The 72,089-nt window shown below is 45.5% G+C and overlaps 3 non-coding genes and 1 gene segment (V, D, J or C); 1 reads left to right on the forward strand and 3 right to left on the reverse strand.

The window, feature by feature from the left end:
* Positions 1-5,332: 5,332 nt before the first annotated feature.
* Positions 5,333-5,795, reverse strand: LOC144485570 (T cell receptor alpha variable 38-1-like). The segment is given in 2 exon segments: positions 5,333-5,649; positions 5,750-5,795. Coding segments are annotated over 2 exon segments (363 nt in total).
* Positions 5,796-11,275: 5,480 nt separating this feature from the next.
* Positions 11,276-11,347, reverse strand: trnaq-cug (transfer RNA glutamine (anticodon CUG)). The gene has a single exon. It is a non-coding gene; the product is annotated as a tRNA-Gln (tRNA).
* Positions 11,348-16,751: 5,404 nt separating this feature from the next.
* On the reverse strand, positions 16,752-16,823 carry trnae-cuc (transfer RNA glutamic acid (anticodon CUC)). Its single transcript has one exon. It is a non-coding gene; the product is annotated as a tRNA-Glu (tRNA).
* A 2,536-nt stretch (positions 16,824-19,359) lies between these two features.
* Positions 19,360-19,454, forward strand: trnai-uau (transfer RNA isoleucine (anticodon UAU)). The gene is made up of 2 exons: positions 19,360-19,397; positions 19,419-19,454. It is a non-coding gene; the product is annotated as a tRNA-Ile (tRNA).
* The last annotated feature ends 52,635 nt before the right edge of the window (positions 19,455-72,089 follow it).

Consider the following 72,089-nt stretch of genomic DNA (forward strand, 5'->3'; position numbering starts at 1 on the left):
AATACTTATTTTTTTAATTTCCATGTTTTTGCATTTTTTATTTAAAATCTCACTTTCCATTTTGTTACCCCCTCTCCCTCCACCCCACTCGGGCCATCTCTTACATTTCCTTTGTTCTGCCGTTAACACATTCTGATCTCTTATTTCCTTTTTCCTGCCATTTACACATTCTGATCTCTTAATGGGCAGCCTTCTTAGCCATGATCACAACCAATTAAATTCCCTTTGTTTTTTTTTATTGATATGTGACACTTCTGTCACCCATACCACAACCATATCCCTCACCATTACAGTATAAATCTCGTCCAAACTTATTTGTCTTCAGCTCTGACGAAGGGTCATCCAGACTTTGAGCATTCGCTCTATTCTCTCTTCACAGGTGCTTTCAGACCTGTTGAGATTTTCAAGCATTTTCTGTTCTTGCTCAGATTCCAGCATCCGCAGTAAATTTGTTTATATAAAGAGGCACTTGCCAGACAGACTTGTCCCTGATATACAAAAAAAATGCTGAAATAGAAACAAAGCGCCAAGTTATCATGGATAGGTTAGATTAAACTCCTTGCAGACAATCTCCCTGATGTTCTAGTGGTTAGGATTCGGTGCTTTTATCGCAGCGGATCGATTCCGGCTCAGGGGATGAAGATTTATTAACTTCTTGTAGCACATGGTTTAAGTGGAGATGGAATTACTTCCTGATCAAAAACATGAGTGATACTGGTGCCAGTTTCAACAGCAGAGAGAAAAATCTGTCGAGTCGTCAATCAATGATCACCATTGATGAGAAATAGATATCCGGTTGTGAAACTTTCAATGTGCGGATAATGAGCAATGTGCAAATTTATCGATAGGGCAGTTTCCAGTGCCCGGATCTTAGGAGATGTTTCAGGAAATTCAGCCGTTTAAATATCTCGTAAATATGAGCGTTTATTTTAGTCATTTGTGAGACTTAGACGTCACTGGCTCTCGTTGGAGGGCAGTTGAGAGTCAACCACATTGCGGTGGCTCTGGAGTCACATGTCGGCCAGACAAGGTAAGGGCGGCAGATTTCCTTCCCTAAAGTACATCAGTGAACCAGATGGGTGTTTCCGACAATCTACAATGGTTTCATGGTTTCAGTAGATTCTAAATTGTTATTGAATTCAAATTTCACCATCTGCCGTGCTGGAATTCGGACCCGGGTCCCCAGAATATTAACTGAGTTTCTGGATTAATAATCTCACGATGATGCCACTAGGCCTTCCCCTCTTTATTCATGATGTGACCTGATTTTTAAACTGTCTATCACACTTTCCAATCTCTTCCATTTCTATTTCAATAGTTTATTCATTTTCTGACCACTTCTATGATAACTGAACTTTCCTATGTTCTGTTTTCCTCTCACTCAGTCGAGTTTACATGTTCCCTCGTTCCTCTTCTCCATCTGTTTTCAACTATCTTCACTTCTGAGTAAAATAAGGGCCCATGGTATTCGAGGCAAGGTACTAACATGGATTGACGATTGGCTGTCAGACAGAAGGCAGAGAGTTGGGATAAAAGGTTCTTTCTCAGAATGGCAACCGGTGACAAGTGGTGTCCCGCAGGGTTCAGTGTTGGGGCCACAGCTGTTCTCTTTATATATTAACGATCTAGATGACGGGACTGGGAGCATTCTGGCCAAGTTTGCCGATGATACAAAGATAGGTGGAGGGGCAGGTAGTATTGAGGAGGTGGGGAGGCTGCAGAAAGATTTAGACAGTTTAGGAGAGTGGTCCAAGAAGTGGCTGATGAAATTCAACGTGGGCAAGTGCGAGGTTGTACACTTTGGAAAAAAGAATAGAGGCATGGACTATTTTCTAAACGGTGACAAAATTCATAATGCTAAAGTGCAAAGGGACTTGGGAGTCCTAGTCCAGGATTCTCTAAAGGTAAACTTGCAGGTTGAGTCCGTAATTAAGAAAGCAAATGTAATGTTGTCATTTATCTCAAGAGGCTTGGAATACAAAAGCAGGGATGTACTTCTGAGGCTTTATAAAGCACTGGTTAGGCCCCATTTGGAGTACTGTGAGCAATTTTGGGCCCCACACCTCAGGAAGGACATACTGGCACTGGAGCGGGTCCAGCGGAGATTCACACGGATGATCCCAGGAATGGTAGGCCTGACATACGATGAACGTCTGAGGATCGTGGGATTATATTCATTGGAGTTTAGGAGGTTGAGGGGAGATCTGATAGAAACTTACAAGATAATGAACGGCTTAGATAGGATGGACGTAGGGAAGTTGTTTCCATTAACAGGGGAGACTAGGACGCGGGGGCACAGCCTTAGAATAAAAGGGAGTCACTTTAGAACAGAGATGAGGAGAAATTTCTTCAGCCAGAGAGTGGTGGGTCTGTGGAATTCATTGCCACAGAGGGCTGTGGAGGCCGAGACGTTGAGCGTCTTCAAGACAGAAATTGATAAATTCTTGATTTCTTGAGGAATTAAGGGCTATGGGGAGAGAGCGGGTAAATGGAGTTGAAATCAACCATGATTGAATGGTGGAGTGGACTCGATGGGCCGAATGGCCTTACTTCCGCTCCTATGTCTTATGGTCTTATGGTCTTATGGTCTTATGGTCTAACGGGATTTTAATAACTAGATTGTATGTTTTATTTTGTGTTGCGCTCATTTCCTTTCTTTACGGATTTTTTTTAATAATCCCATCACTCACTCTGCCGCTCCTGCAGACACAGCTGAGTGGCTCTCACAGTCGCTGCAGGTTTTTGTATGGGACCTTCCTGTGTTTGTTACGCTGTGGCTCATGGCACAGAGATAGGTGGCAGTGTCTGTAACTCCGGCGTCTCTCAGAGTCAGGGCACTGAATTTGTAGCCTCCACCGATTGAGGCAGTGATCCTCCCGCTTGGATCGGTTTCTCTTGTGGCCATCACCAGATGCTGGGGTGGCTGATTCGGGGACTGTCTGTACCAATGTATGTTGCTAAATGTAGTGGTCGTGGTGCAGTTCATGGATACGGTTCCCCCTTCACTAACAACCTTCCGCCGAGGAAGCTGCATCACCTCATCTGCTCCAGTCACCCCCGTGCAGGTCAGAGAGGAAAGCAGCAAAGAGAATCTCTAAATTCGGAGCATTTTTCAGATCATATGAAATTTCTGCTGAAGCAGTTATCCAGGGAGTTCAGATTGGAACCAGGACCTGGGTTTAATATTCGGAAGAATTTACAAGGAGTCAAATGCCTGCTTCGTGTCCAACTGAGGCGTCTATCTGTCGAACTGATGAAAGAAGCTGAGACTCGGGTTTTATCCGCCCACACTCACTGGCATCGATTCTACTGGAATCGGAGATGAAGAATTGAAGCCGGACTAAATAAACCCCATCGGCAACCCCATGTTTCCGGTTACAAATCTCTCCCCACGTGTCTAACTAGGAAACCATTCGCCCTTTCAGAACACTGAGTGAACCCAGCTCGGGGTGAACCCATTCACTGGCAGACAGCTCACCAGCTACCAACCCCAAAGCATGACTGAGGACACAGGGAAATGCAGTGAGAGCATTCCGAGACACGGCAGCAAAATATACAGGGTGAAGCTTGGAAAGGGTGTCTTCAAACATCCAACTCCACTTTGCAACAGGGAATGAACAATGTTATTCCATATTGGCACTTCATCAACCGGATGCCAGTTCCAACCATCCAGTGACTGAACTTCCCCGAGACTCACAGAGGCCAGCGCCTGCCGTAAGTGCAAGTCACCACCAGATGGTGATATTGTATTACTTTAATCGCAAGTGAAACTGCAGTTTGAAGTCACAGCTGAGTTTGGTTTTCTTGATATCAGCTGGCCTGGAAGAGGGCAGCCCAACATCATCACCACCATTTGAAAAGCAATTAGGAAATACATTCGGGACTCAACAACGAAGCCCACACTCGGTCAAATTAATTTTAAAATAGTTTGTTTTGGAGATATTTGTGGTGTCTCGTCCCCCAGTGACCGAGAGTGGGGCGGAATTTCTATCAGTTTTACGCTGTCTGAGCTGACCATATTTGGAGAGCTCCCTGATCACAAATACCATTCCAATAAAGCTCCTTCCGGACTGTTCAAGGCCAGTTGTGTGCAGAGTATTATAGCATAGTGGGAAAGATATATAAAAAAACATAACCTATTTGAATAAAACAGAAAAAATCCATATAATTCATTCCTGGAATTATACTGTTTTTCCGTTATCATCGCTGGTTCAGTATAGAATGTGCAGAGGTTAATTCCAAACTAAAATGATGTTTCCTTTGTGACAGGGACAAAAACGTGGGAGATAATATTAATAAACTCCTCAAGGTCTCCTCAGAAATGATGACATTATGCCTTTTTGTCACCATCATGTTATTTGGTCTGTGATATCCTCTTCCCCAGAAATCAGTGGTGGCAAGTTCATTGAAAACAATTAGGACGGGGTGAGGTCGATTATTGAATGACCAGGGAGTCAGAGTATACAGGGGAGACATGGACAGACAGATGTCACAATTCAATCCACCAGGATCTTATCAAATATCGGGCAGTCTCGAGGTGGCACAGTTGCCTACCCCAGCTCCGAATTTGGATGTTCACATGGCCACAAGTGGACTTATTACATTATTTGATTACAAGTCGCCTTTATACAGAAGTTAAACGTCATAAATGCACTCATGATATTTTAATGTGCTTTTTGTCTCCTTTACTACCCTTTCCCCGCCTGCCCGCCTATGAAACAACCATTTATCATCTCCTCCCTCACTCTCCAGCAGCTTACAACTGGTCTGTTCAGAGCTATATTTAATCAGTGCGTGTTACTGGATCAGAAACAGCGTATCTGCAACCAACATGTTCCACAAAGTAGTAACTGAGAATTGATAATGAGCTGCTTGTGCTTCAGGGTGTCTCCTGAGGCTAATCTTGTTTCCCCTTTTCCTTTAACTATTGTTTTTCTGATGATCATTAACAAACCAACCCACACAGCAGAACGCTGTCTCCCACCAGGACATTGGCTGCAGCACAGATCGAGGTGTTTCCTTTCACTGACATCCAGCTCACACAGGACGTCGGATCATTGAGGGCGGGGATTATAACGGGTGGTTTCAGTTATAATTATGTGATGTTTGTCTGTTCCACTGCAGTTGTGCAGTTCATTTTCTCAGTCTCTCCTGCTAATTGTTGGCTGACAGTTTGATCCGAGGTCAATTTGGTTTCCTCTCGGGTGTGTATCTGAGCGCCTGCGAGGGCCGCTGCACTGCAACAGCTGCCGTCCAACTTAACGCTCAACAGAACAGAGCGCGCACCAACAATCCAAAGGCAGTTTTTGTGCAGGGGTGAGACTGCTTTCCATCACTGTGATAGCTGGAAAGCGCAGTAATACACGGCGACATCAGTCAGCTGCAGATCCGAAACGGTTAAACTGGTGAATTTAGTCGATGTCTGAAGCTCGATAGAGAAACGGTTTTTGGCTAAATCTGCTTTTTCTTCACGATTGTATGTATTTTTCCACACGATAAACTCGGGATGGTTTCCTGGGAGTTGTCGGTACCAGTGAAATACATAGCTGCTCTGTGTAGTTTCATAGTTGCAGGTTAATATGAGCGCTGCTCCTTCTGCCTTAACATCTGAGGGTAGCGGCTGAGTGACAGAATCTCCATGACTTAAATCTGGAAAATAATATATCAATAAGGAAAAGTTTAGTCCGGTGGCTGATTGAAATTTGATTCCAATCAAGCTTGGGGAATGAAGGAGCGCATCCACATTTACCTGTCAGAAATATTCCGCACACAACCCAGATGCTGAGCAGCCGCATTGTCTCTGTCCGCTCTGTGAAAGGGGAGGGGGTTGGATATTTAGCCAACCGTTCTAAACCCCGCCCTCAATAATCTGCTGCCGTGTCTCAGGCTGTACTCACCTCACCTCCTTGCTTTTCCATTGGTGCTGTGAGGCCGGCAGATAGCAAAGAGAATCACCCCGAGCTGCATTACAGTCACTATTCTTGCAGAGAAAATGCTTCCCAATTATCCACCAGAGTTGGGGAAGGAACACCTTCACCTTAATTGTACTAAAGAAAGTAAATAATTTTTGAATGAATTTGTCACTTTGTTTTCACGGATTTTGCTCCACTATCAGCGTAGTGATAACCATGACTGCAGTGAAATTCCTCTCACGGGCTTTAATTATTATTAATACATGAAGTAATGTCAGCGTTACTGGGAAGTCCAGATTTCAACTCCATTCCTAATTACCCTTGAGAAGGAGAGGGGATGTGCAGGTTCTTAAACTGCTGTGGTCTCTCCGGACTATTAACATGGTGAAAGAGGATGCGTAGCACATCTAGCTTTTCCAGTAATAGAAAGTTCCTCCCGGTGCTGCTGTTTCATCCCAAACTCCAAAGCTATGCAGGTTGGTGGATTGGCCAAGCTCACTTACCCCTTAGTGTCCCAAGATGTGTGTGTAGGTTAGGGGGATTAGCGGGCTGAATGTGCAGGCTTCTGGGGATAGGGCCTGAGTGGGATTGTTGTCAGGGAGTCGGTGTAGGTTCAATGGGCCAAATGGCCTCCTCCTGCACTGTAGGGATTCGATGTTTCTATGATATTCAGGCAAGAAGATTTGAAAAAATGGAAAAGCATTGACTGTAGGAACCTGCAGCCGACATTGGAGCACGGTCATTGTCGCATCACACGTCACTATAGGTAACACACTCCAGTATATTCGACCGTTCTGCTCTCAATGTTGAAAATGTTTTAAAGGCGAATGTTTTATTGAGAATGTCAATATCGAGACTGAGCTGCCGACCAGTGCTGTTGCTGAGGAACTTTTGGCCATAGTTCCGTAGATGCCTGTTCAAATACCTATTTTTGGTTGCATTGAACTGCGTTGCAATCATTAATGTCCATTTATGTTAGGTATGAAAGTAAGTATCTGGCATATATTCACTGAGAGCGAGTCAATATCCCAATGCTAAAACTCGAGTAAAGCTGAAACGCCCTCTGGTGGCATTTGTTCGAATTATGAGCCTCAATGTTCCACTTCTCCCTGAGAGATTGCACAGGACTGTGTTGTGGTGTGGGAGATCCTCATACTTGGACAGTGTGCCTCGTGCAGTGGGGAAGAGAGTTATATTTTACTCTGAGAGATTTGGTTTGAAGCGCAGATTGGACACAAGGATGGATATCCATTTTGCCGGATGGGGAAAGGAGTTTGGCAAAGTGATAATTTGTTCATATTTTATTCAAGATTCATTTTAAAAATTCAGAGAACATTTCACAGAAACTTTTTTAAAAAGTTCACAGAAGAGGACATAACGATTGATTTTCATATTGAGAACAGAGCACGTGTGCTCTGAGCTGCCCAATATATGTACAACTGTGACAGACACCAAAAACAGAAAACAGGAGCTCAACATAAAGAAAAGGAAACAATTGTGTATGTTGCGAAAAGATGAAAACAAAACATTGATGTTGCAGGCATCTGTCGCTCAGCAATGTGCAATGTAGGAGAAGTTGAACTGGCTGACAAACTGTCCTCCAGATTCCCACTTCATGATAAATTTCAATAAAAGGTCGTTTCACAAATCAATCCTCAGCAATGGGAAGGAAGAGCATGGATCCACCGAAACTTAAACCTGGATCGCTGGATCCAGAGTGCTCACAGTTAGACCAGCAATCGGCTTCAAATTGTCGCTTAAAGCAATTGACCCACTTGTTGTTGCTGCCGCATTGAATGAAGGAGGTCACATGCTTTGAGTGACTATTTGCATCTGGCCGCTCTGTTCCTGGTTAAGTGGTGCGATGGTGAACACTCTGGACTCTGAATTCAGTAATATGAGTTCGGATCTCGGTGAAACGTTCCTTTTATTTGCTAAAGCCGGTGATTGGTTTGCTGAAGGACATTTTATTTGAAATTCTCAGAAAGTGAATTTTGGACTCTGAGGAAATTTCAGCAAATTCCAACGCAATCACATTGCAGACGATGCAGCGAATGATTCTCCTGGTGTTATTGCTTCAGCCCTCGAGGACGATTGCTCAAGAAAGCAAAGAGCTCGGGGGCAGAATCAAAAATTCCCTGCAGTGCAGAAGGAAGCCATTCGGCCCATCGAGCCTGCGCCGCTAACAATCCCATCCTGAACCTATCCGCATATACATACCCTCTTAGTCCTTCTGACACTACGGGCAATGTAGCATGGCCAATCAACCTACCCACACACCTTTGAATTCTGCGCCGGATGCCCAGCGTCCTTCCACACACGCAGACACGGGGAGAATGTGCAAACTGCAGAAAGTCACTCGAAGCCAGAATTGAAACCCGGTGCCTAACACTGTGAGGCAGCATTGTGCAACCGTGCCAGAAATGCCACAGAGGGCAGGGGTTCCCCAACCGGTATCATTCACTGAGCCCTTTCTCCCAATTTAAACAAGACTTAGAACGGAAAGAATAGTGGCTCCAACGAAATTGGAACTCAGTTTGCTTGATTCACAGTCCAGAAAGCTAACCAGTTCACCATAGAACCCACAGGCCTCTGGTTTGAGGCAGCAGGCCATTTTCCCAGATCTTTTTCTTAGTCACAGACACACACACACACACACACACACACATTTTCTGCAATGTGCATTGTCATTGAAGTTGAACTGGCTGTCAAATTGTCCTCTCGATTCATACTTTGTGAGAAAGTTAAACCTCGGTTGCCTCGGGAAAGCAGCCAACATAATTAAGCACCCCTCGCACCCCGGACATTCTCTCTTTCACCTTCTTCCGTCGGGAAAAAGATACAAACGTCTGAGGTCACGTACCAACTGACTCAAGAACAGTTTGTGCCCTGCTGCCGTCAGACTTTTGAATGTACCTACCTTCTATTAAGTTGACCTTTCTCTGCACCCCAGCTATGACGGTGACATTACATCCTGCACTCTCTCATTCCCTTCCCCATGAACGTTATGCTTTGTCTGTATAATGCGCAAGAAACAGTACCTTTCACTGTATACTAATACATGTGACAATAATAAATCAAATCAAAATCAAATCAAACATCATCTCGCAAATCAATCATCAGAATTGGCAAAGAAAAACAACGTTCCAAGGAGATTCGAACTCAGATTGCTGGATTCAGACTCTAGAGTGCCCACAATTTCACCACAGAACCAAATGCGTTTGGTGACGATTTGCAAGTGGCGCCCGTGTTCCCGGTTGTGTGGTGTAACGGTGAGCATTCTGAACTCTGAATCCAGTAATCTGAAATCAGATCTCGGTGGAGCCTCGCTTTCCTTTACTAAAGCCGATGATTGGTTTGCGGAAGGGTATTTTATTTATAATTGGCAGAAAGTGAAATTTTAATCTCTGAAGAAATTTCAGCAAATTCCACCGCATTTACATTGCAGACGATGCAGGAAATGATTTCCTAGCTTCATGGCTTCAGCCACAGAGGACGATTGCTCAAGAAAATGAGGAGTTCGGAGGCAGAATCATAGAACCCTTATGGTGTATAAGGAAGCCATTTGGCTCATCTACCCGGCACCAGCAGCAATCGCACCCAGTCTCCATCCCTGTAATCCCGCATATTTACCCAGTTAATCCCCTGACTCTAAGGGTAACGTAACATGACCAATCAACCTAATCCGCACATTTTTGTCTAAAAGGACGTGTGCTCGGTTTTCTTCCGCACATACAGACACGGGGAGAATGTGCAAACTGCACACAGTCACCCGAAGCCAGAACTGAACACGGGTCCTGTTACTGGGAGGCAGCAGTGCCAACCACAGTTATTCTACCGATATAATTCGCTGAGTCATCTGCCCCAAGTTAAGCAGGAGTTCGGGCGTTGAGAATAGTGGTTTCATTGAGATTCGAGCTCGGATTGCTGGATTCAAAATCCAGAGTGCTCACCGTTACACCATGGAACCAACTGGGCGCTGTTTTAATGCGGGAGGTCTTTCACCCAAATCTCACACAAACACACTCTTGCTCAATTATTGCCAGGCTCCAGTCGGGTTTTTGTTTGACACCAACTGCTCCTCTGATTCGACAGAACGTCAAAGAGTAGCGAAAGATGAAAAAAGAAAAACACTGATGCTACAAGCATCTGGCGCCAGAGTCTCAGCAATGTGTATTGACAAAGTGCCCTCTCGATTCGTACATGGTGACAAATGGAGAATAAATGTCATGGAGAAAATCAATTATCAGCATTGGTAAAGGAGAGCAAGGCTCCACCGAGATTTGAACTCAGATCGCAGCATTGAAAGTTCAGCGAGCTCACCATTACACCACGGAACACAGAGCACCGCAATGACTTGCAAATGACCTGCGAAACATGGCTATTTCTGGAGATATCTCCCGATAGGTCTTGCGATGAAATAATTTGAGATTTGGGGCACTCTGCCTTCTGAGCTTTTCTGATATCAACGGTGGCCTTTTACGACCCATTGTTATCATACTTGCTGTTGCTGTCACATCGAATGAAAGAGATCAAATTGTTCGAGTGATCATTTGCCGGCAATGGGCGTGTTCTGTGATCTGTGGTGTACCGGTGAGCGCTCTGGAATCTGAATCCAGCAATTCGAGTTCGTATCGTGGCAAAACCTTGAGTTTTTTTGCTAAAGCCGATGATGGGTTTGCAGAAGGGCATTTTATTTTAAGTTGTCAGAAAGTGGAAATCTAAACACTGACGAAATCTCAGCAAATTCCACGGCATTCAAATTGCAGACGCTGCAGCGAATGCCTCTCCTGGCGTCATTGCATCAGCCCCAGAGGATGATTGCTCAGGAATACAATGCGCTGAGAGGCAGGGAAGCCACTGTAGACAGCGGAGTCCATCTTCATGTGTCGTGTCATTCACTCACTCATCTGTCCCAATTTAAAGAGTTCGGAGGCGAGAGGCCAGAGTGCGATCCGTTACACCATGGAATCGACAGCTCTGTGACCGAAGACACTAGGCTTGTCTCCCAAAACACACACACGTACCTACACTCGCTCTCTCTCTCTCTCTCTCACGCGCGCGCGCGAGCGCGCGCGCGCACACACACACACACACACACACACACACACTTGCTCAATAATTGCTGGACTCCATTCGAAGGGCTGTTGCTCCGGCACCAGCTGCTCCTTTCTTTCAACAGAGGAGTTAAAGAGAAGATAAAATATGAAAAGACATTGACGCGGCAGGCATCTGGCGCCAGAGGCTCAGCAATGCGCATTGGAATAGCAATTGAACTGGCTGACAAATTGCCCTCTCGATTCGTACGTTGTGAAAAAATTGAACGAAACGCCCTTCGGCAAATCAACCATCAGCGTTGACCAAGGTTCCGCCGAGATTTGAACTCAGATCGCTGGATTCAGAGTCCAGAGTGCTCACCATTACACCACGGAACCAAACACACAATACCCGCCTGCAAATAATCATGCAATACCTGTGCCAGTCTGAACAGCAGGGAGAAAAATCATTCCCATTCCACAATCCCGTCAATTACCCACAGCAATTCATACTGACATTGCCCTGCTGTTTCCTCCGAAAATAATGAGTACTCTACCTGCAACTGCATTGAATTTCACTGCAGCTCACCACATTCAAACAGCAATGTTAGCATCGACCTGTTACAAACTCTGTTGTGGTCAATCTACTGAACAGCATCAGCTGTTCACCCTCTATTTTCGTCGCATTGGAAGCCAGTGTGAAAATGTGAACAATTTCTAACCTTAACAGACAGGAAGGAGAGTGTGACTGTGGATAATTGGCACTGTGCACATTGCTGTAATCAGTACCTGGGAGAATCGGGCAGGTGGGATCCTGGTCATCGAGTGGTGAGGGGTCGGCGTTTTCAGGGTCGCAGACTGGCTTCGATGTACTAAGATTTAATGGTTTTGATTTTTAAAAAACTTGAAGTACTTCCTGATCGATAGCAGCTCTGTCAGAATCAGTGGAGTGAGATTTGTAGTTGGCTTGCGAGCTGGAAATGTCACATGTGCAACAGGTAAAGGACAAACACAGATAGTGAAGGACAGTGATAGATTGTAAGGTTCTGCCGATAGAGATCGTGATACAACGTAACGTCTGGGTGCTAATGGGCCAGATTTACCCGTTTACACTGACAAAAATATCACGCATTTCTGGATACAAATTCCCAGGCGAAGAAGAAAACTTCTCACCGAATGAACATTAAACTCTTTCACCTTTATTGATTGCAGTTTTCATTCCTTCACTGAGATCAACAAAGCGGGATGGAGAAAGATTCAGTTTGATTGGTGACGCTGCCGGAGGGATGGAGAGCTGGAGTTCACCCAGGAAAGCAGCAAAGATTAAACACGATGGAGTCTAACGTGGGGCTGCAATCAACGATTCTGAAATTACATCTGACATGCTGCGACTAAGCTAACCGTCCTCCTGCTGTAGCGATGCTTGCACCCTTTCTTAACATACGTGAAGCCAAACGCTGTTTCCATCTGGTGCCTCAGCTTGTTCTGAATTCAAAGTTTACAGTTAACCGATCAATAAAATCCCCACCGTTACAATGCATTCCTCTCAGTCAGCAGTAACATCATTCCCATCTTCTATTTATTTGCTGCACCTCCTTCCAAACATTACAAACTCCTCTTACATCTTTCACTCTGATCTTTTCTCTGAAACATTTCATGATTAAACTTTTGAACTATTGTGGAAAATTTTGTGACGCTAAAAAGCTGTTCATTTCCAAGGGGGAGCTAAAGCACATTGACGCACACAGAGAAACCCAGACACATACACGCACCCAGCGTGACAGAGGCCGAAGGAGAGACAACACACTGAAAACACAACCTGGTTCCGTCTCTGTTCCATTTCTGACTGCAGGTTCCGTGATGCTTTTGTGAATGAACGGAAATGTGAAACCGCCCGATTGTTTGGGTGGATTTGATTCAATTCGCTCTGTGGACACAGAGTTAAAACCAGGAATAATCAGAAGCGGGAAATCCCAATGGATTCAAACTCCATCACGTTAACCAGCCAGCCACGATGACTGGCGCTCTGAGCTATGAAGCCAACCGCATGCCCATTTTAACAGTTACTCTTCTATAATCAGTGGAACGAGCATCAGAGCGAAGATTTTGTGGGTAATATTTGATTCATAGGAAATGTCTGAAATGGACAATACGAAGTTCAAAGATGTTAATGGAAATCGGCAGAATTTGAAATGTGTCAGTTACTTTCAGTGATCACTGTCTGCCGTGTGTTTGCCGTGTGATTCTTCGTCAGAGCTTATTGCTGATGTTATATGTCTGACTTTTCCAACTCTAGTGCAAGTTCATCTAGCTGGAAGATTAATCTTGCTTCGCCCTTCTCAGATGCTGTGAGGTGTGTTTGCATTCAATGAAGAATTATAGAAAGTTATTCAGTTCTTGGGTGGAAATCAAACTCGAACCACCGTACTGAATCCTGACCACGAAACTTCCAGTGAAGCTGATTTAAGAGATTTGCAATTAGTTGATCATCATCGCTTTAGTCATTGCTTCATTTCAGGCCACTTTCGCCTGAGACACATTCACTCAATCATGATATCAATTTATGATTCCAGTAAAACGCACCTCTTTCCTTGTGTTCAGATCCAATTATCCCCATAAACGGAGCAAATTCAAGATGTTCTACTTAGTTATCGATTGTTATAAACCCCGGGCCCTGGCGGTGAAAACACTGATTCGGCACCAATAGATCACCCGGACTCCACCATCACCAGCTCAATGTTGCACTTGTCCATCATTCCTTGTGTCAGTGAGTCCATCCTCTCTTGCTCTCTAACACATAGCTTCCGTTTTGTTCCCAGACAGAGCAATTCCCGACTTAAATGCTGCAATAACTCAACAGTTCAATTAAAGTTTCGTGAGAAACGAGAATAATTCTGAAATATGAATCAATGAGCAATAACAAGCATTTGGAAATGTTTCTACGCGGTCTTGAACCAGGAACGTTTCGCGTGTGAAATGAACGTGATAACCACTACACTGCAGAAACACAGCAGTCCTTGCAGCTGAAGCAGGTTTACTGGAGAAGCAACAAAACTGCTTCCACAATCCCGTTAGTTTCTCATTTTACATTGCCTCTTCTGGTTCCTCTAATCAAAATGAATGATAATACATTCCACTGCGAAACATTTTGGCGATCACGTGTTTGACCAACTTTATTCTTAACGTTTAAAGCAAATTAAGTGAGTATCTGACGGTGGGGGAATTTGAACCCATTCCTCCACAAATAGCGCTCTCCTCAATTTAGTGTCCTCGAATTCTCATCAGTGACACCATCAGAGGTGATTGCTACCAGAGCTGGTATTGGCAGTGAACAGAACCAATGAGGTGGGATTGGATCACATGTCCCGTTGAGTCTCCTCCGCCACTGAAGATCAAGATGGGTCCCCAGCTCAACAACCACCTCATCTCAGGAATCAATTCAATGAAGCTTGGTTCCACCCAGACATGGAGAGAATAGAATGAATAAAAAAGAACAAAAGAGGGGAATTGGATGGAGAGACTGAGCGAGGGAATAACCGACGCAGATCGACAAAGAGAAAGATAGAGACGGAGTGGGGAAGACACTGAACGGAAAAAATGCCAATTCCATTTGATTTAAATTAAAGAAAAAGAAAGTTGAAAGCATTGAAAACAGCCAATGCTATGGCCGTAAAAATATATTCTGGCAATGGTGCTGAAGAATTCAGATTCAGATCTTACCGCAATCCGAGCGAAGCTGTTCCTACGCTATAACACTGCCATCTAACCGCCAATGCTTCAATTTGCCCAAGATTGCCCGGTTTACAAATATCAGGTCAAATCCAACGCCGCAAATTACCATCAGTCTACTCTTGATCATCAGTAACGTGACGGAAGGGGCAATAAACAATGGTATCAGGAGGAACTCCAATGCAAACTGGAGGAACATCGCCCGATCTCCCGATTCGGCACTGACTGCGTTCCAGAATTAACACTGAATTCAACAACTTCAGAGCATCTCCTTTCCTCCATCCTCACCCAATTTCCATTTATTTTGTTTTATTTCGTTTTATCTTATTTATTTATTTTTATTATTTTATAACTTCTTATATATATCTATATATATATATAATTTCCATGTTTTCCATTGTTTATTTAAAATCTCACTTTCCATCTTGTTGCCCCCTCTCCCTCCACCCCACTCGGGCCGTCTCTTACATTTCCTTTGTCCTGCCATTTGCACATTCTGATCTCTTAATGGGCAGCCAGCAGCACCCTTCTCAGCCATGATCACCACCATTAAAATTCTCTTTTTCTTAATTTATATGTAACACCTTTGTCACCCACCCCACACCCATATCCCTCACCATTACAGTATAAATCTCGTCCAGATTTCTTTGTCTTCAGCTCTGACGGAGGCCATCCAGATTTTGAACGTTCGCTCTATTCTCCCTTCACAGGTGCTTTTAGACCTGTTGAGATTTTCCAGCATTTTCTGTTCTTGTTTTAGGTTCCAGCATCTACAGTAAGTGTGTTTATATCAAGAGACACTTGTCAGACAGACTTGTCCCTGGTATACAAAAAAAATGCTAAAATGGAAACAAAGCGCCAAGTTAGCATGGCTCGTTTAGATTAAAACACTTGCAGGCAGTTTCCTTGGTGATCTCGTGGTTAGCACTTGGCGCTTTCACCGCAGCGGTTCGATTCCTGGCCAGGGAATCAAGATTTCTTGTTTTTTTGCAGCACATGATTTAAGTGGAATTGGAATTACTTCCTGATCGAAAACAGGAGTGATGTTGGTGCCAGTTTCAACAGTACAGAGAAAACTCCGTCGCATTCCACAAACCCGTCAATTACCCACAACAATTTGTATTTGCATTGCCTCTTTTGGTTCCTCCAGTCAAAATGAATAATGATATATTCAAGTAGAATCCCTATTGTACAGAAGGAGGTCGGTCGGCCCATCGAGTGCGCACCGACAACAATCCCATCCACGCCCTCTTCCCGGAAACCCACATATTTACCCTGACAATCCCGCTGACAAGCATAGCCAAGCAACCGAAATCACACATGTTTGGAAAGGAATCCGGAGCACACGGAGGAATCCCACGCAGACACGGAGAGACCGTGCAAACTCCACACAGAGTGCCCAGAGAAATTTAACCTGAGCCACTGGCGCTGTGAGGCATCATTGCTAACCACTGTGCCACCGTGCCATCCTTTCTACTGCATTTAATTTTACTGCAGTGTTAGTACCAACCTGTGATAAACCATTTTGTGGTAATTCTGCTGATCAACATTAACTTATCAGCGTTAATGGACGGTGGTTTCCAGCCCCAAGTTGGGGGCCACTGTTTGTACAGAAGGAGGTTTGTACAGAAGAAGCAACTTTGCTGCTTTTCTCGGTGAACTCCAGCTCTCCATTCCTCCGGCAGCGTCACCGCTCAAACTGAGTCTTTCTCCATCCCGCGCTGTTAATTTCACAGTTACTGCTTTCTGAGTGAAAACTGCCTCCACTTCACTGGAGGTCGGAGAGTTACAATTAAAGGTCTTCTTGTCACTGAGTCCGAGATTTGGACCCAGACCTGCGAGGTATTTGTGTCAGTAGAAACAATAAAATCTACTCCACCAACAGCCAGATTTTAGCCCGCACCACCATCTATATCGTCAGCGCGTTGTATCCTATTTCTCTCTTTTTTTTTGTTCTTGACATGTGACATTTCCAATTCAGACACAAAAGAGGAAATCTACCTACTATTGATTCCCACAGAACTGGTACAAACCTGGAAGTAACGCAGGATTTTTACGCAGCAACAAATCGACTTTCCCTGACCGGGAATCGAACCCGGGCCGCGGCGGTGAGAGCGCTGAATCCTAACCACTAGACCACCAGGGAAGCTGGCTCTACAACTTTAAAAGATTGATTTATCCATGAGCCTTCTGCCTTTTATTTTTATTTCAGACTTTTTATTTACCAAAAACAAGTTTCTCCTTTAAATTGTCATGTTTAGATCGAACCCAAAAGGGACTGTTCAGCCAATGAAAAGAGCGAAACCTGTTAGCTGCAACATGAAATCGACCGTGAGGTGAAATAGTCCCGCAGCTGGTCATGTGGCACTTTCAATTTCCAAAACCCACCAAACTCATCACTGTGGCTTCTGTGAAACTGGCAAAGTAACACACGGCAGACATTCACCACGGAGAGCAATTGGCAGAACTCATTTATGAAACATTATCCTGTCGCTTCTCTTCCTGTTTCTGTCACTGCCTCTCATCCAGCTCCCTCTGGTTGTCCATTTCCCAGGGTCAGTTAGCTGCTTGATACAGACACAGAGAGTTGGTGAACCCGATCTTCACCTGGAAAACAAGGAAAGCGAATGTATGACACACGGCATTGAGAGGAGATGGAGTTTTGAAATAACAGTACAAAGAGACACAGATATCTCATTTTCCTGATCCAGTTCCTGATTGCAGGAACGTACACAGTGCCAATTATCAACTGTCACACTCTCCTTCCAGCCATGAGCACGGAGTTAAGTTTTGAAGTGTTTGAAGTCTTGCTACAGTTATTCAGGGTTTGGTTGAGACCACATTTGGAATAGTGTGTTCAGATTGCATCTCCCCATTTTAGACAAAATAAAAGCAAAATCTGAGGATGCTGGAATCTGAATCAAGAACAGAAAAAGCTGGAAAATCTCAACAGCGTTAACGAGAAAGAATAGATAGCATTGAAAAACTGCAGGGATTCTATCATTCTATGAGTTTGATAGGGTGGATGCTGAGACATTATTTTCCCTGGTCCGGGAATCTAAAGCACGGGGGTACAATCTCAGGATAAGGCGCTGATGATTTAGGACTGCGATGAGCAGACATTTCTTCACTTAAAGGAGCGTGAATTTTGGGAATTCTCTATGCAAGAGGGTTGTAGATGCTCCATCATTGAACACATTTCAGTTCGGGTTGGATAGATTTATGATCTATTCAGGAATGAATGGAAGCAGGGATATGGAATTGGAACAAATGCTCAGCCACAAATTAATGTTTCCATTCTAATTGCTAAGCTTAATGGTATAATGAAAGCATGTATATAATATCATATGTAATATGTCTGAAGTCAATAGTCATTAAATAATGTTGGTGACAACAGATAACAGTACAGCTGGTAACACTTGGGAGCTATTTTTTATTGACGACCACGGACCCATTGCCAACACACAACTGTTTGCCTATGAATGCAGATGGTGAGAAAACAGGAAAATCACCGTCCCTGGGTGGTCTCAAACCACCAACCTTCTGGTTAACAGCCGAACGATTGCGCCACAGAGACTAAGACAGCAGCTACTGGCGATATTCTAATCGAGGGTGTCAATAACCACAATTCTCTTTCTGCAAAACCTGTTCCAGAACTGCAGCATGACCGCACCGTTTCGAATTCTATCCAAGTATCTTTGGTTACGTTGATCCCGCAGCATTTCTGTAGTGTGTTGGTCATTCTCTTTTTCCTATGAACGTGTAGGTAAAATGAATCCATGTCTCTTATCACAGGGAGGAATTCAACGGGAGGGAAGGGAACTGACCACCAGAAGCCCAAGGATCCAATAGTTTCCACTCAATCATCAATAACACCATTCACAGCTGCACCTGCATCCAAATATTGTGACCCATTTCCCTCAGGATTTGTTCCAAGATTTAATATTTTCCTTGTTTTCTCCTCATTTTGAAATGAGATTCGCTTCAATGTACAACTCAAATGGAATTGGAAACCTGACGGACTAATAGTCACTGGGTAGCATAAACCCCATGGTGTTCATTTCCAGATTCACAACACTCAGCTTTTCAATCAAATGGAGGAATCTACTACTGAAACGTTTTGGAAAGTTGGTATGAATATTGTTTGTGACTCACTCAGATACTGTTTAAATGATACTCGAAGGTTCAGTGCGCTGGATATAATCCATAAACGTTTTGCTGAGCTTGTGTTCGGTGTATTGCGAGTTTTGAACGGGGTTGAAGACTTACCTGGATAGTCACATGAGCAGCCTGGGAATGGAGGGATACAAACGATTGGTCTAGTTGGACCAAGGAGCGGCACAGGCTTGGAGGGCCGAATGGCCTCTTTCTGTACTGTAGGGTTTCTATGATTCTATGATACTGTTCTTTGTTCTTTGTTCTTTGAATCTTGTGTCCCAGGGATGGGCGGTAACCCACTAATTGAAGCGGCAGTCGCCGCTTTTCTGCTGGCAGCGGATGGATGATTGGAGAATGCGGGGTAAAATGCTGCTGCTTGTCCCTGTCTCACTTACTGTGGAGCTGGTGAAGAGAGAATCATTGATGCGTTTGTTCCCCGTCTATGTTGCCTCGAATGACTGTTGTTAACGGAGGTGATGCTGTAGAAGTCTTTAATAATCTGACAAAAATCAGCCGAATGCAGTGCTCCAGTGGCGCAATCGGTTAGCGCGCGGTACTTATACAGCAGTACAGCCAGTGGGCGATGTCGAGGTTGTGAGTTCGAGCCTCACCTGGAGCACGTGAGGTGGTGTTGGTGCTACTATCGCTCGACCAGCTACCATTTTGGGGACGGTTACGGTCGGTAGTGGAATTTGAATTCAATCAATAAAACCTCACATTGATGACCATGAAACAATTTCCGACTGTTGGAGGAACCCATACTCATGTATTTTAGGAAGGAAATCTGCTGTTCTTGCCTGGCCTACTTGTGAATCCAGAGCCACAGCAATTTGCTTGCAACTCAACTAGGGATGGGCATTAAATGCTGGCCAGCGACGCCAGTGTTTCACGAATGACCAAAAGAAAAAGCCCGAATGTGCAGATTTGAGAGAAGCTTTCTGAACTGACAGAGCTGGAAACGGGAGCCAGTTAAAGATATTCAGTCGGGTTTGAGTGTGTACAGAAATGTGGAGGGGAAGGCGAAATGTAACATCGTGTAAGTTACTGTATTGAGCTAATATTCAGCAATAAACGTGAATTATTTCTATTTTCCTCACTCCGAGGTGAAACGTATCTACAAATGTTTCCTCCCGTTTTCGAATCGGGAATCTTTCGTGTGTTTAGTTGAATGTGATAAGTTGAACGTGCAGTTTAATTGTACTTCAGGGTTTCTGAAGTGTGGTGTTTTATACATTCACCTAACATACGAAAGGTTTCCTGTGTGAAATAGGAAACGAACTAACTCATCTCTCAGTGTGAGGAAACGTTACCTCATTTTCTTTTGTTATTAAATATTGAAAGAAAAAATTATCTCTCTGCCGAACTGCAGTTGCACTTCCCAAGTGTGAAATTATATTCTGCAAAATGCTCAGTTAAAATAAAGTTTATTTATTAGTCACATGTAAGGCTTACTTTAACACTGTAACGAAGACACTGTCAAATTCTCTGGTCGCCAAACTCCGGCGCCTGTTCGGGTCAATGCACCGAACCAGCACGTCTTTCAGGCTGTGAGAAGAAACCGGAGGATCCAAAGGAAACTCATGCAAACACGGGGAGAAAGTGCAAACGTCAAATAGACAGAGACCCAAACCGGGAATCGATCTTTAGCACTGTGAGATGGCAGTGTTAACTACTGTGCCACAGTGCAACCACCCTCCCCCCTACCGCCCCCACACCCCCGCTACCGGCCCTACCGCTCCCCTCCCCCTCCCCCCACCCCCCCGGCCACCCAGACATGGTAAAAGAGAAAAGATGGAACAAACGTCATTTACTGATTCTAATGTTTCATGTCTGCCGCATGAAAAGGGTTTTTTAGCCGAAATGTACTTCCACAAATCAGGTTATAAAGTTAAATCAGACTGTACTGTTGGACCATCTCGTCGCTTTTATCCTGAGCGGACTTTGTGTACTGAAGGGATAATCACATTCTATTCATATTTGCGCAGGTCCCAGGCGCTAAACGGGGCGGAAATGTTGTCAAAACTCACTGCTCTGAAGTTTCCGAATTGAAGTTTATTGTGAAATGTGAACTGAATTAGGTATCAATCGAAATATTTAATATTTACTCTTCACCATTTCATAGAAAACAGACACAGCTAAATCGCCAGTCCTTTTTGCTGGCAGGGGATGTTTGGAGAGTGGGGGCTGGAAGATTGCTGCTTCTCCCTGTCTCACTCACCGTGTAACGGAAAAATAGAGAATAATTAATGAGTTTGTTAGAATGGAATAATTGAATGGATTTCTAATGGGTTAGTTAAGTCTAACAGTCAGAGCCCATCCATTGCAGACACATCCATGTCACCGGGAATCAACTCTCCTACAACTGTCAGACAGTTCACCCTTCAATCTCCTTCAATCTCCTCTGGTTCCGGTTCCCAAAGAGTTTCTAAAGATTCGCAAAGCTTGAGAGTGTTTTCTGGTTTGATTCCTTCTCCATTTTCCCCACCTGCCAACTGACAATATTTTCCAAAATCTCCGCTCAATCATTCGCCTTGCATCATGTCCAGGGATGAGGAAATTCAGTTTTGTGGTGAGGTAATAGAGACCGGGACTGTACTCTTGAGAGCAACGTTAGTGAGATAGAGATTTCATGGAGCTGCAGGGAGAATTGGATGATTTGGAGAACTCCTCCAAGGAGACAAAGATACGCGGAATGACCTCATTCGCTAATCAAAGATTCTATGATTCTCGTTGTTTCATGTCGCAGTCGCTTTATTTATTGTTAGACACCTGAACAATGAGCAGGCGCAGGATGATCAGAGACTTCTGTCGAGTCAACTGGCGCTCTTTCCGGCCCAACAGTTCCGAGTGCAGCTGAAAGTCAACGCGCGCTTCACTCAATATTGAGTCTGCGGTATCCCCACCCACAGCTTCCGTTTGCTGCTCTCACTCTGAACCGATTGTGTGATTGGACAGATTGCTGGCGTTGCGCCATTCCTCTCATTGGTTGGATAAGCAGTGCAATGGGACGGGGATCTGTACTTCTGTCTCTGACAGAGGATTTCTCTCACTGCTGAGTTACAGACTGAGGAGGATCATGGATAACTGACTCACTAAGACCCTCATCGTTATCTCACTCCTCAGTAAGGTTTTTTTCCTTCCCAGTAAAACTACATGCTCCTGCTGACAGCTGAAACCCAGATGATATTGTTGCTAAAACATCAGTGATGGTGGAGATTATAATTGTATCGCTTAACATGAGGCTGACTCTGAATGTCATTATTGTTGTTATTTCTGTTAGAATGGAGCCATCAAGACAAAGTGGAACAACTGGGTCCTGAAATATCGGTTAAAGAGGAAAGTAATGTGACACGAACCTGTACGTTGGAAACTAGTCATTCTAATCCTTATGTATACTGTTATAGTCAGATTGCCTGGAAAGCGGCAGTGTACATGTTTCAGTTTATTGGAGCGCATGTGCAAAGGAACTCCGACCTCAATGATCGGGTTGCGTCTAAATTTGAATAAAAACCGAACAATACTAGCGAGCTAACGTTCATTAACACACTGATTTTCGACAGCGCCGTGTATTTCTGTGCCATGGAGCCCACACTGCTGCAGAGATATATCGAATGCGGTACAAAAACCCCACACTGGCAGTTCCAGTCAGTAGCCAGCAGGGTGCGCTCACACACGCGCGGCAAATACAGTTTCCACAGAGTGACGGAGTTTCCTAACATTGCAGCAAAAAAACACTCAAAACATCTACTGGTGTGTCCAGTTGCACAGTTACATTAATTGATGCACGTTACTTATGGTTGTAGAATCATGAAATCATAAAATCCCTGCAGTGCAGACGGAGACCATTCAACCCATCGAGTCTGCGCCGACCACAATCCAACCCACGCCCTATTCCCGTAACCCCACATGTTTACCTTGATAATCCCTCTTCCACTCGGGTTAATTCAGCATGGCCAATCAACCTAATTGATATAAGATTGATCAATCGATCTGAGATACATTAAGTGGTTTTCCGCCTTTCTCTGCCTATTTGCTACTGACTGATTTATGAAAACTATGCCCATTTCCATTTCCCAGTCTTTAACGTAAACATTTAATGCTTTTTCTGTTACCTTGGAGATTCATTCAAACCTCTCCAATCTGGCTGCTCGGCTACTCGGTCCAGCTTTCCATCCACATCACTGATGAAGATTTCGCTTTGTATTGAATCATTTACTAACCCTGACACTCCTGGTGCTGGTCTGCAGTATGGAATTAATATTCGGCTGCCGCTCCTTCAGAGAGGCAAAGTTATAGAATTTCCAAAGTGACATTGGTATTGAGTTCAGCTCTTTGCAGATAAACCCTACCTGTGACCACACTACCGATGTTAATCCCTCACCCACAGCTTTCCTGTGCTCTACTAACTCTGATCAGTTTCAGCTGTGCTGTTTTGTTAGAGACGTTATTGTAGATACTGATGGTTGCTGCTTTTTCCTGTTTGGCACTGTTTGCATCAGCAGCCCAATGGGGTGGCAAGCTATACTTCCACTCTGAAAGAGGATTTCACATACCGCAAAGTAACAAATTCAGGGAACATCATGGAAATATCTCAGACCATTCATTATTCTATCATTTCTTATCAAGTAGATGCTCCAACTACAAAAGGGTCATCCTCCCCCCACCACACCTGCTGTCCCAAACATGATTAATAACAAACTGCTTCTCATGTTGCTGTAAGGATGGATATTGTCATTCTCCATGTCAGAACAGAGGCGGCACGGTAGCACAGTGGTTAGCACTGCTGCTTCACAGCTCCAGCGACCTGGGTTCGATTCCCGGCTTAGGTCACTGTCTGTGTGGAGTTTGCACATTCTCCTTGTGTCTGCGTGGGTTTCCTCCGGATGCTCCGGTTTCCTCCCACAGTCCAAAGATGTGCGGGTTAGGTTGATTGGCCAAGCTAAAATTGCCCTTAGTGTCCTGGGATGCGTAGGTTAGAGGGATTAGTGGGTAAATATGTGGGGGTAGAGCCTGGGTGGGATTGTGGTCGGTGCAGACTCGATGGACCGAATGGCCTCTTTCTGTGCTGTAGGGATTCTAAGATTCTAAGAGCCAGCAGGACTTGGGATCAGTTTGTTGCTGAATTGACAGTTGAAGAGGAAAGTAATCCCCTGTCGTTGGATGACCAAATTCACTTTGTTCCTTTCATTTCCGCCAATAGGATGAATCGCAGATTCAAGGAGCTACGAGATCATTGGTTGCATTGAAGAACAAAAGAACGAGAAGCCGATAGGATGTCATCTGAGGTAGTTTTCCGTAAACCAATAAAAAGGGGCCTGGATGTGACTCATCTTCTTCCCAACTCTTGACTAAAGCAACTTCAGCTTCAACCCGCTCTGGTCAAATCCGCCGCGAACTCGCCGCAAACATGTCTCCTGTTATTCCGTATTTATTCCTCACAGCGGCAGCAAGTTGCTCAAGTCTGTGTTACACATCGTAACCACTCAGTATATTCTGCCGGGCAGCTCGCTCAGTGCAACGGGGAGGAGAAGGTGACCAGGGAATGGATTGATCCCAACATCGAAATGTTATCTGGATCTCGCTGGTCTCAACGCTGCACAGATGGGATTAGGCCAACTTCCCCCTGGGAATGAGAGAGAATGATTTGGGCTGAGATTCAAGCTCGTCTGATACCAGTGAATGACTTTGGCAAACATCAAACTTCACACACACAGACCGTGAGCAAGTTCCAGTTATAGGGACTGAAGGCGAGGACCTGATCTTGTTCGAAAGAATAGAATATTTATGATGGAAGTTTTATTTAATCACCACAAGCGCCTCCCGCTCCACCCACTGAACTGCGTTATTTTTGACTGCGATTATTGTTCAAGCTGACGGCTGATTCAGCGGTGGGATGGGGTGGGGGTTGTGGGGGGGAGGGTTAATGGTATGGGGACAGAATGAAGTCTCTTTATTTAGTTTAATACTTCTTTGGGTTCATACAGGACATTGTGGAGGAGATTCTGTTTCACAGGCATTGGCTGCAGTCACAGTCACTGAAGGAGATGATGTTCAGTTGTTCGGTCATTAGTCCACTTCAAGCAACACTCCTTACTTATTCTGGACCGTCAGTAATCTAGTGGCTCCTTGGAGTATCGACTGTTGAGATATAGATACAGCGAGGACACTCAGAGATCACTGAGAGACTGTCTTTCACTGGAGCTCAATGATACATCCCGCACTGTCCCGCTGAAAGTGTAAGAAACAGAGCTGGCAGACTCCGGAGTGTATTACTGCGCACTGACTCCCACAGAGACACAGAGCAGGGCTGAACCGGTACAAAGACTCTCAGAGCCTCACTCAAGGTAGCGGAACTTTCGGCAAATATTGTGATCAGCGTGAGCCTGAAATGGAAACTGAAATCGTGGTGATTTCTCAAACTTTTAATTCTAGAAATGCTTTCATTAATAATAAATATTTGACCAGAATAACGAAATGGCGACAGTTCGAAGAATTTACGTTAGAATATACATAGAGTTTGATGTCCCAAAGTGTTTCCCCGTCACGATGGAAAACACAGCTGCCAATTTGGACCCAGCATATCATTTCATCCAGTAATATTGCAGTGTTCTGTCTGTTTCAGTGATTGTGATTGATGAACAGATATCGAACAGGACATTTCTCCTGCTCTTCTTGGAAGCAATGGCCATGTGATGCATCACGTCCACCTGAGAGGGAAGACGGTGTCCTCGATTCAACAGGTCACCGAGTGGCTGGTGGCTCTGACGGTGCAGCATTTCCTGAGCACTGCACTGTCTCCTCGGTAAGATCCCGGAGTGTTGTTCCTGACTGACTGCCGGTGTCCTGCGGAACGGAAAGAATCTCTGAACCGACTGGAGAAGGTATCCTGGAAATTCCAGGAGGTGGTGACCACTCATGAACCCAATCCTGGAAAAAATAGTGAAATGAAAGCAATACAATTAAAAATGAACTTCACTGGGCCCCGTAGAAACAGGAGGACAACGAATTTACTCCTAGAATCAAATTTCACACGAAACGAGAAACTATTTTACTTTTATTGCGGCTTTTACAGATTCCAGATGTCCTAAAACACTTTCTAACTGCCGGAAGCTCATTCCCAGTGTAATCGCTGCTGTTATGTTAGAAACTGTATCAACGCAGAGAGCAGTGGGAATGTTCAATTATCAGTCAGAAAGGACTGTCACTCTGACCCTGGAGTAAAGGAATTGGGGAGTCCAGGAATTTCTGGGCTACTTCGATCTTGTCACAAACAGTAACCAAATGGACACCTCTTTCTCTTTCTCTCGGTTTCTCTCTCTCTCTTTATGCTACATTGAGGAACCACGTTGATTAGTAACATTGTGCTCATCGTCTTATCCATACTACCCAGCGACATTGGAATACATTGATTAATAAAATTCAATCTGAAAGCCTGCTGCGCCACCCTCCACATCTTCCAGAGGTTTCCATTAGATTGGTCAATGATTTTGCCTGAAAAAATACTGCAGCAGTTTCCATTACCTCCTGCAATATCACCAATGAGGAAACTCACCAGCTCTTACCACCTGTCATTCAGCAGATTGGAAGAGTTTGAAAGCTGATCATCAACCTGTGCAATCGGAAAAGGATCACACATTCTGTAGACATAAGGTCCTGAAGTGGGATTGGAACCCGAAGCTTCTGGTCCAGAAGACATCGTTCTGTGTCGGTGCTCCCATAATTCAAATAGAGACTCTTGTCCAAAATAAAATGTGTTTTCTGGTAGTGTCGCGACGCACAGATATTTTCTGTAACTCCAGCCGTCACCTGTAATCGCGGTGAACTGATGGATCTGCAAGTTTTATTCGCAGATGCTATGGAGCGCCATCTAGTGGAATCTTGTCTGTGAAGAAGCAATTATCAATATGTTCCCCAATATTGCTGCATGATATTGCTGTGTTATTATTATTATGGCAGTTTATTTTAGGTTTTATTACTTTGATATTATTTCTGCATCTGATGTCTTTTTCACAAAATTTGCTATTTATGATTGAACTGAGAACATTTATCACAGTTTCTGACGCGCCTACTTGGATCGCACAGTACGTGTTCATTTCGATAAATAGATGAACTGAATGAAGTCACAACTCCACATGTGGCAATTTTGTATTGTTCATTTCGGAAGAATGGAAGTTCCGAAAGCTCCTTAACATCAAACATAGATGCCGACCAAATAGCAATAAGCCAATTTACCAAAGAGCGATTTTTTTTTCTCACAGTGGTTTACATTAGAAATAATAGCGACCAGACGGACTAACCGGATTTCCTTCCAACCGTTTCCAAACTTCCTTGATTGGGAACAAATCTGTCAGACCATTTCTGGACTTTCCCTCCCCTGGTGAAACGGTTTCCATTGTTGAAGCGTCTGTTCGGGATTATCATCTCCCCACCCTGCTTCATCTCGCTCGGTCTCTCCTGTCTTTGATCTTAACCAGAAACGAAAGAAGATTCAGGAAACCGAACCAACTGCTTGAACTGTGCACTCAGCAATGATGTGTGTAGATTTATTCATGTGTTCTATAATCCATGTGACTGATGATAAATATTGGATTTTTAAACTGTTTCACAAGAACAATAATAGACCCTCATTTTCTGCATCTAAGCCCTGGATTATTTTTCCTTCTTGTCTCCTCTAAATTAATATTTCGTTCTCAGTTTCTTTCGCTTCTCCACTATACAGTTTGCATATTTATATTTCTCGGAAAAAAGATACGGCGGTTTTTGGTTGTACTTCAGACAGAGCAGAATATTATGGGTGTCCTCCACCAGTCCCGTAGCATCAGAGGAAAATACACTGACAAGACACGCTGTGAATTTGCACTATTTTATGTTTTTTTTTTCAGGCCAACCATTAGTTCAACGAAGATAAACGCATTAATGCACTGAGAGCAGCCTGGTGTCCCCAGGGAGTGAGTGTTGGGGAAGAGAGATCACTGCGCTAAATATCGTTTAAATTGGTTATGGAAATTACAGGAAATAATCCAAAGAAAAAATAAGTAAGAATGGATCCGTCCCCAACACACCCATTCCCAGTTACCCCATTCTTTTACCATGACCAATCCACCTCGGCTTTGAATGGTCCTACTTTATATAAAGCTGCCCTTTCTCTTCATCCTAGCTATGACTGTTACACGATATTCTGCACCCTCTCCTTTCATTTCCACCCCCCGCCCCCTCTACACTATGAAAAAGGCATGCTTTGGCGGTATAGCACCAGACACAGTGCTTTCACATTGGGACCCGCACACTGGTTCTGGGACTTGCCCTGCCAATCGGTCCTCACTTAGGGCACTAATGTCAATGTTGAAACGCCTGAGCTCCCAGGCAATGTCAGCACAACACCATTCCGGTCTGTCCCTGTTGGGATTGTCCATGAGGGCCCTGACATTTCAGATCCAAAGCTTATTTCATTTTTGCAAAAATGTACTTCATTTGTAAAATATCTGGAAGAAGATTACAAACATTTCAAACTGGCCATCACGCGAAGTATAATAATATAAAGTTTCTATACATATATCATATTGCAATCTGAGCTGCTTCAATACAGTCAAATAAATATTGCTGACATTGCAAAATGGTCATTACGAATGGTACAAAGGTATTTCAGTTTTTTTACACTCTGTTCTAGATGGTGGTGATTACCCCCGTGTTCTCTTGATTTGATTTGGTATGATTATTATTGTCACTTGTAATAGCATGCAGTGAAAAGTATTGTTTCTTTCGCACTATACAGACAAAGCAAACCGTTCATAGAGAAGGAAGCAAGAGTGTGCAGATTGTAGTATTATAGTCATAGCAAGGGTGTAGAGAAAGATCAACTTAATGCAAGTTCAGTCCATTCACAAATCTGACAGCAGCAGGGAAGAAGCTGTTCTTGAGTCAGTTGGTACGTGACCTCAGACTTTTGTATCTTATTCACGACGGAAGAAGGTGGAAGAGCGAATGTCCGGGATGCCTGTGGTCCTTAGTTATGCTGTCTGCTTTGCCAAGGTAGCAGGAAGCGTAAACAGAGTCAATGGATGGGAGGCTGGTTTGCGTCATGGACTGGCTACATTCAAAAACTTTTGCAGGTTCTTGCGGTCTTGGGCAGAGCAGGAGCCATACCAAGCTGTGATACAATCCGAAATAATGCTTTCTATGGTGCATCTCTAAACGTTGGTGAGAGTTGTAGCTGACATGCCAAATTTCCTTAGTCTTCTGAGAAAGTAAAGGCGCGTATTTCGTAACTGCAGTGTCAGCATGGAAGGACCAGGACAGTTTGTTTATGACCGAGACACCTAGAAACTTGAAGCTCTCGACACTTTTCTATTTCATCCCCATTCATGTAGACAGGGGCATGTTCTCCTCTACGCTTCCTGAAGTCGATGACAATCGCCTTCATTTTGTAAACATTGAGGGAGAGATTATTGTCACCGCACCAGTTCACCAGATTATCTATCACATTCCTGTACTCTGTCGCGTCATTGTTTGAGATCCAGCCCATTGTGGTGGTGCCGTCAGCAAACTTGAAAATCGAGTTGGAGGGGAAGTTATCCACACAGTCATCGGTGTATAAGAAGTATAGTGAGGGGCAGAGAACACAGCCTTGTTGGGCACCGGTGTTGAGGATGATTATGGAGGTGGTGTTGTTGCCCAGCTTTACAGATTGTGGCCTGTGCGTTAGGAAGTTCAGGATCCAGTTGCAGAGGAGGAGCCGAGGCCCAGGCCACGGAGTCTGGAGAAGTGTTTCGTGGGAATAATGGTGTTGAAGGCTGAGCTGCAGTCAATAAATAGGAGTCTGACATAGCTGTCTTTGTTATCCAGGTGTTCCAGGACCAGAGAGATGCCGTCTGCTGTGTACCTGTTGCGGCGGTAGGCAAACTGTAGTGGATCCAGGTAGTCCGGGAGGCTGGAATTGATTCCTGCCACGACTAGCCCTTCTGAACACTTCAAAATGATGGATGTCGGAGCCACTGGACGATAATCATTGAGGCACGCTGCTTGGTTTTTCTCAGGTATCGGGATGATGGTTGTCTTCTTGTGGCAGATAGGGACTTCAGATTGCTGTACAAAGAGGTTGAAGATGCCTGAGAATACCCCCAAAGATCAATCCCGGTTCAAGCTGATTCGCGCAGGATCTGAGTGCTCGTCCGGGATCCCCATCAGGGCCAGTCGCTTTCCGTGGGTTGACCTTCGAGAAAGCTACTCTGACATCTGCAATGGTGACCTCAGATACAGGTTCATCCAAGGCTTCTAGGTGGAGGGAACGCATTGTTTCTGTAGTGCAGTGATTATCACATTCACCAAATGAAAGTTTCCCGTTTCGAAAGCGGGCAGAAACATGTGTGAATGCTTTTAACCTCAGAGTGAGGAAAAGAACAATAATTCACGTTTACTTTTGAATATTAACTGAATACTTGATCTTACACTGTGTTACATTTACCCTTCCCCTTCACAGTTCTGCACACGTTCAAACTGACACAAAGTTTTTCACTGACTCTCGTTTCCAGCTGTGACCATTCAGAAAGTTTCCCTCAAACCTGCACATTCCGGCTGATTGCAGTTGATTTGTGTCGGATTATTAAAGTCTCCTGCAGCAACACCTCAGTTAATAACAGTCACTGGAAGCCCCATTTCAGACGGGGAAACACGCCCAACAAAGATGTTCTCTTCTCCGGTTCCACAGTGGGACAGGGACACGAGCAGGATTTTACCCCGCACTCTCCAATCACCCGCTGCCAGCAGAAATTCGCGACTGCAGATGCATCTGTACGTTGTTTTAAACTCAGAATGTGGATCAATCATTTATTGTTGAAAATTAACTGAATGCAGTATTTTGCCCTTAATGTTGCATTTCCCCATCCCTCTGCAGTTCTGTGTCCACTCAAACCCAATATTTTTAACTCAGACCCGTTTCCAGCTCTGACAGTTCAGAAAGCTCATCTCAAACATGCACATTCCGGCTCCTTCTTTCGTTCGTTCGTGGGACATAAGAGTCATTGACCAGTATTGATCGTCCGTCACTAGTTGAGAAGCAACTTTGCTGTGGCTCTGGAGTCACGTGTAGGCCAGACCAGCACATTCACTCCACTAAAGGGCATTAGTGAATCGTGCTTTTCCAACAAGGGACAGTGGTTGCATGGTCATCAGTGGATTATTAATTTCAACCTTCTTTATTTTATTTAACTTCCACCAGCTGTCGTTGCGATCCCCAGAATAATACCACTGGGTCATTATCTCACCTGAAGCATCTGCGTCCGGGGAGACTCGAACTCAGAACCTCGGAATAACCCGCTGACTTCACTGCTGAAAAAGTACCGCGAGCTAACGGTTGCGCCACTGGAGCACTGTTTTCGACTGATTTGCGTCCGGTTATTAATGGCTTCAGCAGTTTCATCTCCGTTAACAGTCACGCAAAGTCATATTTCAGTCTGGGAATCAAACCATCAATGATTCGCTCTTCCACGTCTCCACAGAGAGTGAGACAGGCAGAAGCAGCAGGATATCAGTCCGCATTCTCCAATCACCCAATCGTTACCAGCAGAAAATGACGACTGCAGCTTCAATCAGCGGGTTGCTGCTCATCCCTGGGACACAAGACTCAACCCAATTCAAACCTCCCAATACACCGAACACACGCTCAGCAAAAAATACATAGATTATACCCTGTTGTAGGTAAAAATACCTCTGAGTCTATTCGTCGATCAAAATACAGTGGTTTATTTGCACAATTGTGGGAGACTGTCCGATACCTAACATGGCCTCAGACTTTTCAGCAAATACAGGTTAAAAACATATATTTATACCCTCCCTGTCAGGTCCGCAATTTCCCAGGCCTCACACGTTCCCAGGCTGTGGCTTGTCTTCCATCGTGTGAACCGTGCTGCCTTGGCAGTTTCTTCGCGGTTGTCTTAAGGCCGTCACTGTTGTTCTCTGAACACAGGTGGGTTATCTTACTAATGTACAAGGTTATAGTCTCGCACAAAAAAGTTAACGGGCATGCAACAATTTATATATGTTCGTAGGTGCTTGTATAATGTATATCGGTACAGGTTATGATGAATATATATGAATGTATCATTATACAATCACAGAAGGCCTACATGTAGGCTTCTACTGTTACACAGCGGTACATATTAGGCTGGGTTAGCCACATTCCGGAACAGATTAGCCGGGCACAACATATTCTTGTATACCACAGCTGCTACCCTTATCTGTGCTTGGATACATGAGCATGAAAACACCCTAATGTAAACATGAGTTCTACAGTGTTTCTCACACAATCTCTAAATAGCACAGAATTCACTTTGGCACTTTGAGTATTAGAATTCATTAACCCATTCCCGTCTTCACTCCCCCCCGATTGGTCAGGTGCCAGGTGGTCCACACATGGCCCCATGACCAATTTAGAATCAAAGGTTACCAGCATATGGGCCCAGCTCCTTGTTCCGGAGGTCTGCCCCCTCTGCCTGTATAATGTATAATTATAATAAGAATTATAATTCGGGCTGTTGCCGTTTTACAGCAGGTGTTCAATCATGCCATACAAACATAGCAAACAATTACAATTACAATTAATACAATCAATCCATGCATCAGCTATGCACCCCACGACCCAAACCATTGCCCCAACCATCCCGGAGGGTTCTAATTGTGATACTGGCTCCCCTCATCCTGTATTGTTTCTGCCGCGTGTTTAATATGATCTGCTAAGCGAGATATATTCTCCAAAGCATCGGGAATGTACGTACAGCATTCCGAGCCAACTGTGGCATATGTTCCTCCCTGGGAGGCTACCACATAATCGAGTGCCAATCGGTTCTGTGCTGCCACAGTGTGAATAGCTACGACCTCTGCTGATATCTCAGAGACGGCCGTGCTCACCTCCTCGAACCCATCCTTAGTCTCATTCGCAATTCTCTCTAAGGTCGAGGCCATTCGTATAAGTTCTTGGGCTGCCTTTGCTGTCCCATAAAGTGGGTAGGCTATCATGAAGAACCATTCTGTCTCACTAATGGCTCGCCTAGCCGTAAGCAGGTGTATCTCGGTGTGGTCCCGTAAGTCAGTGTAATGGTGAATATGAGGCACCGCATATGCCAAATAACACGATCCTGCCCAATTCCAGGGAAGGCATGGATAGACATTGCTTCCACAGATAAAATAGGTACCATTATATGCAGTCATCGTGCTTACATAAGCGCGGAGAGACTAACCGGGATGATGGCTTTGGGGCACTGGATTGTGACCTGTACCATGGCCCAAGCGTCATTAGTGATATCAATCTGCTATATACAGTAGCTACGGTCAACAGGTATGGTTCCATTTCTTATCAGGCTGATAGATCCCCTTTGTTTATTTTTCACAACGAAGTAGGGTGGGGATTCTGATCTGTCATAGCTGGGCTGGTAATGTTTCTTAAAGGTCGATCAAGTACACCCTCCGCCCCCTAGCTTTAACACAACATCACTGTTGCTAACATTAAACGTACCCTGCATCGTGGTACCCAATGGGGTTTTGAATGTCAGTTTCCTTGTCCCTTTCTGGGTTCCATTCTGATTTAAAACCCATTCAATTACTTCCGGAGCTGATAAAGGGATAGGGCTTAAAGGAATTCCTCCCTTTCTTCCGTGCGTGGGAATGTGTGAACAGACCCAGTACTTGCTCAGATCCGATTGTGATGCATACAGATAAGACATATACACAAAGGTGTTCATACAATAGACAGAGTCATCATTACAGAGATGTTCACTGTGTCCCATCCCTAAATTCTCATAGTTCCATCTATACTTTCCCGCTACGGCTAACAGGGCCAGGGTCGTGAGAAGCAGCATGAAAATCATCTTATCTCTTACTAATAACACGCGCGACCGTTATACAATGGTCCAAAGGCTATACCGCCCGCGCGCAACTGTCCACAAACCCGTTCAGCTTGCTTGAAGGTCAGTCGTTGTCTGTACATTCCTGCAATGGGAGTATATCACATATTTTCCCAATTAGTTTCAGCATATTCTTTCAACTGAGTTTAATGCTTAATATTGCATATACTTATCACTCATATCTTTACAGGCACAAGTCTCTCCACTAATTACAACTTCATACAGCCCATCCCATTTTCGTGCAAACCCTGATTTGTCAGGTAGTGTTTTCACGAGGACGTCCCACTGTTGGGACGTCAGGGAGCATTTCAAGCTCTCTCTGCGTCTCTTATCTCCTCATTGTCTTGTACCAATTTGCGCATCCCTTTTAGTTGGGTGCTGAGTTCCAAAACATATCTCCTGATTTTATCTTTCAGTGGACTTACATCGGTCCCACCTGTTATGATGCTGTCTGGTAATTGCATCACCTGTCCTGTTATTAGCTCATAAGGGAAACTAATTGGGAAAATATGTGATATACTCCCATTGCAGGGATGTACAGACAACGATTAGTATGGTGGGCAATACCTTTGGCCACAAAAGCCAGTGCATTATACATTCAACGACATACACCCCCCCTCCCCTCCCCGTCTCCCCTTGCATAGAAAGCTCAGTGCAAATCAAATAACACTTTGCACATCCATTCATTTGGATCTAATTCTATCAAAAGGCATCGCTTCCCTCTTTACAATCACATGCCATACAGCTCCGATCTTTATATGATGCATTCTTACATTATATCTAATTTGGTCATTTGTTTGCCCACATTTGAAAGTGCGCTGTTTAAGCAGAAATTATCCTTCTAGAGACATATTGTCTCATAAGGTAAACAACAGTGTTTCCTGGTCACAGATGTGTATGCTGCCGGACACAGCTCTTTAAAAACACAGATAACCGAATGAGCTATCTGTTGTGTTCAGTCGAATGTTGCAAGATTTTTGAGTCTGGCTGCAAATCCAGTCTCCAACTCTTTCTCTCTCTCTCAAGTAATCCGGTTTCACTTCCTGTCATGTTAATGCTAATTGTGCAAGTTATTACAAATTATGGCGAAGAATGGCTAGATGTGTGGAATAAACAGCCTTTTCTCCTACAGAATTATGTTTTATCAATACACAATATATAGAAATATATAAAATTGGTTAAGGCTCTTCAGGATTTGATATATCCAAACCCTCTTAATTTAAGCCGTGTCCATTTTTAAACTGCTCCAGATCAGAATACCTGCATTTTAGAACAATAACAAGCACAATACATATAACAATAACAATAGTTACTTGATTAGAAATGTTTTGGTTTGATTCCTAGCTGGCTAGGTGCTAAACCTTGAATAATATGCAATCCCAACGGTAATATATAATTTGAACATCATACTAGCCTTGAAAGTCACGTTATTATCATGTTACTTAAAACGAACTGGCAACACAAGTTCCAACAATTCATGGTGTTCGATGGTTAGCAACTAACACAGATTAGAAATATTCAAGGCCAACATCTGTGTCTGTATTAACAACTGAGGTTTTAACTGATTAATCACTGCTGTAACTTGGGGTAATCAGAACTACGATTCACTAATTTGATAGACTTTAAACTGACTCACAGACAGTATTTTCACCTCATTCTTTTGTTCCTGCTTTTCTATTTTTTTTCACAAATTTACTTATTTTTAACTTCTCGACTATATTCGTATACTTTCAACTTCAAGGCGAGGAAAAAACACATGGTCCTTCCAAGTTCTAACTCCTTTCTTAACATTAAAACAGTGAAGCAAACAACAACAAAACATTCACGCAACCACTTTGGTATTATAGGCGGGCACTCCCTTTTAGCCCGTCTGGCATTTAATACAGTTTCACGGTTGATCCATGTAACACATTTTAATTAGAATGCATTATGGCAGTATAATAATTCCCAGCATAACACACACACGCCCATTCTACCTTATGTAACTCCCTTCTCTGTTAAATTTTGACTCTATATCTTAAAATTACTGCAAGTCTTATAACAGTATAGGACAGGATGGATTTGTTCTCTGCTTGTTTCAGCAGAGAGGCGGAGGGGTAAATTCACTCAGCTGAACATTAACAAGTGATTAATCATCACTTCAGATATGCAGAATGATTCTGTCCATTTATCTTTTCAGTTTCAGTTCTATCAAGAATACATTTTACATTTAACAAAAACCTAATCCAAATCATCCACTTATTTTGATCACTTTTAGATATCCCTACTAAATTAAGACATTTACACTGTCTTACAGACTCTCCGGTCTGCCTTTGTAATCAACACAGGCAGATACAAGACCGAATCTACTGTGTGCTTAAATGGTTAACTCTCCTTACGGCTCTACAGATGTAATGTGATGCTATTTTTCCCGCATTCCCCAAATCTCTGTCCGATGCACTATCGTAAAATTTCAACTTTGATCTGATATACCCTATTCCACCACATGAGGCTCTCGATCGCACACTTTCATCTCTCTCTCTCTCTTTTCCTTTGTCAAGAGAGAGAGGGAGAGAAACTTACAGCCTGCTGGTGTTTAACCCTTTAATATCACGCTTCAAACTAACCAAGTGAGCCTGATTTGAGTTCCTTCTGTCTTTGCAGCGGCACCGGCACTGGTGTCTGTCATATTTATCGGGGCAATGACGGCTACCTTAGATTTTTGGTGATTATCTACACTGGGTCGATTCCACCACTTCTGTTCTCCCGTATCGGTATTTTGGAAGAACATTGGCAAGCCAGATACCTCCATATCTTTCCTTTGTTCGGCTTGCCGTACTAATCCTTTTCTCTCGGTCTCATCTTTCCTTTGCAGTCTTTCCTGTTCTGCTCTATCTCTTTTCTCTTTCTCATACCTCTCACATTCCCACTTCAACCTTTCCCAAGTCTTAGGGTTTTCCTCATTATCACATACATTGATTCCTCTTCTGCGTGTATTCTTCACCCTCTTAACTGTTTTGTTGCACATTACATGTTTTCCGATTGCGACCAGTGTATTCTTTCAACTGGGTCCAGTGTTTCCAGACACCCCTGCCTTGCATATCTATGCAGGCACAGATGTCTCCACTGATGATAACCTCATAGGGGCCTTTCCATTTGGGGGCGAATCCAGATTTTCCAGGTAATGTTTTTACCATGACCTTGCTGCCCGCCGGGGGTATCTCCGGGGTCTGTTTAGTTCATTGTACTCATCTACCGCTATTTGTTTGTCCCGTACTGTTTGCTGTATATCTTTTAATTGGGAGCTTAATTCTAGTACATATCGTCTAATCTAGTCCCGTAATGGGCCTACAACTGCCCCTCCGGTAATGATGGACTGAGGCAGTTGCATAGCCCTTCCGGTCATTAGCTCATATGGTGTCAGTCCAGTGGTCCGATTTGTGGTGGCTCTGAGTTTCATTAATATGGCGGGTAATACTTCTGTCCATCTCTGTCCTGATTCCTGCATGGACTTTGCCAAGGAGGTCTTAAGTGTCCTATTCATACCTCCCACCCGCCCCGAGCTTTGAGGGTGGTAGCGTATGTGAAATTTCTGACTTATCCCCATCAATTTGGTCATCAGAATGGTCTAGTGGGCACATGAGCGGCGCAGGCTTGGAGGGCCGAAGGGCCTGTTCCTGTGCTGTATTGTTCTTTGTTCTTTGTTCCATTTAGGAATGGTCTTTACAACCTTCCCCGTAAAGTGCGTGCCTTGTTCGGTGTCTATGTGCAAAAGCACCCCCATCTTGGGATAAGACCATAAGACATAGGAGCGGAAGTAAGGCCATTCGGCCCATCGAGTCCACTCCACCATTCAATCATGGTTGATTTCAACTCCATTTACCCGCTCTCTCCCCATAGCCCTTAATTCCTCGAGAAATCAAGAATTTATCAATTTCTGTCTTGAAGACGCTCAACGTCTCGGCCTCCACAGCCCTCTGTGGCAATGAATTCCACAGACCTACCACCCTCTGGCTGAAGAAATTTCTCCTCATCTCTGTTCTAAAGTGACTCCCTTTTATTCTAAGGCTGTGCCCCCGCATCCTCGTCTCCCCTGCTAATGGAAACAACTTCCCTACGTCCATCCTATCTAAGCCGTTCATTATCTTGTAAGTTTCTATCAGATCTCCCCTCAACCTCCTAAACTCCAATGAATATAATCCCACGATCCTCAGACGTTCATCGTATGTCAGGCCTACCATTCCTGGGATCATCCGTGTGAATCTCCGCTGGACCCGCTCCAGTGCCAGTATGTCCTTCCTGAGGTGTGGGGCCCACAATTGCTCACAGTACTCCAAATGGGGCCTAACCAGTGCTTTATAAAGCCTCAGAAGTACATCCCTGCTCTTGTATTCCAAGCCTCTTGAGATAATTGACAATATTACATTTGCTTTCTTAATTACGGACACAACCTGCAAGTTTACCTTTAGAGAATCCTGGACTAGGACTCCCAAGTCCCTTTGCACGTTAGCATTATGAATTTTGTCACCGTTTAGAAAATAGTCCATGCCTCTATTCTTTTTTCCAAAGTGCAAGACCTCGCACTTGCCCACGTTGAATTTCATCAGCCACTTCTTGGACCACTCTCCTAAACTGTCTAAATCTTTCTGCAGCCTCCCCACCTCCTCAATACTACCTGCCCCTCCACCTATCTTTGTATCATCGGCAAACTTGGCCAGAATGCCCCCAGTCCCGTCATCTAGATCGTGAATATATAAAGAGAACAGCTGTGGCCCCAACACTGAACCCTGCGGGACACCACTTGTCACCGGTTGCCATTCTGAGAAATAACCTTTTATCCCAACTCTCTGCCTTCTGTCTGACAGCCAATCGTCAATCCATGTTAGTACCTTCTTCAGCGAGTATTCTGGCCATTGTAGTGGCAGCAAAATTTTTCATTGGGAATGCTTCTACCCACCTGGTAAATTAGTCAATTATTACCAAGCAGTAGGTTCTCCCGTGTGACTGCGGAAGAGGTCGTGTAAAGTCAATTTGCAGGTGTTCCCAGGTTCCCTTAGGGCGAGGTTGGTGCCACCTCTTGATTTGCACGGGTCTTCCGGGGTTGTGCTGTGGACAGGTTATGCACCGGTGACAATATCGGGCAATGTCCCGTCCCATTCCTTTCCATCACCATTCCTTCCCCACACTGGTCATCATGGCATTACTTCCCACATGTGACAGCCCATGATGTAACCGCATCAGAGTATGCTGGATACATTCTGGGGCTAGGACTTTATCATTTAATCTCCATATCTCCCCCCCCCCCCCCCCCCCCACCATCCCCATCATGTGTAGCTCCTTGAGCTTTCCACCTCACACGTTCTTCTTCAGGGGTATCAGCATGTAGCTGTGCGATGTCTATCGGGGTTTCGATTTTAGTCAAGGCGGCCGGCAAGGCCTGCACTTCCCTTGTTCCCAAGGCAGATCGTACCGCTTAGTCGGCTGCCGGGTTTCCCTTAAAGATTTACCACTCAGGACTTTGCTTGTCCGGTTCCTTGTGGTCTGCTTTTACCTTCAATACTGCGGCTTCCGATGGGAGCTCGCTGACTCCCAATAAGGTTGTTATTATCTGGCCATGTTTAATTGGAGTGCCCCCGTTGTGATAAATCCCCTTCTCCCCCAAACTGTCATATAGCCGTGTATAATTCCAAATGCATATCTACTATCGGTGTGAATGTTGACCCTTTTCCCCGCAGCCTCTGTAAAAGCCTGAGTCAAGGCTACAAGTTCCGTGACTTGCGCTGACATGCCTCCCTCTATCCTTCCTGCTTGAACAGTTTGTAGGTCCGCATTCACTACCGCCCATCCTGTTCGTGGTGACCCATCTACATATTTCCGTGATCCATCGACAAATAGGACGTTGTCTGGTGCCTCCAGGGGCACGTCTTTTATTCTACCTTCCTCTACCTCTTCAGCTCCGTCCCCACACATGTGTGCGTTCCCTTCACCTAACATTCCTTCTGCGGGGTTCGTTCTCATGTCTCGTACAATGGTGATGGCCTTAGTGGGTGGGAGAAGCACTGCCTCCCCCTTTGCCCTTCTCATATTCGAGACAGACCGCAATTTTCCTGTGTTCAGCATTTCTACCAAAGTATGTTTGGTGTGCAAGACAATAATCCCCGTCATGACGATGGGCTCGCTAACCTTTACTGCCCATGCCGCGCAATCTAGTGCGGCTATATATCTGGGTAACCCGGTTACTACGGAGCCCTCCACTGTGGAATACTGACCCATTGGCCGCTGTTTGTCCCCATGGACCTGTGTGACTACTGCCGAAACCCCCCCCCCCCTCGTTATTACAATAGATGTGAAAATCTTTATTAGCGTTGGGCAGTCCAAGTCCCGGAGCTGTCATTAGTTCTTCTTTTAGTTTACTATATGCCTCTTCCTGTTCTGATCACCACTTTATAACTTCTAGAGCGGGTTTCCACCCTTTTACTAGCCTTTGTATTGGTTCGGCTAGCCTGGCGAATTCTGGTATAAAGTTGTGACTGTAATTAAACAGTCCCAAAACCGTCCTTACCCCTCGGACGGTTACTGGTCTTGGCATTTGCTGAATGGCTGTTTTCCTGTCCAATGGCATTGTTTGCTCCCCTGGGATATCAGGTGTCCCAAATATAACACCGGCGCTTTCCCTATTTGGGCCTTCCTGGGGCTCGCTTTTAGTCCCTGTTCTTCTAAGTGTTTCAAGACTCAGTATAGCACTGTCTGATGTTCTGCTCTAATTTCGGAGGCTATTAAGATATCATCTCCATACTGCAAAACTGTGCTCCCTTTTGGGACTTCTCCTTGTTCTAATATATTACTCATTACCCGGTTAAATATAGCCAGGCTGTTGTGGAAGCCTAGCGGGAGCCTATTCCATGTGTACTGTTTATCGCCCACGGTAAATGCAAATGTTTCTTGCGAATTAGGATCCAGGGGAATGGACCAAAACCCGTTGGCCATATCCAATACCGTGAAGATTCCATGGGATGGTGACTACCCGTTTAAAATGGTGAAGGGGCGAGCCACGATGGGGTTTAGCTTGGGGGTCAGTTTATTTAAAGCTGTATAATCAATGGTTAATCTATAGCTCCTGTCCAGTTTAGGCACCGGCCAAGTTGGGGAGCTGGTGGTACTAGTGGTATCCCGCAGGATCCCTCTCTTTACCAGTCCCGTCGCAATTTCCTCGACTGCCTTTTTGGCCTAGGGCTTAATCGGGTATTGTCGATGTGGTTTATGTTCTGGCCCGACCACTATTATAGGGTCAGTTTTGACTAATCCAGTATCTAGTTTCGATTCCGCCCACACACCGGGGATGGAGGTGCAGATGGCGCCAAATCCAATACCTTCTAACTGCCAGTCGCGTCCTGTTGCAGATGATGCATGGATGGTTCCTAAATGGTTTGCATATATTCCTACCCTGTCTTTTTTCCCATCGGCACGGGGCCAAATCAATTCATCTTTCCCGCAATCTATTAAGACATTGTATTCCTTCATTAGGTCATTTCCCATAATAGTTCCTTCATTAAATCAACATACATAAAATCGCATAGGTATATACAGGTTATTAATTTCTACTAGAGTGGTTCCACTTAAGTAGGCAGGGGTCTTCTGTCCGTTAAAACCCCTTATATAGATCATTTTATTCGTGGTGGGCAAAGGTAGATCAGTGATAGATATGGAGGCTCCCGTGTCCACCAGCATTTCACATTGCCTGCCCCTTACTACTGCAGACAGGTAGATTCTACCCTCTTTTCTGCCCAGGCTTGCGCGGGCTGCCTCCCGTCAATACCCTCCCTCCTCAGTGAGGGGAAGGCGAAGCAGTTAACTCGGTCTGCTGTGCTTGCTCCAACAGGTGGCCTCAGTGTGGCCAACCTTATTGCAAAACAGGCAGGTCGGGCCTTTTCTACTGCCCCCCTTTGGAGCTCTACAGCCTCTGGCAAAGTCACCCGGTTTCCCACAATTATAGCACACACACTTGGGTTTAGCTTCTCCACTGTTTGCACTAATTGTTTCCTGTTTTATTCGTGGGTATGGTTTCTCATCTGGTCCGTCTCTAATTCCAGATGCCCATTCTACTAATTCATCATAGTTCTGGGTATTGAGCACTCCCATGTTAAGGATTCTTTGGTGAGCTGGCGACAGCCCGTCTTTGAATGCTTGGAAAAAGGCTCTATCTGTTCGGGCAGTTTCGGGTATTCCCGAACATTCTTGGTATACTCTTAAGAGTTGCTCCCCAAATTCGGAGGCTCCTTCACCCCTTTGTTGTTTAATATTGGTAATTCTGGACCAATTGGTTGGCGCATTACCCAAGACTCATTGGACTTCCGCCTTAAACTGAGTAAATGGCTCAATCATTGCCTCGATCTCTGCGGTTGTCTCTGTCGCGAATGTCGACCTCCCGCTTCGGTAATCGAACCAAGCTTGGTCGGCGACATTAGCCGGGTCCGCTCCATCACCCATTAGTCTCTACTTATCCCGCGGGCAAGCAGCCCGTACCAACTGGTGTATATCCCGAAAATGTAACTGGTGTCCAACCCAAATGGTGTCCAGTTCTGCCCCAAATTTGCTATTGTTACTCCGGGGCTGGAGCCTTCCCAGGGATGCCAAAATCTGTTGTCTTTCACCTGGGGTAAAGGGTTTATATCGGGCAGTGGGATGCTGTAAAGTCCCGGCCCGAGTTATGGGCGCGAGATCATGGATCTCTTCCTCATCGGGGTCTCCCACTGGTGCCATGGGTTGTACGGCCGGCCCATAGGGAGGCAAGAATCCTCTGACAGGGTCCTCTAAAAGTTGGTTTCGCTTTTCTAATTTGCTATTGCGTGTTTCCAACAGTTCATTTTTTGCTTTGGTCGTCAGCCCATTTCTTACCCGAGACTGAGACCTGTTCAATTAATCCGGCCAATTGGTGAACTAAGAGAACTCCAATTTTCTTAGTTCTGTCATTCTTTTATTTTCCCAACCATTTTCGTTGTTGGTCTAGTGGGTGGTCTAAATTCCGCCCCCCTTTGTTCAGCTGTTTAATGAGTTTGTCCCTCTTAGCCATATATTCATGTATCAGGGACCCCGGGCCCCACTGTCGTTGTCCCGCCACATCATTGATAAGGTTATACTCACCACCCTGGAGTCTTCTATTCTCCTTTCTCGCTCCCCCCCTCCAAGGTTTCACTTAGCCGAGTTCGGTGATACCTGTCAGGGGTGATCAGATGCCTCCATACCACCACTTACACAATATTTTTATTAAGCTGGCTTTCACATGAAGGCTTGTCCTTCAACTCCGGCGATCACTCAGACAGTCTCTATCTATCACTCACGTCTGAACATCACACCTCAGGCACCCCTGACACCCACTTCAAGTTCCTAACATCAGCGTGGGAAATTTCTCCTCTTAACAGTCAGTTTAAGGCAGGGTACCAGAGTCAATTGCCTCCTTGACCGTACATGCTCAGTTCAGACGTCTTTCATCAATTCAGACACTCTTTCATCACAGATGATCACCCACTATAGTTTGACCCACTTCATCAAGTTCAGTAATCTATTCCTGTGCCCCGGTCGTGGCCATTCGACCGGACCCGCAATCAGATTTCCCGGGTTTCGGCACCATTTGTTGTAGGTAAAAATACCTCTGAGTCTATTGGTCTGTCAAAATACAGTGGTTTATTTGCAAAATTGTGGGAGACCGTCCGATGCCTAAAATGGCCTCTGACCTCTCAGCAAATACAGGTTAAAAACATATATTTATACCCCCCCTGTCACATTCAGTTTCCCAGGCCTCACAGGTTCCCAGGCTGTGGCTTGTCTTCCACCGTGTGAATCTTGCTGCCTTGGCGGTTTCTTCATGGTTGTCTCAAGGCCATATGACTGCTGTTCTCTGAACACAGGTGGGGTATCTTACTAATGTACAAGGTTACAGTCTCCCACAAACAACTTAACTGGCATACAACAATTTATATATGTTCGTAGGTACTTGTATAATGTATATCGGTACAGGTTATGATGAATATATATATGAATGTATCATTATACAATCACAGAAGGCCTACATGCAGGCTTCGACTGTTACACAGCGGTACATATTAAAGAATATAAAATGCTGGGTTAGCCACATTCTGCAACAGATGAGCCGGGAACAACATACTCTTGTATTCCACAGCTGCTACTCTTATCTGTTCTTGGATACATGGGCATGAAAACACACTAGCGTAAACATGAGTTCTACAGTGTTTCTCACACAACCTCTAAATATCACAGACTTCACTTTGAAACTTTGAGTATTAGAATTCATTAACCCAATCCCGTCTTCACCATCCATTTTGAATCAGCATCGACCATTATCAGGAACATAGACACCATGAACAGTCCGGCACTGTCCCTGTGCAGCCACCTCTATGGCCGTCCTGGCCATTCCCAAGTGCGAAGAGTAGTGACTGGTGATAGTTCTGCCCTTGTTGATATTGCCAACACTGACCCACAGGTAAATATCTGTATCCGTACCTGGCCACCAGACATGGCAATGTGGAGAATATTCAGTTTGCCACTCCTGGGTGGCCATAGTGAAGTTCAGCCAGGATGGGATGGTGAACCTGGCTCAGATGACACTCTTGAAACCCATAGGAGTATGCCATCTTCCACAGTCAGCTGCTCTCTGCCACTCCAATATAGGTTCAATTCAGGCTGTAACGGCCTTTTGGTTTCCCCCATCAGCACTAGCTGCTTCAATTCATTCAGGAATGGGTAATTTTGCCTCCACAGCAGAATATTATTGGCTGCCACTGGGAAAGTTTCAAAAAAGTTCATGATTACCGTCTCTTCCATTGGGGGTACGACAATTGTCTGTTAATCGTAGCCAACTCAAGGCATCTGCCTTAGCGACTCGGCCTCCTGGAAGCTGTTCCAACCGATAATGGTAGGTGGACAGTAATAAAGCCCACAGCTGGATGTGGGTCGATGTTATGGGCTGCCCCACCATGCAGGTACTTCCGGAATTTGTTTGCCCAAACTATCAATATAGACGAGGTGTCACAGTGGTTAGCACTGCTGCCACCTAACGCCAGAGACCTGGGTTCAATTCCTGGCTTGGGTCGTTGTATGTGCGGAGTCTGCACATTCTCTCCGTATCTGCATGAGTTTCCTCTGGTTGCTCTGGTTTCCTCCCACAGTCTGAAAGACGTGCTCATTACGTGCATTGGCCATGTTAAATTCTCCCTCAGTGTACCCGAACAGGCACCAGTGTGTGGCGACGAGCCGATTTTCGCAGTAACTTCATTGCAGTGTTGATGTAAGCCTACATTTGATACTTTATGAATGTTAAACTTCCTCTGAGTATGAATTGTTGAATATTGCTGGGAATCCTCATCTCGCTGTTCGTGTAAGTGCACGTGAATAAGTTCATAACTGGAAAAAAACAAACCTACAGCCAACTTTGAGGTTAAGTCCTCGATCAGAGGGATTGGGTGTTTATCCAGCTGTGAGAAACAAGTTCCCAGTACAAAATATTTTTATTCACTCTTGGGACTGGGGTGTCGCTGGCCAGCCAGCATTTATTCCCCACCCCTAGTTGCCCATGTTCAGAGGACAATTAAGTGTCAACCACTTGGAGTCACATTTAGTCCTGACCACATTAGTACGACAGATTTCCTTCCCTGGGACACTCGTGAACCAGATGTGTTTTTCGGAAAGGCGACAATGCTTTTATGGTCACCAGCTGATTCTGAATCCCAAATATATTTATTCAAATTCCACCATCTGCCGTGACGGGATTCGAACCCGGGTGCCCAGAACATTAGCTGAGTTTCTGTATTAATAGTCTAGTGATAAAACCACCAGTCCATCACATCCACGCCCTGATTGTACACACCCTGAGTTCGGGAAATCTAGACGCACCATATTATATACGTCTACAGGGCTCCCCGATTGGACAGCATTAACTGCCTCAATCAGGGAACTCATATTCCAATAACTCCCCCTGATGGTTATCGTTAAAGTCATTAAGAGTTCTCTCTCTGTCTCTTTCTTTCTTTCTGTTCATCCCTCTCTCTATCTCTCTCTCTCTCTATGTCTCTCTCTCTGCCTATTTCTCTGTTTCTCTTACTGTCTCTCTGCATCTCCCTCATTCACCTTCCCTCTCACTCTTCCTCTTTGTCTCCTCCCCCTCTCAGTCTCACTCTCCTTCTCCCTCTCCTTCTCTGTCCCCCTTTTCTTATTTCTCTGCTTTCCTCTCTCTCTACATCGCTCTGTCTTTTGCTCTTGCTGTGTCCATTGTAATCATTCAGTCTCACTGTTTCAAATTCGCTGGTGCTCTCTGTCTCTGTATCTGTTTCTCTCTGCCTCCCTTTCTGTCTCCCTTTCCGTCTTAGTCTCGCTCTCTCATTGCATCCTCCCATCTATCTCGCTCTGTCTCCCTTTCTCATTCCCTGTCCATCTGCCTCACCATTTCCCCCAGTCTCTATCCCTGTCACTCTCGCTCTGTGAGAGTCCCTATCTGTCACTGTCCTTTCTCTCTGTCTCTCCCTCGGTCTCTCTGTTTCTTTCCCTCTGTTAGAAACTCTTTCAAAATCTGTCAGGCTGCAAGTCTTTGTGCCCTTCGCTCTCTGTCAATCTCTGTCTCTCTATCACTCTCACTGTTGCTCTCACTGCCCTCTCTCTCTTTATCTGTCACTCTTTCTGTCTCTGTGAGGCTGTTTGTTGTTGATACTTTGAATGTCCAATAGGAAGAGTCAGGGGTCTTGTGGTTGTAGTTTCCTCCCAGGGTGTATTGAGTTGAAGAATTGCAGTAAGAGGATATTTCAGTATATTTTTTAGCTGCTGCCTGAAGTGAGTCTGTGTGACAACATAAATTATAGTATTTGTGCAGCAACTTGTGAGTTGCAGCATGAAGCCCAATTCCATAACAAAATAATCTAACCATATCGACGACTTACCCAAATAGAACATCCGACTCCATATTGAATAAACCATTAATGTCGACCATAAAAGGATGAAATTGGCTGAGATAACAAACAGTAAAATGATGGATTTCCTTCGACTCTCCATCTCAGGGTCGCTGGGATTTTCCCCACTGCTGTGAGTCCGGAGTCTCCTGCGGGCTCTGCTGCTCATTAAAATGTGTCTGATGGTGAAAGCATTGAGCAGCAGAATCAGGACGAATGGGACAGTCGGGGTTAGAATGTGGTGGAGGAACTCGATTGTTACCCAGACCACAGATTCCATAATAACCCCTCTGCCATCACAAAACCAGGGTGCGTTCGCCAGCCGATATCCATTTAATAACATAAAATACCAGAAAATGTTATTTAAAGAGCTCAGCGCCGTCACTGTTCCCAGAACCACAGCCGCCGATTTCTCGCTGCAATATTTACTTTTCAGCTTGGGGCAGCAAATGGCCACAAATCGATCAAAGGTGAAAGTGACGGTGAACCAGACAGAACAGTCAGTGGCTGCATAAAGCAGGACGGCGTGGATGTTACACACGGGGACCGATGGCAGGAAATAAAACTGTTCCCAATAAACAATAGGAATGTGTCTCAATATCAGGTCGAGGATAACGACCAGCAGATCCCCCGCTGACATGGCCACCAGGTAACGAGTGACACATTTGGACAGGCCACAGTTTCTGCTCGTCAGTGTCACTATTGTGATAATGTTCACTGTCAGGAAGGAAATAAAGAATAAAATTAGTAATGATTCAGGGGGAAAAATTGCCATTTAGACTGAGGACGGGTTAAAATAATAGAAACATGTAGACACACACAGAAGAATTCAATCTATTTTGTTAAAAATCCAGCACGTCCTTTGCAGTGCGAGAGGAAAGAGGAGCATCCGGAGGAAACCCACGCAGACACGGGGAGAAGGTCCAAACTCCACAGAAACTGTGGCCCAAGCCTCGAATTAAACCGAGGTCCCTGATGCTGAGAGTCAGCAGTGCTGACCACTATGTCACCATGCCGCTCCATGACAGCGACACAATGGTATACACTTGAGTGAGAGTTTTCCGGGGAGCACACAACATTGACCCTCACTCAGCTACATGTAAATAGCCCATCTACCTTGTGGGGGATTTGTAGTGTAAGAAGACTGTGGAAGTAAACCCTGTCAGAAGTCCCAGAATGGAGTCCTGTAGGTGGTAATCTGTCGTCCTTCAGACAGCTTACTGACAGCCCCTGCAGCAGAGCACTTAACACAAGTACCAGGGTTGGCTTTCAACAGTGGGAGAAAGCTTCAGCGTTCCGTGAATAGTGCCGTCCATAGTGCCCAGTGCGTTGGCTGCTCTCCCACTATGGCCTACAGGACCACTGAAGCTTAGTGAGTCCTCTCTCAGTAGGAAAGTTGTTAATCTATGCACGAGGTATGAAAAACTCAAACCAAGGCCGGTACCAAAGAAAAGCCAAGCAGGCTGCCTTAATGACTATCGTCCGGTGACTCTGACATTCAATATTATGAAATGCATCAAAAGATTAGTCATGGCATGAATCAATTCCAGCCTCCCAGGTTTCCTGGATCCACTACAGTTCACCTACCTCCACCACAGATCCACAAACACCATCTCCCTGGACCTACAGTCAACCCTATAACACCGACTCCTGTTTATCGAGTATAGCTCAGCCTTTAACACCATTATTCCTACAGAACTCATGTCCAAAATCCGTGTCCTGGGGCTCGGCTCGTGCCTCTGCAATTTGATCCTGAACTTCCTGACGCGCAGACAGCAATAAATAAGGACAGTCGACAACAACTCCTCCGAAATCATCCTCAACAGCGGTGCCCCACAAGGCTGTGTCCTCAGCTCCTTACTATACTCCTGAAACGCCGATGACTGTGCAGCCAAATTTCCCTCCAAATCGATTTCCAATTTTGCTGATGACACTACTGCAGTGGGTCGCATCTCATGAGATCGAGAACAGAGAAGACATAGAGAATCTGGTGAACTGGTGCGACCACTTCAATCTCTTCCTTAATGTCAACAAAGCAAAGGAGAGAGTCTTCGACTTCAGGAAGCTGACGGGAGTACATGCCCCTGTCTACATCAATGGGATGAAGTTGAAATGGTCGAGAGCATCAGGTTTTTATGGTTCCAGATCACCAGCAACCAGTCCTGGTCCGTCCACGAGGATCCTACAATTAAGAAACCCTACCAACGCCTCCATTTTCTCAGAGGTCTAAGGGCAATTCGCATGTCAGCTATGATTCTCTCCATCCTTTAGAGATACACCATAGAAAACATTCTTTCTGGTTGTATCACAGCGTGGTATGGCTCCTGCTCTGTTCGAGGCCGCAGGAAACTTCATGAATGGAACACAGTCCATCACTCAAACCTTCCTTTGACACTGTCTTCACTTCCCGATGCCTCGGAAAAGCAGCCTGACTGATTAAGGACCCTGCGCACCACGGAGATAAACTCTTCCAACTTGTTCCGTCGGAAAAAAAAGATGAAAAAGTCTGAGGACATGTACCAACTGACTCATAGAATCATATAAACATTACAGTGCAGAAAAGGCCATTCGGCTCATTGAGTCTGCACCAACAACTATCCCACCCATGTCCTATCTCCTACGTCCCACATATGTACCCTGCTAATCCATCTAACATACATGTCCCGGGACCCAAATTGGCAATATATCATAGCCCATCAACCTAACCTGCATATCTTTGGACTGTGGGTGGAAACCAGAGCATCCGGAGGAAACCCACGCAGACCTATGAAGAATGTACAAGTTCCGCACAGAAAGCGATCCAAGCCGGGAATCGAACTCAGGTCCCTGTGAGACAGCAGCGCTAACCATTGTGCGATCATGCTGCCAACTCAAGAACAGTTTCTTCTCTGCCGCCAACAGACGTTTGAATGGACCTACATCGCATCAAGGTGATCTTTTTCTACACCCTCGCTATGACTGCAACATTACATTCTGCACTCTTTCCTTCCCTATGTACGGTATGCTTTGTCTGTATAGCACTGAAGGAACTATAATTTTAACTGTATACTAATACATGTTACAGTAATAAATCAAATCAATTGAGATCAAATCAAATCAGTCTTTCACATCTCAAGCTGGAACATCAGCATGATGTGCCCTGGCCTTCCCAATTACGTTATTGGTTGATGATGTAAACGGGACTGCTGTGATCAAGAATTAATTTCCAAGGCTCAATGTGGACACTGGGGAGCTGCGAGAAACTGGACTTACTCAAAATAATTCCTTTCCAGAGAAACACCACACGTTCTTGTAACCTTGGAAATCGCAACAGGCAATATGTGAGAATGGAGCTGATTTCAAAGTAAAAATAAGCTTCACTCGTGATGATGGAATCCCTGGGATTGACCCAGGGTCCCTGATTCTGTGAGGCAGCAGTGCTAACCACTGTGCCATAGTGCCACCCTATAAGGTGTCCTGGAGACATCCAAGATCACGCCCAAGACACCATCATCGCCATATACCTGGTCGGGAAATGATCGGAAAACTATCGGAGGGACAGAATTAATCTGCACTTCGGGAGGTCAGAATTTATGAACAATAGTCAGCATGGCTTTGTCAGGGGGAGAGCACGTCTAACAATTTGCTGGAATATATTGAGGACGTGACTGGATGAGTAAATGAGTGAAGTGCAGTCGATGTAGCCCACATGGACTTCAGAGAAGCTTTTGACAAATTCCATATGGGAGAGTGAACAAGAAAGTGATAGCCGATGGGATCCAGGGCAACTTGGTAAATTACATTCAAAATTGGCTGAGTGGCAGGAGGCAGAGGTTAATGGTCGAAGGTTGCTTTTGTAATTGCAAGCCTGTGTCCAGTGGGGTTCCACAGGGATCGATGCTGGGTCCCTTGCTGTTTGTAGTGCACATCGATGATCGAGACATGAATGTGTGAGGTATGATCAATAAGTTCGCAGATCAAATGAAAAATTGGTGGTGTGGTAAATATTGAGGAGGAAAGCCTTGGATTACAGGAATCATAGAATCCTACAGTGCAGAAGGAGGCCATTCGGCCCATCGAGTCGGCTCCGACCACAATCCCAACGAGGCCCTATCCCCATAACACCATTCATTCACACGAGCGAGTCTCCCTGACACTAATGCCTATTTAGCCTGGCCAATCCAACTGACCCAAATGTATTTGGCATGTGGGAGGAAACTGGAGCACCCGGAGGAAACGCACGCAGACACGGGGAGAATGTGGAAACTCCACACAGACTGTGACCCAAGCCAAGAATCGACCACACGTCCCTGGCGTTGTGGGGGAGCAGTGCTAGCCACGGTGCCACCGTGCCGAAGAAACGGACAGGCTGGTCTGATGGGCAAATGGAATTTAAACCTGAAAAATGTGAGGGGGTGCATTTGGGTCGACTAACAGGGAAAGGAAATGCACAATGAGCAGTGTATGAGGAAGTGAAGAGGACCAGAATGAATTTGGGCTGCATATATGACGATCCCTGAAGGCAGCAAGTCAGGTAGATGAGTTGGTTAAGGCGACATGTAAGAAAGTTGCCTTTAGCTGCCGCAGCTTGGAATATATGAGCTGAGAGGTTGCGATGGAAGTGTACAAAATGCTGGCTGGACAAGAGCAAGAGTACTGCGTGCAGCTCTGGTCATCACACGACAGGAAGGATGTAATTGCACTGGAGACAGTGGAGAGGAGATTCACCAGGACACTGCCTGGCCTGAAGCTATGAAAAGAGGCTGGTTGGGCTGGGAGTTTTACCTTACAGCAGTGACGGCAGGAGGGGGAGCGGGTGTAGGGGGTGGTGGTGGGGAGTGCTTTCAGGTGGGGGGGACCTGAGTGATATGTACAAAATTATGTGGCACCTAGATACGGAGAAACTTTTTCCCTTTAGTAGAGGTGTCAATAACCAGAGGGGCACGGGTTTAAGGTAAACGGCAGATTTTTGTGTGGATTTGTGGAAAAATGTTTCCATCCGCAGGGTACTGGGATCTGCAGCTCACGGCCTGAAAGGATGGTCGAAGCGGGAACAACCACAAGAGTCATTTAGATCAGCAATTCAAATGCCAGAGCATACAAGGCTGTGGATAGAGTGCTGGAAAATGGGATTCAATTGGATAGGTGTTTGATGACCAGTTCAGCCATAATGGGCCAAATATCCTCATTTTGTGCTGTTAAAATTCGATGACTGTGGGACCACCCTCAGCAGTGGCCCCATCACTTGCAGCTTTCACAGCGCTGGCTGGAATACCGACCACGTACCAAACCGATGTGGTAGCAAATGCACAATTGCAGCCAGCAGTGAGCTGCCTGGTCTGAGAGAGACATCTGTCAGCCCTCTGCTGCTGCAGCTAGTTTCAACACAGCAGCTGCTCCCAGATAGCCCGGTGGCACGCAGCTGTTCGTCAGCAACCCCCAACCGGAGAGAGCCCCACCCGCACCACCTGGACCAATCACCCCCCCTGCTCCACGCCAATTACATGCAGAGACACGAGAGCCCCTCGCTAACACACTGTCCATGCAGAGAGACAGCGATACCCCCTCCCAAACCCAGTGTCCATGCAGGGAGACAGCGAGGTCCCCTCCCTACCACATTGTCCAAGCAGAGAGGCAAGGAGGCCCCCTCCCTATCCCACTGTCCATGCAGAGAGGCAGCGAGACCCCCTCCCTACCCCATTATCCATGCAGAGAGGCAGCGAGACAACCTCCCTTACCCACTATGCATGCAGAGAGGCTGCGAGGCCCCTCCCTACCCCATTGTCCATGCAGAGAGGCAGCGAGACCCCCTCCCTAACCCACTGTCCATGCCAAGGGACAGCGAGACACCCATCTCTATCCCACTGTCCATGCAGAGAGACAGCAAGACCCCCTCCCTAACACACTGTCCATGCAGGGAAGCATCAAGACCCCATCCCTACTCCACTGTGCATGCAGAAAGACAGCGAGACCCCCTCCCTACCCCACTGTGCATGCAGAGAGGCAGCGAGGCCCCCTCCCTACCCCAATGTGCATACAGAGAGGCAGCGAGACTTCCTCCCAACCCCACTGTACATGCAGCGAGGCAGCGAGGCACCACTCCTTAACCCACTGTGCATGCAGAGAGGCAGCGAGGCACCCCTCCCTACCCCATTGTGAATGCAGAAAGGCAACAAGACCCCCTCCCTACCCCAATGTGCATACAGAGAGGCAGCAAGACTTCCTCCCAACCCCACTGTGCATGCAGAGTGGCAGCGAGGCCCCCCTCCATAACCCACTGTGCATGCAGACAGGCAGCGAGACCCCACTCCCTACGCCATTGTTCATGCAGAGAGGCAGCAAGGCCCACTCCCTACAGCACTGATGGCGTGCAGAGTGGCTGTAGGACCCCCGCACCCCCACGTGCAGTGTGGCAGCGGGGACCACCCCACCCCACAGACAGTGTGCAGAGTGCAGCGGGTCCCTCTCCCCCCAACAACCACGTGAGAGTGGCGCAGGGACCAACTTACCTCACCAACCGCATGCAGGGTGGAAGGGGGTCACCCTACGCCCCCAAGAATCCCGTGCAGAGTTGCACGGGGCCGCTCTCTCTGTCAATGACCGCATACAGAGAGGCAGGGTCCCCTCTACCCCACCACCAATGACGCGCAGAGTTGCTTTGGGCCACCCTCCCTACGGCATCGGCCCACAAACCAAGGGCAAAGCTGCCATTAGGCCCCCTCCCTTCAGGCCCCCTCCCTTCAGGACCCGTCCCTTCAGGTCCGGCCCCTGCAGACCACGGCCTGTAGGCCCCGCTAACTTCAGGCCCCCTCCTGCAGACCCCACCACCTCAGCTCCCACTCCCTGGTACTGCCCAGTGGACACTGCCCAAGGGGCACATACCTTTGCCCTCGACCATGCTCGTTGTTCTCAATGGACTTCGTTTCTACCGACGAGGTCCTCAGTACTCGTCCTCATACCCTCATATCTCTTTGTGCTATAACGCTCCACAACGCCCGACCATTAACTGTACCGATTCGACCTACCAAATCCATCATATCACGTTCATCCAAATTAAACTCCATCTGCCATTCATCAGCGCACTGGCCCAATAGACCAAGATCCCGTTGCAATCCAGATTGCCTACTTCACTATCCACTATGCCACCAATCATGGTGTCAGCTGCAAACGTCCTAACCATGGCTCCTAAATTTCCATCCAAATCATTCATACTAAGGTTAAATTACAGTGGAACCAGCACTGATCCTTGAGGCACACCGCTAGTTACAGGCAACCAGATTGAAAAACAACCCACGACAAGCACTTCTGTCATCAGGCCAATTTGGTATCCAATTAGTTACCTCACCCTGGATCCTGTGAGATTTAACCTTATGCAACAACCGACCATGCGGTACGTTTTCAAAGGCCTTGCTAAAGTCCAACGTCAGCTGCACTGCCCTCATTTACGTGGTTGGTTACTCCTTGAAATCGGTGGGAGCAGAGTCTTTGAATCTTTTTAAGAAGGCGGTGTGAATATTACCAAGGGTTGGCAAGAATGTGGGATTGACATTACAATCAGACCTTGAACGTTTCGAATAGCAGAGCAGGCTTGAGGGGCTGAATGGCCTACTCCTGCTTGTAATATGTATGTGTGCACACGGACAAGAGAGCCTCAATTTTGCAGGTGTCCAGATCACCAACAACCTTTCCTGGACCCTCCACGACGACACTATTATAAAGAAAGCCTACCAATGCCTCTACTTTCTCAGGAGGTTAAGGAAATTTGGCATGTCCGCTACCCTCTCACCAACCTTTACAGATGCAAAATAAAAAGCATCCTTTCTGGTTGTATCACAACTTGGTATGGCTCCTGCCCTGTCCAAGACCGCAAGCAACTGCAATAGTCCATCGCACAATCCAACCTCCCATCCATTGATTCTGTCTACAGTTCCCGCTGCTTTGGAAAAGCAGCCAGCATAATCAAGGAACCCTAGCACATTGCACAAACTCTCTTCCACCTTCCTCCATCGGGAAAAAAGATACATAAGTCTGCGCCCACGCACCAACCGACCCAAGAACCTAATGGACCTACCATATATTATGTTGATCTTTCTCTATATCTTAGCTACGACTATTACACTATATTCTGCAACCCCATATAAAAGCAAATTACTGTGGATTCTGAAATCTGAAACCAATCAGCTTTGACAAAGGATCATCTGAACTCGAAACGTCAGCTCTTTTCTGTCCGTACAGATATCTCTCAATTCGGCACCCCAGCCTTTCCATCTCTATGAACTTTGTCTGTGAAGCGCAAAAAAACAATAAATTCACTGTGTGCTAATATATGTGACAATAATAAACCTGTTCAAAAATAAGTTATGGTAAACAACAATAAAAGTCTACTTTGATCCCAATGTATTACTGTGCCCAATGTTGAGCTCCACACTTTAGAAAGGATGGAGAGAATTTGGAGAGGGTACAGAAGAGATTCCCGAGAATTGTTCAGGGCGAACGGAATATACAGTGACCTGGTTAAACTAGAGAAGCTGCTTTTGTTCTCCATAGAACGGAGAAGAATATTCGGAGAGTCGATCGAGGTCTTGAATATTATAAAGAGGTTAAATAACTTATATAGTTCCCGTCCTGCCCATCACAGGTACCGTCGTAGACGGGACACAGACCATGCAAAGGTCCGTTGACCTCAGGCGGGATTTTCCAGACTTGGGGTAATCTGGAGAAGCGCAAACATAATGTTTCCACTGTCATTACTACTTAAGTGGCAAATCGGGTTGTTTGTGTTGACTCTGGGGTTAATTTTACGATCCTGCATTGTTAGGAGAAAAGGCCTCTTGTTTTTGGACAGATTTGTTCCAGTGAGTTTGAGGTTTAATTTTTAAGAGATCTGAGCCTGCAGTTTACTTCTCAGTTTTCGCAGGGGCATCAAGCAAAAAAGATGAGTTCTCTGTCTCCCTGCTCTATATGGAAAATCTGCTGGTTATCTCAATAAAAAGTCTCAAATCACCAGGCTAAAGACCAACAAGATTATTTGGAATCACGAGCGTCCTCAGAGCTACTCTTTCATCAGGTGACTGATGAAGGAGCAGCGCTCCAAAAGCTCGTGATTCCAAATGAACACCTTGGTCTTTAACCTGGTATTGTGAGATATCTAACGGTGCTCACCCGAGTCCATCGCCGGAATCTCCACATCATGGTTGTCTCAGGGCAACATTTCGCCTTCCGGAAGGAAACTGCAGGCATCGAATCAATGCATTGCATTCAAGTGAGATTTTAGTTTATTCTGTGTGAAGCCTGTGAAAAAGGTTTTGACTATGAAAGGTTTTGGTTTATTGGATCAGGTTTGATATTCAATTCAGAGTTATTTCATTATTATGGTTGTTTACTTTCTGTTGTTTTTGTTTGTAATTGATGAAAGGTATTGCTAATTTTCTGTCTACACATGTTAATTTTATTCTTAAGAAACTTAGTTTGATAAAAGTTCTCTGATCGGTTGGTGAATCATACCTGACTTGAAACTTATCAGGTTGATCCCAGCCAAACTCAGGATCCAAAACCTATGGTTCAGGCATTCTCCAAAAAGTATTTTTGAGTTTTAAACATGAACCATAACAAAAGGACATGAGGGAACTGGATGGGTTCTTACATCAATCGACAATGGTTTCGTGGTCATCATTAGTGAGACTAACTTTCAATTCTACTTTTTGTCAATTGAATTTAAATTCAAACAGCTCCTGTGATGGGATTTGAACCTGTGCACCAGGGCATGAGCCCAGGCTTAATGTTCCCCCTGGCTGGAGAATTATGATCTTTGTACCAGCATTTGTCATTGACGATTGAGACATTGTTGTCCTGTGAGAGTTGACCCATTAAGAAACGTAATCTTCCCAAGGAAACATGGAAAGTAGGAGCAGAAGGATGCCATTCAGCCCTTCCAGCCTGTTCCACCATTCATAAGGGCAAAGGGGAAGAGTACAATACAGGAACATGCCCTTTGGCCCTCCAAGCCTGCGCAAATCATCATGTCTCTCTGAACTAAAACTGTATGCACTCACGTTGTCCGGTTCCTTTCTTCCCCATCCTATTCATGTATTCGCCTGGATGCCACTTAAATGTCACTATCATACCTGCTCCCACCACCTCCCCAAGCAGCGCGTTCCTGAGATTCACTACACTCTGTACAAAAAGACTTGCCTCGCACATCTCCTCTAAACTGTTCCCCACATACCTTAAACCTATGGCCACTGGTGCTTGACTTTTCTACCCTCGGAAGCAGGATCTGACTATCCACTTGTCCATGCCACTCAAAATATTGTAAACCTCTATCAGATCGCCCCTAAACCTTTGTCATTACAGTGAGAACTAACCGAGTTTATACAATCAATCCCCATAGCTAATAGCCTGCAGAGCAGGCAACATTCTGGGAAACCCCTGCTGTACCCTCGCCAAAGGATCCTCATCCTTCTTGTAGTGCAGCAACCAGAATAGTACACAGTCTTCCAAATCAGGCCGAAGTAAGTTTCTGTACAGTTGCAGCATGGCCTGTCAATTTTTATACTCAATGCCCCGACCGATGAAGTCAAGCATGTTGTTCCCTTGTTTAAGAAATGAAGGAGGGGTAATCCAGGAAAGAAAATATGATGTGGAGATGCCGGTGTTGAACGGAGGTAGGCACAGTAAGACGTCCCACAACATAAGGTTAACGTCTAACAGGTTTATTTTGTATCACGTGCTTTCGGAGTGCTGCTCCGTCATCCGCTGATTGGACTCCACTCCACTCGCCTGATGATGTAGCAGCGCTCCGAAAGCTCGTGATACCAAATCAACCTGTTGGTCTTTAACCTGGTGGTGTGGGACTTCTGACAGGAAAATATAAGCCGCTCTACCTGAGGTGGGGCCGATTTTGGAGAAGATACTGAGGGACACATATGAACATTGGAAAGAACATGTACGAGTAAGTGACAGGCAACATGACTCTGTACGGAAAGGTCATGTCTCACCAATTTGATTTTGAAGAGGTGACCAAGTTAATTGATGAGGGAAGAGCTATGAATGTAGTTTATATGGACTTCAGTAAGATGTTTGACAAGGACCCACATGGCAGTCTGGTACAAAAACTAAAATCACATGGAATTTTGGGTGGGCTAGTTAGATGGACACAGAACTGGCATAGTTATAGAAAACATAGATCAGTTTGATAGCTTGTTGTTCAGAATGGATAGCTGCAGCTAGTCGTGTTCCTCAGGGATCAGTGCTGGGACCTCTGTTCTTTGTCGTATATATCTGGAGGAAAATGTGGGAGGGCCGGATTAATAAGCATGCGGATGACATAAAGAGGCGGAGTTGCTGACAGTGCCGGGGATTGTCAGAGGGTATAACAAGATATAAAGAGATTGGGCACAAAAATGGCAGATGGAGTTTAATCCGGACAAATGTGAGGTGATGCATTTTCGAGCAACACATTTAGGTGTGAATTATACTGTAAATGGCAGAATCCTCAGGAAAATTAACATACAGAGGGATCTGGGCACGCAGGACCACAGTTCCACAGAAGTGGCAATAAAGGTGACCAAGGTGATTAAGAAGGCTAATTGTATGTTTAACTTCATCGGACAGGGCACTGAATACAGGAGTTGCCAAGTCATGTGACAGATCTAATAAACCTTGGTTAGACCGCATTCTGGTCACCATACAGCCAGATGGCCGTGGAAGCTTTTGAGAGAATGCAAGGGAGGTTCACTAGGATGTTACCTGGTCTCATAGGCATTGGCCACAAGGAGATATTGAATAAACTATGATTGTTTTCACTGGAAAGGCGGAGGCTGAGGAGAGACCTGAGAGAGGTCTACACAATAATGAAAGGCATAGACAGGATGGATAGTCAAAGCGTTTTCCCCAGGGTGGAAGTGTCAAATACAAGGAGGCACAGGTTCAAGGTGAGAGGGGGAACGTTGAAGGGAGATGTGCGGGGGACGTTTTCAGGAATATTGGGAATGGAGAGGGGACTGGGGATGAACGTTGTCGTGGAGAATTCCAATCACAGAAGGAGAATGTTGACATTGAGCGGCTGCCAGAGTGGGAACCAATGTCGCTCAATGAGCATAGGGCTGATGGGTAACCGGGATACGGTGTGGGTTAGGTTACGGGCAGCAGAGTCGTGGACGAGCTGAGGCATATGGAGGATTCACGATGGGATTTAATTTTAAGTTTCTTTTTCAGCGTCACAAGTGGACTTACATCAACACTGCAATGAAGTTACTGTGAAAATCCCCTCGTCGCCACACTCTGGCTCGTGTTCGGGCAACATTGAGGGAGAGGTTCACATGGCCAATGCACCTCGAAGAAGATTAGGGCACACGGAGTTGGGGGTAGTGTGTTAAAGTGGATTGGGGACTGGCTATCCGACAGGAAGCAAAGAGTCGGAATAAATGGGTGTTTTTCCGGTTGGAGGAAGGTAACTAGTGGCGTGCCGCAGGGATCGGCACTGGGGCCGCAACTGTTTACCATTTATATAGATGATCTGGAGGAGGGGACGGAGTGTAGGGTAACGAAGTTTGCAGACGACACAAAGATAAGTGGAAAAGTGAATCGTGTGGAGGACGGAGAAGATCTGCAGAGAGATTTGGACAGGCTGAGTGAGTGGGCGAGGATATGGAGTATAACGTTGAGAAATGCGAGGTTATACACTTTGGAGGAAATAATAACAAATGGGATTACTATCTCAATGGAAACAAATTAAAACATGCTACCGTGCAAAGGGACCTGGGGGTCCTTGTGCATGAGACGCAAAAGCCCAGTCTGCAGGTACAACAGGTGGTCAAGAAGGCAAATGGGATGTTAGCCTATATTGCGAAGGGCATAGAATATAAAAGCAGGGATGTCTTGATGCACCTGCACAGGGCATTGGTGAGGCCGCAGCTGGAATACTGTGTGCAGCATTGGTCCCCTTATATGAGGAAGGATATATTGGCATTGGAGGGAGTGCAGAGAAGGTTCACCAGGTTGATACCGGAGATGAGGGGTTTGGATTATGAGGAGAGGCTGAGGAGATTGGGTTTGTACTCGTTGGAGTTTAGAAGGATGAGGGGGGATCTTATGGAGACTTATAAGATAATGCGGGGGCTGGATAGGGTGGAGGCGGAGAGATTCTTTCCACTTAGTAAGGAAGTTAAAACTAGAGGACACAGCCTCAAAATAAAGGGGGGTCGGTTTAAGACAGAGTTGAAGGGGAACTTCTTCTCCCAGAGTTTGGTGAATCTCTGGAATTCTCTGCCCACTGAGGTGGTGGAGGCTACCTCGCTGAATATGTTTAAAGCGCGGACGGATGGATTCCTGATCGGTAGGGGAATTAAGGGTTATGGGGATCAGGCGGGTAAGTGGTACTGATCCACGTCAGATCAGCCATGATCTTGTTGAATGGCGGGGCAGGCTCGAGGGGCTAGATGGCCTACTCCTGCTCCTATTTCTTATGTATAACAGGCATGTCTATCAAACCTTGGGAGGAAACCAGAGCACCCAGAGGAAACAGATGCAGACACGGGCAGAATGTGTAGAATTCGCACAGACAATGATCCAAGCCAGGAATCGAACCCAGGTCCCTAGTGCAGTGAGGCAGCAATGCTTAACACTGTGGCACCATGCCAACTATGGAGAAGGGCATTGGAATATTCAAGCCTGTAACTAACAAAGATGGGAGATGTAATCGGGGTGGAAGAATGTGGTCTTGCTGATGGAAAGCTGAGCTCCAGTACAGAAGAATGCTAAGTTTGTGAAGAGATTGGTTCAGACTTCGACATCAGCTGGGAGAGGGAGGTTTTTAGTCGATAGGCTCTGAGATCATGATGGGGCCTGGATGTGAAAGCTCTAATAGATCAACAGCATTACTCAGCACTGGCCACTGCCGGAATTGCTCGTGGAACCCAGAGTCCATCGGGAACCAGAAAGGGAAATTAATGTCAAACAATCGGATTCACCAACATTTCTGTCATATCGCTGATTGGTTCGGGTCGTTACAGCACTGTAGAAATAGAGAGTAAATATATCTCTGCGCTGTTCAGCGAAACACTAAGAGAGCAGATGCAACATGAGTATGATACATAGTACACCCCACCCCTTCATGGTCTGTGTGTGTGTGAGCTCAGTCAGCCGGTTTTAACACAAAGCAAATAAGACCTTTCCTGCTCTGTATGTGGGACTCGCTCTCAGGGAAATCTCCATCGGGTTCTGTGGCACTACAAACGTGCTGGATGGGATAGATTGCAAACACAAAACTGCTTGGGAGGCCGTGGCTTAGCGGTATTGTCATAGAATGATCGAATCACGACAGGGCAGAAGTAGGGCATTCGGCCCATTGTGTCTACACCGACCACAATACCACCCAGGGCCCACTCCCGTAAACGCACATATTTAGATGACTCATCTTTTAACACTAGGTTCGATTTAGCACGGCCAATCAACCTAACCCACACATCTTAGGACTATGGGAGGAAACCGGAGCACCCGGAGGAAATGCACTGTGACATGGGGAGAATGTGCAATCTCCATACAGACACTAGTTGTCTGTTGTCACTGGACTTTTAATCCAGAAACCCAGGATATTCCTCTGGGGACCCGCGTTCGAATCCCACCGTATCAGATGCTGAAATTTCAATTCAGTAAAATAATTGTAATTAACAGTCTAATGATGACTCTGAAATCATAGAATCCCGACAGTACAGAATGAGACTAGTAAGCCAATCGAGCCTGCACCCAACAACAAGCCCACTCAGGCTCTCTCCCTCAAACCCCACATATTTACCCCGGTAATGCCCCAGACAATTAGAGTCAATTCAACACGGTCAAATCACCGAAGCTGCACATTTTTGGAGTGTGAGTGGAAACTGGAGCACCCAATGGAAAGCCGCGCAGCCACAGAGAAAACGTGCAGACTCCATACAGACACTGACCCAAGCCAGGAATCGAACCCATGTCCCTGGCGCTGTGAGGCAGTGGTCCTAACCATTATGCCCCATGCCAACGGAATCATTATCAGTTGTTCTAAAAACACATCTGGTTCACTAAATTCGATGTCACTACGTGGTTTGACCTACACATGGCACTCAAATACACTCTGAAATGGAATGCAGTTAGGGATGGGAAATTAATATCCACGGTACAGCCAGCGAGTCCACATCTCGTAGAATGAAAAGCTAAAAACATTACCAGGCAATGGTGTTATTGTGGCCAGACTATTAATCCAGAAAAACAAACAAAAAATCATAAGGACCAAGGTTCGAATCCCGTCACGGCCGGTGGTGGAAGTTGCACTCAATAAAAAAGTCTGGAATTAAGAATCTCCTCATGACTATGAAACCATTGTCGGAAAAACCCACCTGGTTCACTAATGTCCTTTACGGAAGGAAATGTGCCGTCCTTACCTAGTCTGGCCACATGTGACTCCAGACCCACAGCAATGTGGTTGATCCTCAACTGCCCTCGGGCAACGACGGATGGGCAATAAATGGAGTCCACCAAACGACACCCATGTCCCACAAATGAATAATTCGCCTCTAAGATCTGGAATCTCTAAAGAGGACATTGATGAGTTGCTGTGGGCCCTCAGCAGCAGCACAGTTGCATAAACCCATATTATATTCCCCAATACTATTCACACCAATCGGCAGAATCAACCCTGGTGCAGGGGAATCAACTCAGAGGAGCAAGAGCAGCCACAGGCAAAGCTAAAATGAGGAGTGTCGACTTGATGAATCTACAGATAACAAACTGACTTGGAATGGAAGGTAGAAGGCAGGAGAATCAGTCTGAACAGCAGAATCAGATATATGACATTCCTCCAACCAGATCTAAGTTCTGCTGTTCTGCCACATCGAGCCGTGGATGGTGGTGGACAATTAATCAAGCCACTGGATGACGAGGCTCCACAAATATCCACATCCTCCATGATGAATGATCGCAGCACATCAGTGCAAAAGATAAGGCTTTCGCAACAATCTTCAGCCACAATTGCCGAGTCTATGATCTAATTCGACCTCCTCGGGATATCCCTCGCATCACAGATGTTAGTCTTGAGCGAACTCGGTTCGCTCTATGTCGTATTAAAAGGTGCCTGATACTGGAGCGACCATAAGATTAAAAGATCTAAGAGCAGAATTTGGCCATTCAGCCCATCGAGTCTGTCCTGCCATGCAATCATAGCTGATACATTTCTCAACCCCGTTCTCCCTCCCTTTCCCGTAAACGTTGATCCCTTTACCATGCAAGAACATAGCTTTCTCTTTCTTCAATGCACCCAATGACCTGGCCTCCGCTGCCTTCTGTAGCAATTCATTCCACAGACTCACCACAGGCTGGCTGAATAAATTCCTGCTTATCTCCATTCTAAATGTTCATCCCTTCACTCTGGGGTTGTGCCCTCGGTTCCTATTCTCTCCGACTGATAGAATTCTCTTTCCCACTTACTCTCTAATAAAGGCTTTTCAGTATTCTGTAAGTTTCAATTCGAAACCACCCCCACCCTTCATCCTTCGAAACTCCATCGAGTACAGATCCAGAGTACTCAAAATCTCTTTATACGTTAAGCCTTTCAATCCTGGGATATTTCTCGTGAACATCCTCTGGACTCTCTCCAAGACCAGCCCATACTTCCTTAGAAACGGGGTACAAAATTGCCCACATATTCCAAACGTGGTCTGATCAGAGTCTTATAAGGCCTTGGCAGTACACCCCTGCTTTTGTATTCTGGTCCTCTCGAAATGAATACCAATATTGCATTTGTCTTTCTAAATACCAACTTAACTTGCAAGTGACCGAATCAATTCCTCCGCTATTTTTTGTCCTCCATTACTGCTTCTCCGGCGTCATTGCCAGCGGTCTTTTCTCTCCATTTCCCTTTCTATATCTAAAGAAAATCTTGCAATCTTATTTTATATTTCTGGCTCGCACACACTGAGATTGTATCTTCTCCCTCCTTGTTTTGTTTTCCTCTGTTGTTCTTCAAAGGATTTCCACTCCGCTGGCTTCCGACTAGTCTTTGCGACATTGTATTGCTTTTATGCTGTCCTTGAATTCCCTCGTCAGCCATGGTTGCCTCGTCCTTCCCTGAGTATGCTTCATCTCCACATCATGCTTCTTCTTGGCATGAAATTTTGCTCTGCCTCCCGAATTACGACCAGAAACTCCTGCCATTGCTGCTCCAACATCTTTCCTGCTAGGCTTCTCTCCCAATCAACAGCGGACAGCTCGAAGAACAAATCAAAGAGAAAAGAGCGGTACGGCACTGGAACAGACCGTTTGGCACTCCAAGCCTGCGCCGATCATGATGCCTGCGTAAATTACAACCGTATGAACTTACAGAGCCCCTATCGTTTCATTCACATCATATTCGTGTATTCGCCGAGAGGCCCCTAAAATGCCGCAAGCCTATCTTCTCCCACCACCTGCCCGGGCAGTCCCCAGTAACGGGGACAAAAAAATAGTGGAGGAATCTATGAGGTAAACTTGCAAGTGAAGTGGTCATTCACCACCCTCTGTGTAAAAACCGTGCCTCACACATCTCCTCTAAACTTTTCCTCATGCACCTTTAACATATGTTCTCTGGTACATGACTGTTCTATCGAAGGAAAGAGGATCTGACTATCCACTCTGTCCATGCCACTCATTATCTTGTAAACCTCTATCAGGTCGCCCCTCAACCTCTGTCGTTCCAGTGAGAACAAATCGAATTCTTCCAACCTCTCCTCAGAGCTAACACCTTCCACACCAGGCAACATCCAGGTAAAACTCTTCTGTACTCCCTCCAAAGCATCCACATCCATCTGGTTGTGTGGTGACCAGAATTGAACACAATGTTCCAAATGAGGCTTAAATAAGTTTCAGTACAGCTGCAGCATGACCTGCCATTTTTTATACTCAATTCCCCGACCGATGAAGCACAAAGAACAAAGACAGTTCTAGCACAGGAACAGCCCCTTAGGCGCTGCAAGCCTGCACCGACGATGCTACCCGACTGAACTACAGCCCCGTACCCTTCCGGGGACCATATCCCTCTATTCCCATCCTATTCATGTATTTGTCAACATGCTCTATGCATTCTTGACTATCTTATTCACCTGCCTTACCACTTTCAGTGATTGGTAGACATGTTCGCCCAGATCTCCCTGCTTGTCAATACTCATAGAACATAGAACAGTACAGCACAGAACAGGCCCTTCGGCCCACGATGTTGTGCCGAGCTTTATCTGAAACCAAGATCAAGCTATCCCACTCCCTATCATCCTGGTGTGCTCCATGTGCCTATCCAATAACCGCTTAAATGTTCCTAAAGTGTCTGACTCCACTATCACTGCAGGCAGTCCATTCCACACCCCAACCACTCACTGCGTAAAGAACCTACCTCTGATATCCTTCCTATATCTCCCACCATGAACCCTATAGATATGCCCCCTTGTAATAGATCCATCCACCCGAGGAAATAGTCTTTGAACGTTCACTATAAATCTCCCCTTCATCATTTTATAAACCTCTGTTAAGTCTCCCCTCAACCTCCTCCGCTCCAGAGAGAACAGCCCTAGCTCCCTCAACCTTTCCTCATAAGACCTACCCTCCAATCCAGGCAGCATCCTAGTAAATCTCCTCTGCACTCTTTCCAGCGCTTCCACATCCTTCTTATAGTGAGGTGACGAGAACGGCACACAATATTCCAAATGTGGTCTCACCAAGGTCCTGGACAGTTGCAGCATAACCCCACGGCACATAAACTCCAAAACACCCTGTTAATAAAAGCTGACACACTATAGGCCTTCTTCACAGCTCCATCCACTTAAGTGGTAACCTTCAGAGATCTGTGGATATGGACCCCAAGATCTCTCTTGTTCCTCCACAGTCTTCAGAACCCGACCTTTGACCCTGTAATCCACATTTGAATTTGTCTTACCAAAATGAAACACCTCACATTGAGCGGGGTTGAACTCCATCTGCCATTTTTCAGCCCAGCTTTGCATCCTATCTATGTCTCTTTGCAGTCTACAACAGCCCTCCACCTCATCCACTACTCCACCAATCCTGGTGCCATCAGCAAATTTACTGATCCACCCTTCAGCCCCCTCCTCGAAGTCATTGATAAAAATCACAAATAGCAGAGGACCAAGAACTGATCTCTGTGACACTCCTCTAGCAACCTGCCTCCAGTCCAAAAAATTTCCATCCACCACCACCCTCAGTCCTAGGTCAGATAGCCAGTTACCGATCCAATCGGCCAACTTTCGCTCTATCCCACACCTCCTGACTTTCAACATAAGCCGACAATGGAGGACCTTATCAAACGCCTTATTAAAATCCATGTATATGACATCAACTGCCCTACCCTCATCAACACACTTAGTTACCTCCTCAAAACATTCTATCAAATTTGTGAAGGAATCCGTGCTGATGATCCCGGATTAATCCGCATCTTTCTAAATGGTCGTAAATCACATCCCTAAGGACCTTTTCCATCAACTTACCAACCGCCGAAGTAAGACTAAAGGGCCTCTAATTACCAGGGTCATTTCTATTCCCTTTCTTAAACAGAGGAACAACATTCGCCACTCTCTAGTCCTCTGGCACCATCCCCGTGGACAGTGAGGACTCAAAGATTAAAGCCAAAGGCTCTGCAATCTCATCCCTTGGCTCCCAAACAATCCGAGGATATATTTCATCAGGCCCAGGGGACTTATCGACCTTCAGTTTATTCAAAACTGCTAGTACATCCTCCCTCCGAACGTCTACTTCCTCTAGCCTATTAGCCTGCAACACCTTCTCTTCCTCAAAGACATGGCCCTCTCCTTGGTGAACACTGAAGAAAAGTATTCATTCGTCACCTCTCCTTTCTCTACTGACTCTATGCACACATTCCCACTACTATCCTTGACCGGCCCTAACCTCACCTGGTAATTCTTTTATTCCTCATGTAAGAGTAAAAAGTCTTGTGGTTTTCCTTGATACGACCCGCCAAGGACTTCTCACGCCCCCTCCTAGCTCTCCGCAGCCCCTTTTTCAGCTCATTCCTTGCTAACTTGTAACCCTCAATAGAGCCACCTGAACCTTGTTTCCTCATCCCGACATAAGCTTCCCTCTTCCGTTGGACAAGACATTCCACCTCTTTTGTGAACCATGGTTCCCTCACTGGGCCATTTCCTCCCTGCCTGACAGGGACATACCTATCAAGGACACAAAGTCTTTGTTCCTTGCAAAAGTTCCACTTTTAATTAGTGCCTTTTCCTGACAGTTTCTGTTCCCATCTTATGCCAATCTAATTCCTGCCTAACCGCATCATAATTACCTCTCCCCAGTTATAAACCTTGCCCTGCCGTACGGCCCTTCCATCTCAATAACAAAAGGCACCGAGTTGTGGTCGCTATCTCCAAAGTGCCCTCCCACAACCAAATCTAACACTTCATAGAAATCATAGAAACCCTACAGTGCAGAAGGAGGCCATTCGGCCCATCGAGTCTGCACCGACCACAATCCCACCCAGGCCCTACCCCCACATATTTACCCGCTAATCCCTCTAACAAACACATCTCAGGGGCAATTTTAACCTGGCCAATCAACCTAACCCGCGCATCTTTGGACTGTGGGAGGAAACTGGAGCACCCGGAGGAAACCCACGCAAACACGAGGGGAATGTGCAAACTCCACACAGACAGTGACCCGAGCCGGGAATCGAACCCGGGACCCTGGAGCTGTGAAGCAGCAGTGCTAACCACTGTGCTACCGTGCCGCCCTTGGTCCGGTTCATTTCCCAGTACCAAATCCAATGTGGCCCCACCTCTTGTCGGCCTATCCAAATATTGTGTCAGGAAACCCTCCTGCAAACACTGCACAAAAACTGCCCCATCCGAACTATTCGACCTACAAAGGTTCCAATCAATATTTGGAAAGTTAAAGTCCCCCATGACAACTACCCTGTGACCCCCACACCTATCCATAATCTGCTTTAAATTAAATCCAATCAAATCAAATCAAATCAAAAGGTAATCCTCTTCACCATCTGCAACTCCACCAATTTTTGTGGACTTTCGCTGAACTTACTGAGCAGACCAGTTACATTTTCCTCCAAATCATTTTTACATACTATGAACATCAAAGGTTCCGAAACTGATCCCTGTGAAACACCGCTAGTCACAGCCTTCCACTCAGAAAAGCACCTCTCTCACGCTACCCTCTGTGTTCTATGGCCAAGCCAGTTATGAATGAATTTTTCCAGCCCCCATCTGATCCATTGCGATTTCAACTGTCATACTTCCATGAGGTACCTTGTCAACGTCTTTACTGAAGTCAATGTATATAAAATCCACTGCCTTTCCCTCATCTTTCATCTTGGTCACTTCCTCGAAAAACTCGATCAAGTTAATGCGTCAAGACCTCACCTTCACAAAAGCATGCTGTCTGTAACTAACAAGTCCATTTCTTTCTGAATGTGAGTAAATCCTGCTCCTTGGAATGTTTTCAAATAATTTCTGTACCTTTGATGCAATGCCCCCAGGTCTATAGTTTCCTGGATTATCCCTGCTTTCCTTCTTAAATATTGGAACAACATTGGCTATCCTCCAGTCCCCTGGAACTTCCCCTGCAACCAATGCGTTATCTGTACAGGCCCCTCCTCCCTCATACCCCCGTAGTTGCCTTTACTCCACTGACATACCATTACATCTGATTCCAGCTTCTCCCTATGAAACTGCAGGGTGAATTCTATCATACTGTGGTCACTGTCTCTTTACGGTTCCTTCATCCTGAGCTCCAATATCAAGACTGCCTCATTTCACATAACCAAATCCAGAATTCCCTGTTTCCTCGTGGACTCCACCAAAAGCTGCTCCAAAAATCCATCTCGCAGAAATGCCACAAATTCATTGTCTTGGGATCCACTACCGACCTGTTTATCCCAGCCCACCTGCATATTGAAATCTCCCATGATCACAGTCACCTCGCCCTTCTTACACACCTTTTTTGTCTCCTGTTGTATTTTGTCCCCCACGTCCTGACTAATGTTCAGAGACCTGCGCATTACTCCCATCAGGGTCTTTTTACTTTTCAAGTTCCCCAGCACTAGCCACACCGATTCTATGGCCGGACTTTTACTCTCCTGCCTGTTCGATGTGGACGAGGGAAAGGTCTGCTGACCTCGGGCAGGATGTTAAGGTTTTGGGACAAGTGAGGCCGTAAAACTCCGCCCTGTATCGTCTGACCCTATATCCTTCCTTGCTATCAATTTAATTCATTTTCTTACGAACAAAGCAACGCCGCCCCCTCTACCCACCTGCCTTTCTTTTCAATAGGATTTGTATCGCTGGATATGTAGTTCCCACCCTTGCAGCCACGTCTCTGTGACGCCCACAACATTATACCCACCAATTTCAATCTGCATTACAAGCTCATTGACTGTATTTCATAAACTTTGTGCATTCAAATACAACACCCTCAGTCCTACTTTAACCACCCTCTTCTCATTGTCCTCCCGTTATCTGCTGTGCAGTGTATGGTTCCTTACAATATCCTGGCGTTATACTGAAGACATACCTGTTGTGGGGGGTTTTGGTTGTGTGGAAATGCCAACAAACTGAATCATTTAGTGTGAGACCATCAGGTGGACAAAGTCATGGAGGGATTAGATCAGATGAGTGTGAAAATAAGAGCTTTACCAGATCAACTGGTGCAGAGGGCAGTGAGCACAAGGATGATGGTAAATGGGACTTGGTGAAAGTTGGGAGATGGACAGCGGATTTTGAGATGAGATTTTACTCTCCAGCTTTGTAACTCAGAGGCTGTTTAGCAGAGAACTGGAGATGGAAATTGTGACAGCTGGAGTGAGGCAAAGGATGACTGTGGTGCTGACAGTAGACAGGATTCATGATGGGGTGCATGGCACAGGAACAGGCCCTTGGGCCCTCCAAGCCCATGACAATCATGATTTACCTGGTTTACCAGGCTGATTCGAGGGACGGCAGGATTGATGTATGAGGAGAGATTGATTTGGTGAGGATTCTTTTCGCTGAAGTTCAGATTTCATAGTTCATGAGTAGAGATTTCATAGAGGCTTTTAAATTTCGAACAGGACTGGGCAGGGTAGATGCAAGGAGGATATTCCTGATGGTTGGAAAATCCAGAACCAGGGCTCACAGTCTGAGGATTCGGGTAGACCATTTAGGACAGAGATGAGGAGACATTTCTTCACCCAAAGAGTGGTGAGTCTGTAGGATACATTGCTGCAGGAAATAGCTGATGCCAAAACATTGAATGTATTCAAGAGGTGAGTCGATATAGCACTTGGGGCGAATGGGATCAAAGATTATAGGGAAAAAGCAGAATTAGGCTATTGAGTTGGACGATCAGCCATTATTGTAATGAATGGCAGAGCAGGTTCAAAGGACTGATTGGCCAACTCCATCTCTTATCTTTTACATTTCTATGTTCCAATAATGTCCGAATTAAACAAAAATAAAGCTACTGCCCTTACTCTGACCGCATCTCTCTATTCCACCACATCCTCTGGCAGCATGTTCCAGGCACCCACCACACTCTGCGTGAAAAACCTTCCTCGCACATCTCCCTGAAACTTTCTCCCTCTCACCTTGAAACTGTTCCCCCTTATAATTGACACTTCCATCCTGGGAAATAAAGCCTCTGACTCTCCACCCTTTCTTTTGCTCACATCATTTTGTAGACATCTATCCGGTCTCCCCTCAGCCATTGTCTTTCCAGTGAAAACAATTCTGGTTTATCCAACCTTCCTCATAAACAACACCCTCGAGAACACGCAACATATTTTAAAATTCATTCGTTGGACATGGGCGTTGCTGGGTGGCCAGCATTTTAAATTCCCATTCGCAGTTGCCCTTGAGAAGGTGGTTGTGAGCCAGCTTCTTGAATCGCTGCAGTGCATGTGCTGTGGGGTGACCACAATTCGCATTTTGGAGGGATTTTCAGTAATTTAACACAGCAACTGCGAAGGAATCGACGATGTATTTCCAAACGAGGACGTTGAGTGATTTGGAGGGGAGGTTGCAAGTGTGGTGTCCCCATGTATCTGCTGCCCTTGTCCTTCTCGGCGGAAGTGGTCTTGGGTTTGGAAGGTGCTGTTTAAGGATCTTGGAATTGCGGCAGTGCATCTGGTAGATAGTACACACGGCTACTACTGAGCATCGGTGATGGAGGGAGTGAAAGTTTTTCGATGTGGTGCCAATCAAGCACACTGCTTTGTCCTGGATGGTGTCAAGTTTCTTGAATTTTGTTGGAGCTGCACGCATCCAGGAAAGTGGGGAGTATTCCATCACACTCCTGACTTGTACCTTGTAGATGGTGGACAGGCTTTGGGGAGTCAGGAGGTGACTTACTCGCCGCAGTCGTCCTCGCCCCTGACCTGCTCTTGTTGCCTTTGTGTTTATGTGGTGAGTCCAGTTGAGTTTCTGGTTAATGGTGGCATCCTGGTGAACTCCCTTTGCACTGCCTCCAAAGCTTCCTCCTCCTCCAGGTAGTGTGATGAACAACACTGCACACAGTACCCGAAATGTGGCCTAACCAAACCTAACCAATGGCTGCATGGGACATGGGGTGAGAAATCAGCTCAAGGTCGAAGGGTTAATGGAGGGCGCAATCAGTGTGGACCAGCTTCAGGTATAGGAATCGAATAAATGGGCAAGGAGCAGAGATTAAGTGTGGAACTGACGTCAATGGACTCCGTGTTTCCAAAACTGAAATGCGAAGGAGAGTACTACAATGAAACGTAGATGACAAATAGAATAAGTAGAAACAGAGACTTACCAGGGACACCAGCAATAGCCAGGATTGGATAGTAAACACCTTGAATAATCCAGAGCACATAACGGATGCGAAAGTTTAATAGCAACAAACCAAACCAATCTTGAGAATGTAAGAACAGACCGTGAGCAAAACTCCTGTCCAGTGTTGTAACATTCCAATTCATTGTTCCCAGATTCAGATCCATTGTTGGAACATTCCAATCTATTGTTCCCAGATTCTGATCCATTGTTGGAAGATTCCAAACCATTGTTCCCAGATTCTGATCTCTCCTCTACCTCCCTTCTCTCCACAGCCCTGATCACTGTTAGTGTCGAAGTTGTCGCTCCCGCTCATTCAGTGGAACAGCACATTGAACAGAATCCCTTATTAATAGAAGAGGGAAAACCCTTCAGGCACAATAATTAGATCCATGGAGAATCAAATCAATTACAGTCACTAAACAAACAGCTTCACTTAAGCCCGTTCAATGCAACACTTTTCATATCACAATGGAATAGAACATTTACCCAGCCTGGATAATGGTGGAGGTTCACTGAGAGCAGGACAAGTGGAAATAGTGGAGACACTGGCTATAAACTTTCAATCTTCCCATTTCTTTCGAAATTCATTTTATGGGATGTGGGTATCGATGGCTAGTTCCCGCATCCATTGTGC

The sequence above is a fragment of the Mustelus asterias genome, unplaced genomic scaffold, assembly GCF_964213995.1.
Source record: "Mustelus asterias unplaced genomic scaffold, sMusAst1.hap1.1 HAP1_SCAFFOLD_199, whole genome shotgun sequence".
NCBI classification, from domain to species: Eukaryota; Metazoa; Chordata; class Chondrichthyes; order Carcharhiniformes; family Triakidae; genus Mustelus; species Mustelus asterias.